Genomic DNA, 58,379 nt, shown 5'->3' with positions numbered 1-58,379 from the left:
TACTTCGAATCTCGGTTGACTGATAGCGCGGGAAACGCGCCGACCTGCCCACAAATGCTGACAGACGTGGCAGCGCGCTCCTTATTTCAAAAATTCAAAAAGCGCGCTGCTGGGAGACGTGACAGCAGGCGTCTTTTCAAATTTGAAAACGTGTTGCTGCCGCCTTTAATGTGAGGAGACGTGCGCTGGCGTTCTGTCAGTTTCAAAAAGACGTGCACCGGCGCATGTCAGTTTCAGAAAGACGTGCGCCAATCACGTCTCGGTCTCAGGGGATGTGCGGTCAGCGCGACTACGGGCCGTCGGATCGGCTTTGATCTGCGTTGTTGCTTCTCGGTCACTGTGGGTATAAATAGTGGGGGACCCCAGTCGCTTTGTCACTTCTGCGTTGCCTCTTGAGCTCGCGTCCAGGTTTCAGCTCGCGTCCAGGCTTTCAGTTCGCGTTCAAGGTTTTTGCTGGTTCAAGTTCCCGTAGTCTCGTTCAAGCTTTTTTTCGGGTGAGTACCTTCCTGGAATCCACCTTCTCTCCTCGATGTCTAGCTCGGATAGCTCAGACGGTTCTTCAAGTGGGTCAGATGCAGGTTCCACGAACTGAGTTGCATCCCCTGATAGTTCTAGTGAGCCGGAGGTAGAGCTCGAGGAAGAGTTCAAACCCGTAGGTCGAGTCGCCTCGGGTAGTTTGGCGTCCACCTCTCGTCGGGGTCGGACGTTAGACAAGTTTGGCCCCTCGACCATGACGCCTGAGAGGCTCCAATCCCTTATTACTTATTACAATTTGCCTAGGGAGTACGCTTATTTCATACCTTCGGGTAGCTTTCCTTGGGAACACGGTCCTGATGAGATCGTGATATTCCGGGAGCAACTCGATGTGGGGCTGCAATTGCCTTTCCATCCCCTCCTTGTCGAGGTCTTGAATCACTTCGGCGTTACAGTCGGCTAGTTTCACCCGAACTCCATTCGTAATTTGGTGGGGACAATCTCCCTATTTTGCGAACAGGGCTTTCCTTTAGACTTGGAGATCTTCTCTTCCATCTTAATGCTTAAGAAGCAAGCAGGTCTTCTCCCCGGGCGTACTACCTGTCTCCACGCCCGGGTTTTAAGCTTTTACATGAACTTCCTAATAAGGTCCCGGCGTGGAAGCGGGACTACTTCGGGGTGCGAAGTGTGCTGGGGTGGCCGTTTCAGACCGGGTGGGGGATGGCCGCCCCTGACTCCGGTGTTACGCTTGAGGAAGAGACGGCGAAGGGCCTCCGGCAATGGGCGCGGCTTGGGCTAAAGTGCCAACAGTATCTGACGGAGGCCAAACTCATTGCGGCCGACCTGAGTTTGGATAGGTTCCTTACTTAGAGGTTCTATTTTGCTCTGTCTCTTGCTTTGTTCTGATGCCGAACACTTTTTTGCATGTGTGATGGACTTAGGAAGGACTCGTGGTGGGCACTTGTTTCAAGGCATGAAGAGGAGGAAGCGAGTAGCCAAGCGAACTCGTGCCGAGCTGCCCCGGGATGTGGAGCCCGAGGTACCAGACTACCCGCCAGAGGATCCGCCAAGGGAGCCCGAGATGGCTCCTCCAATGCAAGAAGCGATAGGGGGCCCGTATGCTGAGACTACTTACACGGGGGCTCTCACCTACTCTGGTGCTTCTGCTTACTCTGGGTCTGCTCATACGCGAGCTGGGCCCTCGAGCTCGGGAGCCCTAGGGGAATTCAGGAGTGTGCTGTCGCCGACCGACGCTCTTCAAAAGAGTAAGGAGGCCATTTTTCCCGAGGAGGTCGCGGCGTGGACTGATCTCCCTCTGCACCAGGTGGCCTGTCGTGCTGTTACTCATGCCATGGTGGTAAGTCAGACTTTTTATCGAGCTCTTTTGCTTTTATCCTTCTTGCTGACGTTCTTTTGATCACTTGTTCTTTCTTTTTGGTAGTTGAACTCTTCTATCCATGCCTTGGCGGCCCAGGTGGAAAGGAGCTCGAGGCAGGTGCGAGCTGCCGAAGAGGCTCTTCGTGGTGCCAAGACGACTTCCCGAGCTGCTGAGGCGACTGCTCGTGCTGCCGAGGCGGCCGCTCGCGTTGCACAGACCAGGCAGGTGAGGTCTCAGAGAGATGCCGAGGCCATGGGAGTCGTAGTGAAGCATATGGCGGACTTGAGGCTGGATTTGCAGCATCAGGTCGAGTATCTTCAGGAGGACATTAGGGAGAGGACGTAGATCTTCTCTCAAGGTATTGAAGATGCCAAGAAGAAGGTCGTCAATGAGTACATCGCCTCGCCGAGCTTTGACGACCTGATGGTGGACTCGTACCGAAGGGGTTTCAAGCTAAGCCGGTGGATGATCCGGAATATGTACCCCGAGCTTAATATCAGTGCCATATCCACTTCACGCATAACTCCGGAGATGGCCAATGCTTCTGACGGTGAGCCAGATTCCGAGGGCGAGGCAAGGCCTTCGAGTGTTGTTGAAGTGCCTTCCGATAATGAAGAAGTAGCTCTGGGCCTGTAAATTTTTTTTTTCAAAATGTACTCCCTTATTTTGAAGTGGAATGACTTTTCTTTTGGTTAAGTGTTGGTTGTTCTTTCTCCCGAACTAAACGTATTTGCCGAACTAACCATACGTCCGGTCTGTTTCTTGCCCGGGTTACCGAACTCGCGCGGCCTGTTTTGGTGGTCTCTGAGATGCCGATGTCCCTATTAGTTTGTTGTCTTTGTTTCACCTTTGGCTCTTTGCTTGCCTATGCCGAGGTTCCTTCGTTAGCTCGGCATCCTAGCCCTTAGGCTTTGGTGGCGATTTTATCCACTTCGCTTGGTGGTCTATAGGTAGTATCGCCTTAAGTTGACGATGTTCCATGCTCGGGGTACTTGCTTACTCTCTAAGGTTTCAAGCTCGTATGCCCCCCCCCCCCGAGTGCTTTCTTTACTCTGTAGGGTCCTTCCCAATTTGGTCCGAGTTTACCCACACCGGGTTCGGGTACCAAGATCTTACGGAGAACCAGGTCGCCGACGCGGAAGCTCCGCTTCTTTACTTTGGCATTGTAGTACCGAGCTACTTTTTGCTGGTAAGCCGTTGTTCGGATGTGCACGAGGTCTCTTACCTCATCTAGTAGGTCGAGGTCGGTGCGTAGCTCGTCTCCGTTTGTCTAATCGTCATATGCTTCTAGTCGCAGTGTAGGTATTTCGATTTCTGCCGGGATTACTGCTTCGGTGCCATAGGTGAGGTTAAAGGGGGTCTCTCCCGTCGCGGTTTTTTCCGTAGTTCGGTGAGCCCATAGAACACTTGGTAGCTCGTCCGCCCACAACCCTTTAGCTCGGTCTAACAGTGCTTTCAGTCCGCGGAGGATGGCTCTGTTCATTACTTCTGTCTGACCGTTTGCCTGCGGGTGTGCAACCGATGTAAAGTTCTGACGAATTCCCATATCTTGGCACCATTCTTGGAACTTGATATCCTCGAACTATTTGCTGTTGTTGGAGATCAGTACCCAAGGTAGCCCGAAGCGACATACTATGTTCTTCCAAAAGAAGTTTTGTATGTTTCGGGCTGTGATTGTTGCCAAAGGTTCAGCTTCTATCCACTTTGTGAAGTAATCTGCTACCACCACTAGGAACTTTCTCCCACCTATTGCTGGCGGGAATGGCCCCAGGAGGTCAATCCCTCATTGTGCAAAGGGCCATGGACTGGTGAGGTACTTGAGGTCGGCAGCAGGCTGATGGTGGATATTGGCATGCTTCTGACACTTGTCGCATTTTCTGACGAGCTCGATAGCCTCTGCCTTCATCGTTGGCCAGTAGTATCCTTGTCGAAGTGCCTTTTGGGCGAGGGCTCTGCCCCCCAGGTGTCCGCCGCACAGGCCTTCATGAGTGTCGCGGAGTACGAGCTCGACTTCGGCAGGTCGCAAGCAACGCAGGTAGGGGAGCGTGTAGGACCGTCGGTACAACCGTTCGTCTATTATGACGTATTTGGCTGCCTGACGCTGCACCCTCTTGGCTGCATTGCGGTCCGCAGGGAGAGTTCCATCTAGCAAGAAACTCGTGAGTGGGTCGATCCAGCTCGGCTCTGCTTCAAGGATGGGAGCGACCTCCTCTACCCCACCGAGAATGCTAGGCCGAGGTAAGTCCTCTATGTACACGGTTCTCATGGTGTTGTGACTCGTGCTGGCTAACCGAGACAGGGCGTCGGCCTCAGTGTTCTCTGACCTCGGGATTTGTCTGATGAAGTGTGATTGGAAGTTGAGTAGAGCCTCCTTTACTTTTGCCAAGTATGCAATCATAGTAAGCTCACGTGCTTCGTATTCGCCCGTAACCTGGTTGACCACGAGCTGGGAATCACTGCAGATAACTACGTGCTTTGCTCTTACCTTGTGCGCTAGGTTCAGCCCGGCTATCAGTGCCTCGTACTCCGCCTCATTGTTGGATGTCGCGAACTCAAAGCGTAGTGCATATTCCAATTTTGTGCCACTCGGGCCGCGTAGCACTATTCCAGCCCCGCTGCCCTGCTGGTTCGAGGAGCCATCTACGTGAAGGATCCAGGGCTCCTCATCCCAGTTCGCGTTTGGCCTAACCAGGAGAGATGCCACACTGGCTACTACTTCACAGGGTTCAAACTCTATTGGCTTGGGAGCTCCGGGCTCGCCCGTACTGGGGATCTTGGGCTCGACCGGCCCAGGGTTTTTGAGGCTAAACGTGCACTCGGCAATAAAATCTGCTAAGGCTTGGGCCTTGATAGCAGTTCGTGGCTTGTACTGGAGGTCGTACTCGCTGAGTTCAATGGCCCATTTCGTCAGTCGACCGGAAACCTCGGGCTTGAGTAAAACTTGCCTCAGAGGTTTGTCAGTCAAGACGATGACAATGTGAGCCTGGAAGTATGGGTGGAGTTTCCGAGCTGCTATCACCAGTGCGTATGCTAGCTTTTCTATCTGCGGCTACCTTGTCTCTGCTCCCTGCAAAATTTTACTAACATAATAGATGGGTCGTTGGACCCGATCTACTTCTTCTATTAGTACCGAACTAACCACCTCGTCGCTTGCCGAGAGGTACAGTTCCAAGACCTCGCCCTCCTCGGGCTGGGCTAAGGTTGGCACACTAGCGAGGTAGCTTTTTAGCTTGTCGAACGCGAGCTGGCAGTCTCGGGTCCACTCGAACCCTTTGCCTTTGATTGCTTTGAAGAAAGGCAGGCAGCGGTCTACTGACTTGGACATGAAGCGGCTATACGGCCGTTTAGCCTCTGAACTTCTTTTACTTTCCGGGGTGGTCTCATATCTAGGATGGCCTTTATCTTGTCCGGGTTGGCCTCAATACCGCGCCGGTTGACAATGTACCCTAGGAACTTGCCCGAGGTGACACCAAAGACACATTTGTTAGGGTTCAGTTTCATGTTAAATTGACGCATGATTTGGAAGACATAATCTAAGTCTTGTATTAATTCCTGTGAAAACTGCGTCTTGACGACCATGTCGTCTACATAACATTCTATTTTCGTGCCAATTAAGGGCCAAAACAGCCTATTTACAAGTCTTTGGAAGGTCGCCCCGGCATTTTTTAATCCGAAGGGCATGACCTTGTAGCAGTACAGGCCGAACTTGGTTATGAAGCTGGTTTTTTCCTCATCGGACTGGTCCATCCTGATTTGGTTGTAGCCCGAGTAGGCATCCAGGAAACTTAGCAACTCATGTCCCGAGGTCGTGTCCACTAGGCGGTGAATTCTGGGGAGGGGGAAGCAATCTTTTGGGCAAACTCGGTTCAGGTCGGTGTAGTCGATGCACATGCGCCACTTGCCGTTTGCCTTTTTCACCAGCACTGGGTTGGCTACCCAGCTCGGGTAATGAACTTCCCTTATGAAGCCTGCTGCGAGGAGCTTTTCGACCTCCTCGTCGACCGCCCTCCAGCATTCTGGGGCTAAGTTGCGTTTCTTCTGTCTAACGGGTCTGACTACAGGGTCAGTATTAAGTTTGTGAGTTATAAGGCTGGGGTCAATACCGGGCATGTCGGCCGCGGATCAGGCAAAAATATCTAAATTTTGAAGTAAAAAACTCACCAGTTCGGTTCGTAGTGATTCCTCGACGGAAGCACCGATCTGTAGTGTGCGAGCTGGGTCTGTAGCCGAAGTCGGGACTGCGACCGTTTCCTCTGTGGGCGAAGCTCGTTCCTCGCCTTGCTCCGTAGGCCGCTCCAGTTCAAGGTCTTCGGCCGCCTTGGTTTTTCCCTTCAGGGCGGCAACATAACACTTGCAGGACTCAAGTTGGTCGCCCCGTGCTACCCCCACACCGAAGTCTGTAGGGAACTTCATTGCCAAATAGTATGTGGAGACCACTGCCCGCAGGATATGCGTAATTGGCCGCCCTATTATGGCATTGTATGGGGAGGGGGTTGCGACCACCAGGAAATCGTGGTTGAGTCTGACCGCACAAGGCCATGTGTCGACTTCCACAGGTACTGTTATCTTTCTGAGGGGCCTGACTTCCTCTCCGCTGAAGCCCATTAGAGAAGTGCTTGTGGGCTTCAGCTCGCTTCTCCGCAACTGTAGCTGGTCAAATGCCGACTTGAAGAGGATGTCCGCCGAACTACCCAAATCCACAAGTACGCGTCTAACTTCGAAGTCGTTGATCCTTAGTTTTATGACAAGCGCGTCATCATGGGGGTAGTGGACACCTCGCGCATCGTCTTCCGTGAAGAAGATCGGTTCTTCTGTCTTCGGCCTCTTTGGAGGGTTCTGTTCTTCTTGGGCTGCCTCGCGAACTGACGTTCGGGCTGCTGCCGAAGTACACCCTGCTACCACCAAACCTTCCACTATCACATGGATGGTGCCCCGAATTGGCCTCTCTTCCGGAGGCTGTTGTTGCAATGCTTCGGCAGGTCTGCTGCTAAATTCGAGGGCGTCCTTTCCGTCCTCCCCTTGCCAACCTACCTTATTGTTATTATTATTATTATGTTGTACAAAATTTCTCAAGTATCCACGACGGATGAGTCCCTCTATCTCGTCCCGGAGATTATTACACTGTCGGTACTATAACCATGATTTCTATAAAAACTACAGTACAAATTTTTATTTCTCTCGTTTGGATTCCCCTTTAGGCGAGGTGGCCACTTAACGTATGGGGCGTCCTTGATCGTCATCAAGATCTCGGTCCGCCTCGTGTTTAACGGCGTATAATCCGTCCGAACTGCTAATGGAGCTCGGGACGGCTGGCTCGGCTTCACTTCCCGGGCCGAGTTTCTTCTATCACCTGGGTTGGAGGGTTCACCTTCTCTTTTCCTTTTCTCGACCCCACCTTTGGTCCTTTGGTTGATCTCTTCCTCTGTTCTCATGAACTTGTCCGCGAGCTTGAGGAATTCGGCCACGGTCGCGGGCTGGCTGGCTACCATGTGCCATTTAAACTCCTTGTGCACTACTCCTCTCTTGGCCGCCGCGAGCTGAACTGCAGGGTCTAATCGTGGTATCTGCAAGCACGCTTCATTGAACCACTTGATGTAGCCCCGGATGGATTCTCCTTCTCTCTGGACTACTCCGAAGATGCTTTCCTCAGTTCTAGGGCACCGCTTGCTGGTAACAAAGTGTGCGGTGAAGACCTGCACGAACTGGGTCCAGCTTCTTATTGACCCTGGGGCTAGGTTCCTATACCATGTGCGGGCCACCCCCCCTGAAGGTGGTGGTGAAGGCCACGCACATGCATGATTCACTGGCCCTAGCGAGGTGCATTTGGTACTGGAAAGCATCGACGTGGTCGTTGGGGTCAAAGGACCCGTCATACTTGTCCAATGGTGAGAGCTTGAAGTCTCTGGGCATGGGGACTACCAAGAGTTCTGATGCGAGGGGGGAAGGAACTGAGAGAATCGGGGCAGCTTTTACTTCGTCCAAGCTCGTCTCTTCCTTACCTCTGAGTTCGGGCAAGACACTGGTGGTAGTTCAGCGACTTCGCCGGTGCCTTCGTTGTTGAGTGGGCCTGGTACTGGCACTGCTGGCCTCTGTGTTGCCAAGCTCGATGGGCCCGGAACGTTGGTAGTCTGCTGCCAGGGCGCTGAATCAGTTCTCCGTGAGCAGGAACTCGAGCCTGGAGCGCCGAGGTGCTGACCTTGCGGGTGAGGTTCCTTACCCGCCTGCGAGCTGCGAGACGGGGGTGATTTCTCTTTCCCTTCGACCTAGGGATGAGGCCTGGCTGTTAGGGGGGTTCTGGGGTCGAGAGGCTTTTCCCTGGTGGGGGCGTCCACCCTGAGGAGAGGCCTTAACCGACTTCGGAGCAGGGTGCCGAGGTGGAAGTAGCGGTTGGTTCAGAGGTAGTTGGGGGAACTGCTGCTGATAGTGATACTGGGAGATGTTGTGCAATACTTGGTGCTACTGGAGCTGATGTTGCTGGAATTGTTGCATTTGGGCTTGCATTGCCCGCATGCATTGCATCAGGTCATCCAACTGGTTATGGCTAGTTGTCAAGGGGACAACAGTTGGTTCAGTAAAGGTTGTTTCGATAGGGAGAGGAAAGGGGATGCTCATGGCAGGGAGGTTTACGGGCGCCACTGCTTGTGGCGCATTCAAACTGGGGATCCCATCCACCGAAAGGGGGATGGTGAACTGTCCAACGCACACCACGGGGACTTGAAGTTGTTCCCCGGTGGTGTTTGTCTCTGTGCCACGTCCAGCGTTGCTGGAAGAAACCATGAGTGTTGGGGTTTTTGGAGAAAAGAGGTTGTGAGAGTTTAGAGGGAGGCTTTTAGAAGCGATTCCCACAGATGGCGCCAATTGATGGTGCGCAATCCGACTGGTCCTAGCTGTCAACGACCTTGCCTCTGAACGGAGCTACAGGGAGCCTGAAACGGAGAAGATGAGGAAGCTCCGGGGGGAACCCGGTATAAATGCTCTGAAGCTCAAGTTAGAATTCTCTCAAAGGCAAGATAAAACAAGATGGCGCAAAGTTCACATACCTCGTTCTTGGGGGGTAGGGAGCCTTTTATAACCACCTCGCGCACTCACTTCTAAGCTTCTGTTAGGTCGGGTATGATTACCTCTGGGACCCTGTCAGTTCGGGTGTCATCCCCTCTGCTGGATAGAACCGCCACTGCTCTCTTTGTCGGAGCCGTCTCTACGACTGGCGATGACGACGGCAGGTGGCCGTTGAAGTGTGGCTGTCAAGCGTCAGATCCCAAGTTAGTCAGGTGCGCTGCCCTTGGATACGGACCTCCTCAGTGTCAGGTATAGTACGTTTGTTTAGCTCGGTGTCCTGGAGGCGAAGTGTCGGAGTGGTGAGCGATGTGAAGTCTTGAGTTCGGATAGGAGAGTGTCCCGAACTGCCATGAGGCGGGCCAGTTCGGGTCATTGCCTTGTGTGAGGCTCGAGGCCTAAGGGAGAGTTCGGGGTCCTTGTAGGGAGTTCGGGCTCTTAGTAGGAAGTTCGGGCTCCTAGTAGGGAATTCGGACTGTTGGCTCCTCCCTTCGGTGCTCGCGCCTTGGGTGTGCTGTTGTGCCGAGCTGTTCGCCTTTACCACGTGTTGAGTGATTATGAGGTCGGGCCAAATCTTCTTTCATCAATTGCTATTCGTGTATCATAAGGTTGAAGATGATGAACAATCTTTTTCTTTCAATTAATAGTTTTTACAAGAATAGAATGGAGATTAAAAAACACCGCAGATTTCAATGGAAAGCTAACTGAAAGACGTCTATAGAAGGGTCTTTGTCGCAAAAGAAAGTATAAGGGGATTTTTGTCACAGACCCCATAATAAGGGGGGTCTTTGTAATTTACTCTTAAAAAAATGAAAAAAAAAAACAATTGGTTGTAGTTTCGGGGCTAATCTACCAACCCGGATTAGACCCGACCCATTGGCAACCGCAGCACTATTCCCCCAGAAAACGGAATCTCAAGTGACACGTCGACAAAAGCGTAAATTTGGTTTTCTACACTTGAGAGTGTAGCTGTACAGTCTTCATCAAACCCTTGTTCTTGTTCATAATAATATCTTCGACTGCTGCGATTTTTGGTTCAAAACGCTCATCAACATTAGCAAAGGTAATTTCTTTCTTTGTTTTTCTTCATGGAAGCTGGCCAATCAACAATTGCTTATTATTTTAATTGCATTACGCTTGTGTGTGTTGATGAGGAATGGAGATTTGAAGTAATGAAAATGATGGAAAATAGAAGCTGAACTCGTCTTTCATCTATCGATTTTTGTTGACATCTTGTTCGATTTCTTCTTCTCTTTTTGGATGATTTTCATTTACCATAAAAGGTTTCTGCTTGATCTTATTCATTCTTACGCATTTTTCTTCATTTATTTGAAGGTTTTACGGATTTCTGTGCCTACCCAAAAACTTTCCCTCCAAGACTCATCTATCAAATCAGTGGTTTTGTATCTGAACATATATTTGTCACTGGTTCACAACAATAATTTCAGTCCATATCCCCAAAATTAATATAGTCCATTGGTCTTCTATGTTTGACACCCCTTTGAATGCCAACCCGAAGTATGGATTATCCTAAGAGTTTTCATAACCTTATTATGCTAACAAACAGCGTGGAGGGGAATCGTATAGGCATAAGAATGGTATTTCAGCATTTATAGCTCCTCATTTGATTTTATTTGTTTTCTCATCCCCAGATTTTTAAATTTAATTGTACACCTGATGAATATGTTTCATATATTTAGGTTTTGGTTTGACCATTAAGTACAATGATCTCTTTCAAGCACTTTGACTCTGTTTTTAGGCCTAGTTCTTTGTAAGGAAGTTGAAGAAACATGATTACCTACTAAAAAAGCATATAAATGTCTCCATTGCACCTGGTTCTCCGCTGTGTCTATTAGGATAGAAGTAAAATAAAATAGTTTGAGAATGATAAGTTACTTCCCCAAAACTCTGATGTTGGTTATATCAATCAAAAGAGCCTTACGTTGATTAGACAATGAGACGATGAAGAGTTCAAATATCAGAAGTTGCAAAAATGACTGATTAACCAATGCATGAGTTATATTTGTATAAATGCTCTAGTAGGAGGGATGTTGGGGTATTATCCTCCAATGGCTTCTACGGTAAGAGGAGAAGAACGCATGTGTTAACATTTGATAATGACCATTCTGAAGAAAAGGAGCATACTACTCATTAGTATAGATTCTTTTGTTTAAGGAAGAAAGAAAAATTAGATTTGCATCTGAAGCATGATAATTATCTCCTCCATTAGTGATTCTGAGCAAGTCAATACTGTGAAATTACTCTCTTAAGAAGACCACAAGAGAGGAAAATTGAATTTAATGTGACAACAAAGTATCTTCCCCCTCCCTTGGTTTGCTTGCATAGGAAGGGCCATGCATACGAAACACTGGCGGGTTCACTCGTTGTTTGTTCAAACACGAGCAGCTTTTCCTTTAAATTGTATTGCCAACACTTACTTGTTCAAATTCTCACTTTGACACGATGCATATGTTCCTGTCTTTGGCAGATTAGAGTTGGTAGATTGCAATGGAAGCCAAATTCTTTCGCTTTCTTAAAATTGTGGGAGTTGGGTTCAAAGCTAGAGCCGAATCAGAAGGCCGGCTCTTGTATCTGAAGTTGGGTTACAGCCACAAGGTTGAACTCACCGTACCACCAGCTGTTCGTGTCTTCTGCTTTAAACCCAACATAGTATGCTGCACTGGAATAGACAAACAAAGAGTTCACCAGTTTGCTGCTGCCGTTCGCAGCTGTAAATCTCCTGAAGTTTACAAGGGAAAGGGAATAATGTACATTGATGAAGTTATAAAGAAGCAGCAAGGGAAGAAGTCCAAATAACCACAGGGAGAAGGGGAGCGTGATGGTTCTAATGGAGGTCATGCTGCGATCAGGTGGCCTGGTTTCTGTACCTGGGAATGTTTCCCATTTGTATGCTTAAAGGTTAGAAATAATTTGTAAAAATTTGGGAGAGTTTTGATTTTAGAATTTCCTGCTGCAGCAGTAGCACCAGCCTTTGATTTATGTTGGCATAGAGCCCTCGGGCAAAGCCAATTCTGTAATGCCTTTGAACATCCAACGCTGTAAACGTACCCAAGTCAGGATTGGAAGTCTGTAAATTGGCTTGCAGCTTACTTAATCCTAAAGCTGCGATTGGTTTGGAGGAAAAAGTAGGGAAAGGTAAGGAAACCTATACAAGCTTTATAAAGGTTTTCTTACCTTCCCCTTCCTTTCCCTACTTTTTCCTTATTAAATCATGTTGAAGTAGGTAGTGTTATATCTGGTCCGTTCAACAAAAGCTCCTGTACGAGACACTGAACAAAACAGATGATCAACAGTGAGCCAGTGACAATCTGGCTTGCGCTTTGGAAGTTGGCGTGGATCTAGAACCCCAGAAATTGATGCTTGGTTATACAAGCTACAAGGTACCGTTGCTGCTAGTGGGGTTGCCGGTTGCGTTCAACGTAGTTGTTGGATGGTCCTCTATTGAAATGGACCAAATTATTGAAACTCGTTCCCAATTAAAAGAGGCCATGGCGAATAGGATAGAGCGCATACATTTTTTCGGTAAAATATAAAATCCATACTAGAATAGTCATACTCCACCTTGTATCAACTCACATCTACTTTTTCATGAATATGTCCACCTCCACAGTCCAACAACAACAATAACGATGATGATAATGACTTTACATAGCACAATTATCTCAGAGGCCGTATATTTTCTTGTTTCCCCAAAAGAAAGAAACATTTTGGTCCATACTGATACAACTCCCAACTCTTAAAAACTTGGGGCCTTTACTAGGAGAATTGAGACTACAAAATTGCAAGTTTAGATATTACATAGAAACTGAAGTTTTCGCAGCTCTGGAACTTAGCTCGTGAGTTTTGGGGCCTTGAGAAAATAAATACTCCTCACGAATCCTTTGCCCACCTCACCGACATCTTTTAACACATCAATTGGATCTCTTCTTTCCTCCCCTGCTGCTTCTCGTTCCCTTTTCTGCAAAAGCAAACAGTTATCGAAATAACTTGTTAGAATTGTAAGTTGCCAAGCACACGAGAGACAAACACTGCAAATTCTTAAAAGATGTGTATTTTGGTACCCTTGAGAAAGGCTTCTCCCATGTTAGGCCAATGGCATCACCTCCAATAGAGTCATACCAAACCTTAAAAGTGCCAGAGAACTCTTTCTACACATCAAATGGGCAACTGTAAGTATAGAATCTTGACACTCCAGCCCAGTGGGCTCTAGTAATGTGAGGTCATTCAATCGTGGTTACAGATAAAACCAATCCGAAATATTTACCTTTAAATCATCCACAAAGCACCTCATTGGGTCAAAATTTAGCATGAGCTTGTTCTTCAGTTCCTCTAAGTTTCCATGTCTGTCTCCTGGCAATACGTAGGGATGGAAATCTTTACTAGCATTCCCTTTAGCAACATGTTTCCCTACATGACAAGTACACAATGTGGTCAAATAAAAAACAAGTATTGGTGTGTGTGTGTGAGTGAGAGAGAGAGAGAACCTAGTTTTACTTCGGATGGGAAAAGAAGGCGTTGAGGGTAAGGCAGTCTATCCTTGTGAAGGAGGACTATGGCATCATAGTTGTTTAGAGGAGTTCTGAACAGAGACTGCAGAAAAAATATGAATTGACAAAAGAAAGCACTGTGAAAATAATTGAAATCGAAGGACATGAAACAAAATTAAAGTATAAAGCATGGTGGTTCCAGATGTCCAAATCACCTCCCATCTATGAGAATCCATCTGATCCTTTAGGATGATGTTTGTAAGAAAGTCAGCACTGCGTTGAGCATAGGCCACCATCCTTCTAAGTTCCTTAGATATCAACATGTTCCAAATGTTAGTTGGCAATATTGACAAACTCACCCAAACAGACATATGGGTAATATCAACAGCCAGAAACTTGTGAATCAGCAACAAGTTAGACTCACTTTACAGGCTTTGATAATGTAGCAAATATACTAAGCATTAGCCTTGGGATGATATTACTAGCTAATAAATTCACAAATAGGGATTTAAGCTCCCTTATGTTATTGTTACCGGATACTCCCTGGTTAATAATAACTAGAGAGGGGCACATGTGAACTGCATGCAAGAAAGGTGGATAGACCCTTAGACAGCAAATTACATTGAGAGATAATGGGTGGCCCTAGCATATAACCAACTCAACGACTTAATTACAAATTTACAATTACAACATTGCCCTCATTATTTATGTTTTGACCTTTTATAAGGCATAATATATAGGAAAAAATTAGCAAATATATGTTGAGCCTTGCCAAGATTCTAAGGTTACTTAATATAGTAGTATAAATAATAACAACAACAACAACTATTATTATCATCATCATCATCATTTTTGTAAATGTACCACCCTTCATCAAACAAAAGAAATTGCTTTGTGGGGATTTCTTTTTCAGAACTTTCAGGGTTCCCACTTGTATTCCCGAAACTACCAATCATCCACCCAAAAGGTAGCTCATTAATTCCAGGCCTTGATAGCTTTCGGTGCAAATTGCCCTCATATCAGTAGATCCAGAGCCATCCTAATATCTAGGTTCAATGCCAAATAGCATGGTCTAAACATTTTATAACAAAGTATAAATAGACTATTTCTCTTGAAGGAATGTAAAAGAAAGTGTAGGTCTGTATATTGAGGTTTTCCTCAGCATAATGTGCATGCCATCTGGAAAGTACATCATGAGTCGTGCATGCAAACAAAGTAAATGGTCCCTCTAAATCTGGCAAGCAAACAAATAAGTTACAAAGATGGTTTGATAGCCTGAAAGTTGGGCAGTATCGCACAGATCAGTATTGTAGAATAAGCACCAAGCATGATCCATTGACAGGGGAAAGCCATACTGCACACAAAATGTCCCTATTTCCCTTATCCATCTCAATATAAAGAGTTCAAAAGATGATTCTGCTTAGCGAGTCCCAGACAGACCAAATTTGGATGCAATCAAGATGAGCATGCCAAGGGGTAATCAAAAGGTCAGATGAGGCTCTTTTGTTAGCACGGCATATCAGCTAGGCATCAAGGCCCACAAATACCCTTAAGGAAAGAGGATCAGACTTCAACTGTTCCAAAAGGCACTTCCTCAAGCCCCTTTCCTTCCCTCTAGTACCTAGGCCCCCTTCATCTCAACAATGATGCCTAAACAGCCTACAGTCTAGTTTAGGTGACCATGAGCCATTGAGCATCCTGCCATGAACCCTACTGCTTGTGGGAATGAAACAAGATGACCATTCAACAGCTAGATCAACATGGCAGTTTAAGAATAGTTTATTGCTTTCAACATGCTTCTGAATCACATGGGCCATCCCATGGGTGATTTAAAGCATGTATCTTATTAATCACTTGTCTTCATTTGAGGTAGCATAGTAAGAAGTAAGAACTTGAAGGTAGTTTTACGTAAAAGCACATAGTGGTATAAGTAACAAATAAATGACAAGGAAGATTCACTAGATAGCTAACTGGGAGAAAACTCATCATAAAAAAATTTATGGAACAACATCAGGCACGGTACACTACTTACAGAAGTGTTTGGTGAATGTCTGGTCCAGGCTTCAGATGCCTTGTCATATGCTGTAGCTAAAAACATTGCTGGCTCTACAGTTTTAGCATTTTCTTCGTAAGATTTTCTGCTTAACATAAAGTTCTCCTATTCCAGTAAACGTGCAATTAGTGGACTTCAATCCAAAAATAATATAATTAACAGACATCAAGTAGAAAAATATCAATAGTCAAAATAAGTGTCATTTGATCAGACAGAAATTTGTTGTGCATACACTGATCTCTTTGTCATCCTTCAAGGACAAATCATTGTTTATATCGATGACCAAAGGAGAAAATGTCCAGTCATAGTCAGACAGCAACCGCAAGAACCTGCCATCAATTTGATATATCAGATATGAAGCATATTAATAGCATATAATCCAGAATATGAAAATTATAAGAATGACATAGATGCTAAAGGATCAGAGCCAATAATTTCGGTTTTCTCCTTTTTCAGCTTTGGGGGAAGAGGGTTAAAACAAAAACAAGGAAATATTGTATGATGTGGAATTCTAACAAGCATAAAAATTGTTGAGCCACAACCTAAGGGGGTGTTCCATGCTCAGCAATGTGTATGCTTTTGTTTCTAAAAATGAAAACTGACACATCAGGCTACTTGGAAGGTTAAAAGATTGATCTTCCTATGGTCCTCTATCCTTACAAAGACATTTTGTGGCTACTGGTTCACAATCATTTTGTCATCCTCTTTTCATGTGCAAATTACACATCCTTGTTTTTGTGCCTCTCCCTTTCTTATTATAATATTTCCTTGGTCCCTGCCCCCCTCCCCAAAGAAAAAGGAAAAACTCGCCAGTCGCCAGTACATATACAGGAAAAAAGAAAACAAGAAAGAACAAGCAAATGAACCTTAAACCAGTGTTTTAAAAGGTGCACCAAGGCACATAGTCAAGGAACATTCCAAGGCATGTGCCTTGCAATGTACCAAGGCAAAACCCATTTTAAAAGGTGTCTGCCTGATGAGCCTTGCGCCTAAGCCCAGGGAAATATGCCTTTTCAATTGTTTTTTTTTTTTTGCTATTTTTTTGTGGATTCACACCTATATAATGGTTTATCAACTTTTAAATACCATAAGCGTTGTTCTTTCAAATAGGATCTCAAATAGCAAAATAATTATTAAAGAAGCAATAATAAACAACTAATATATGATTCCTAATCCTAAAATAGAATGAATTATGACTAAAATTACAAATCCAATCTCGTTATATATACAGGCCAAAAATTTAGGTCAGGAATGCTACCCCAAACACCTACATAGACGTGTTTGGGACTCTGCCTCAAAGGCCCTTTACAAAAGCAGAGGATCAATCTCCTAGAATTAGGAAGGCAAAGATGTTCAACATCAAACTAGCTACTTGAAGTAATGCAAGTAGGAAGTAGATAAACAGATTGAAAGTTTCACATGATTGAATTGTTTTTTTCTTATCAGCAAAAGAGTTCGCATAATTGAATTGTTGTGTCTGAAGCACTTTGGTACAGAACATATATGTTTGTCCACTTTGAATATGTTTTATATGTACGTTAGTTTGAGCCAACAGGCTTTTTAACACATTTAATTTCTTTTAAAATTTAAGTTTGCATTTTTATATATTGCTGTTTATCTTTTTTTTTTTATTTTTTTTTAAATTGCCACTTCACTTCAAAAAGGCATGTGCCTCATTGTGTACCTTGCACCTTGGTAACTAAAAGGCCCTTTTACTCTATTTTTAATAATCAACAGAATGCATTGCATTCTTTATAGAAGAAACCCTCTAGCACAAATGGACAACAGGTACAGAACAACAGCAAAAAAGCTGACCAGTATCACTGGCATATTTACATTAATCAACGGTTACAATTGATCCCAGGGACTGGACATCTCCAATCTAAAGATTCCCTTGCAGTTCTTGACCTAGCTAGCCTTATCAGCCATCCCATTTACACTCCTTGGGTCCATCTCAACAAGCAGTTCAGACTTCTTCTCAAGGATGTGGCTTCCCTAATTAAGGTTCCATGATCCTCAATCTAAAGGTCTCTTTGCTTTTCTTGCATTTTGTGTTTTAAAACACTGCCTTGAACCTTAGTTTGAGCCAATTGCTGAAGTTCAACCCTTAAAACCCTAGTCTAAAATTTATCCTCAAGAACCCTAATTTATGACAACAAAAAACCATTTTCATTACTTTATGGTTCCCAAGTTCTGTATCATTTGTTCCAAACCATCATTAGACCACAATCTTCCAATTTTATTCAATTTCCTAACCTCTTCTTCATTTTTGTCATACCATGACAAGCTATCCTCCCTGCCCATCCAAATACATAGGAAATGCAAACAGATGGAGTCCATCCTTGGCGCTTCTAACCTAGTAGATATAGTTTCCCAAAAGCAGGCCCTCATAACTAAAAGATCTGCTTGACTTGCAATCTTTTCAACAATAAAAATAAGGTGAAAACCCTAAAGATCAATCTGAAAACCAAGGGGATTCATATAATGAGTAGCAACCCCTTCATTTTGAGAATGGCCTTCCAGTCTCTTCTTCTAGTGCAAGTAGCAAAAAATTGAGCAGAACTGAAAAAATGGATTGTGCAAGACCATTAGAGTTCTGGTGACGCAAAAAAATCCAGTTGAAACAACAGACATTTTCAAGTTCTGTACATGAAAGCTATGACTCCACTAACTTCTGCTAAAAGTGAGTAGAATCTAGAGTTCTGGTGACACAGAAAAGATTTTGATCATCTGAGGGCGTGTTTGCCAATATGTATGACTGTTTTCAAAACAAAAACAATTACCACATCAGTACAAACAATTCTTCTTCTTTTTTCAAAAAACAAAGTGACCTATATTGGCAAACACCCTCTTTTTTTTATCAATATATTGGCAAACACCCTCTAAATAACAAATTAAGACTTGAATATGCAGACAGAAGTTCGATGATCAATTCTGCTACTTTGGCAAGGACACGCCATAAGAAGAAAAAGGAACTTGATTAGCAACAAAATTTAAGAGAACAGTGACTACAGGGCCATACAAATCCCATTTCAAAAGGCTCCCTAGGTACTAGAACCTCATAAATTTGCATGTTATGCTTATAACCCCAAGATTTTAATCAGGTCCACCTCCTTATTCACCACCTATTCCAAGTCTTCCCTTCTCTGAACAATGTAAGTTTTGTCAATTTCCACCTCCCTCTCCAGAAGCAAACAATCTGAACCCAAATCATCCCTTTCTTTAACACCTTCAAAAGGTTTTGAAAGTGTCCTTTACCCCAAGAACCTGACCCGTGTTATCCCCAATTGCCTCCCTAGCTTCAGAGACTACTTCCCCTACTTCTTGTTCAGAAGTAAGACCAAGGCTGTTGACTTGATGGTCAGGAACATTTTCAGACTCCTTCAAACAAAAGTCTTGAAACTGGATAGAACAAAGATCATCGAGCACCCCCTATTTACCTTTAAATATATCATTCTTTCTCTTCTACACTCTTTTAAATTTATTGCCATTATTGGATGGGCCAGCACCACAAACGCCACCCAACAGCCAGGAAAAGACCTTCGACACATACCCAATCTCTTCACAAAATCTTTTCTGAACTCTTCATCTTTTTGGGTTTACCGAAATCTTAATATTACTTTTATCTCTTGTTGAACACAAATCCTTTCTATTCTCTTCCCTTCTCATACCCAAATCTTTGCCCAATCTCCCTGCAACAACTTCTACAAATCTACCCGAACCAACCTCCCCCAAGTCTCTGGCAACAAAATTTAGTTGTAATCTAAACACCATGTCAGTCCCATCACCCACTCTTGCTTCGGCCTCCAAAAAATCAGTTGAACGAGAGCCAGAAAAACCACACCTCACCAGAAAACTTAACTCTCCTCCATTTCAACCCTCTGCCAAACCATCATCTTTTTGACACAAACCACCTTCTCCTTCAGTGCCTGAATTAACATATCCTGCTGCTGGACTGCCAGACTTCACCTGCTTCATAGCCACTACCAACCCCTACTCAATAGTCTCCTTCCTTGACTTAACAAGAAGATCAATACATACCTCTCCCACAAACAAACCGGTTCTCTTGTTCCCACATGCTAAATCAGCCTCCACAAAGATTAAGGTAGTCATCAACTTATCCTCAGTCCTCTTCTCCTTCCAAGAAACATCTTCCTCGTAAGAAGAATTACCTTTGATGGCGCTAGACAACCCTTGCCCCTCTAAAATTGTCTGAGAACCCCTTGAATCAACTTCCCAGGCCCTGCAGATCCAGCAACCATCAGGTCCACCACATGGACGCCTGAATTCCAGGAAGCAACACCAGTTTTCATAAGATCCTTACCAGCATCCATGCACAAACTTTGCCCAGGAAAATCCTTCTTAGCTGAGGCTACAAAACCACAAATCTTATCCTTACCCAGTCTACCATCGAGCAACAGAGCCCCAGCAAAACTAAGGGCTAAGGGGTTCTTAGGGAGACTCACAATGACCCAATAAGTCTGGCCCACTTACCAACCCAGCGCAAGCCTGGTTAGGCCCAACAGCATTAGAGTTTCTTGACCCAAATCTTTCACTATTACTAATGAAATATTGAGTTTACTTTTGACTATCTGCATTAGGTATGCAAGAATTAGTTTATATTACATTATTTAAAAGTAACAGATCAAGAGAACTTCATTGGTCGAAAGTTGGAAATAAAGATTTGTGACAGTACAAAGATAGCAAAGCCTATCCCTCAGTTCATATTACACATTTAGAAGTACATTTTTATGCTAAATTCATCACCTATTGTATAGGACTAGGACAAACAACAACTATAAACAAATCAAGAAGCAGAATCAGATTTTATATTCATCACATCTAGGTAAAACCAAACCAGGATTACATATCCCTTGAGAAAATCAAGAAGCCGACCTTAAAAATCCAGTTATCCGTGAACAAGGAGCTTGAAATGGCAAAGGCTTCAAAAAAAGATATGCAACCAATAATTCGATTGCCTCCGCTGCCAGGTATGCTGAAAACAGATGTGAAGTAACCCATCGTTTTGCAAGTCTTCATAGAAACAGAAAAAAAAAAAAGTTAGTAACAGTTTTCAAACTTAAAAAACATTTTAGGACAAGCTGTACCCTTACCGCACAACCGGACCATATGTAGGGTAACAACCCTGTAAACCATTAATCATGCTCGAGTGCTGACTGCGGATAAGAAGTTCCTTGTCTATAGAAGAAACTCGCTTTACTTGATCATTTCCAACTACAGTTACAAACAGAAGAACAAATAGAACAATATGAGCATAATGACCGAGTGTCATGTATTCACTGTGAGCATATACTGACATAAGATGAAGGATCTAACTACCAAAAATAAGAAATTCTTCCTTTGTATAAGGCCCTACAGGTACTCACCTTGCTTTTTCAACAAGCTCAGACCTCTCTCATGCAAGATTCTAAGACGAAATGCATATCCAGACATAAGTACATCCACCTCATCCTCAGAAGCAACACATTTCATGCCCCATCTGTTCTGGAGACTGTCATGAATCATCCAATTGACCACCCAACAATTTAGATGTCTTTTTCGGATGACAACCTTAAGCAGAAAATCAGTTCATCAGTCTAAATAGAAAAGAGATGCCCTACCTTTCTCCAATTTTTAGAAGGAAAGCAGTTTTAGTCTTCTCAATTGCAACATCATCCATTGGCCAGTTTCCTGAACCCTCCAACTAGACAACAGCAAAAACAGCCTTCAGTCATGGCATTACTGTGGAAATGTGCATTGAGAATATGCTGAATGTCTAATCTCATACCTGAATCATTACTTCTACTGGTTGAATACAAACTGAAGTGAGCTTTTCTAATCTTTGGCTAACAATCTTTTCATTAGCCAAGGGATGAGGTTCAGGAGGGAAGACAGATGTGAACCTGAAAGCTGTGATAAATTAACAAGAAGCAGAATTTTATCAAGGCATCATAAATATAACTTGCTACAAAGAAATTTTCACGCACAACCAGACAGTTTACAACTGATGACTTTGGACAAAACCAACCACTCCAAGTTTAATCAACAATTATGAGAAAGAAAACCTCATTTAATCTAGATTAGAAATGAACACTGAAATCCTCTGAACTTTCATCAAAGAATCATACTTCCAAATTATATTTAACTAAGATACACAGTAGGTCTAGGTGCTAGTACAATAAAACTTAAAGTCAGTTATTAATTAACACCGAGTGTCCCAACCCCCAAAAATTACAATTGAGCCCAAAACATAGACCGTCTTTGTAACCCTTTTTTAGCTAAACTATCCACCAAACTGTTGGCCAATCTTCAAAACCAATTAACTTGAATCAACATATCCCTGGAGAGCCTTTTGAACCTCCTAAGATCATTTCCTTAGGTGCCATGAAACCCCTTCCCCTTTCTTTAACCAGTCCAACTGTTTTGGAATCACCTTCAATAACTAGCCTTTCAAAACCCAATTCCTTGGCTTTCTCAAGCCCAAAAACAGCTGCTAAGAATTTTTTTGATGCCACCTCACTTTACCCAGATGGACCAGAGAAGAAAGCACATACAGTACCTTCCTCATCTCTGATAACTCCCCCAATTTCAGCGAGGAGTGGATTGTCCACACTACTCCCATTGCAATTCAGTTTCAACCAGTCACATGGCAGGGAAGACCAGATCTTAAAGTCTGAAGAAATCATCAATCTTAAAGTCTGAGAACAAATTCAAGGTCTTAACCCAATGTGCCACTCTTAGGGTTATAACCTCAATCAGTGCTTCCTTATTCCTCTCCTTTCCCCCAAACATTCTAGAGTTTCATTCCTCCCTGACTGTCCAAATAACTGCTGCCCTTCAGTCTACCTCTTTTAGTAGAACACATAAAAACAGGGGAGAGCCACATGCAACCAAAAAGTGAAGCAAACCAGTCCCAGATAAAGCCAACAAAAGAACAAAAGATTAGAAGATGAACTGCAGTCTCACCATTAAGTTTGCACAAGCTGCACCAGTTGGGGGACATGCACTAGTTTGGCCTCTTCCTTTGAAGCGTATCACAAGTATTAATGCAACTATGAAACAATTCCCAGCAGAAAGCATTGAATCTAGGAGGAATGGGAGAACACTATATTTCCTTAATAGGGAAAGAAGTGGAAAGGGGAGGCGAGGAAGCTACAAGGGAGTTACAAAAGGATTTAGAAGTGAGTCCCATGTTCCAGTTTAGGTCAAAAGGAGAGGAAGAGAATGGTAAAGAACAGGATGGAATGGCAGAACAGGTTATTTCAAATAAGAGCCTTAGGTTATTCCAAATAAGTTCATTTCTGACAGTCTTTTCTGGTTTTCCCACTCATCCATCTCAACATTTACATTTCTACCACACTTTTTTTTTTACATGTTTCTTGACTAAGTAGGAATTACCCATTATATAAGATTCCAAATGCACCCCCAGCATTTTGCCCATCCTGCTAATATTCCTTTCTAGCTTGAGTCAACTATCCCAACCTAAATTACTAAAACTAGGGCCACACTTAGGTCTAACTTAGAAACTAAGCACCCTCAATTAAATCCTTGTAAAAATCCAGATTTATTAAAACTTTAAAAAGTAGTGACTATAAAAAAATTACTATCGATAGGTATAGCAAAACATACCCATTAAATAAACTAAACAGTCTGAACAATAAAATTAACTAAAGATTTCCAGATCCAACCAAACACCTAATTAAAGAAAACCCCTAAATTTTGAGAGATTGAGTTCCTATCTTGTGTGTGTGTGTTAACAAATCAGTTCTAGTTAAGAAACAAGGTTTAAGTATGAATGTCATTGATGCTTTTATTTTTTATCAATAACTGCTGTGAACTTTATTAAAGAGAGAATTAAGAAGTTAATCAAGGGTACAAGAACAGAAGACAATCAATCTCTCTTATCTCTTCCAACTTTCTTTCTTTCTTTCTTTTAGTTACAATTGTGCCCAATACTTGTATTCTTTATTTTCTAGGAGTATAATAATAAAATAGACATTATTTTGAAAAGTAAGGTATTGTAATACTAATATACACAAAATATGCTACAACTATAGGCCATTTACACCTCTGTGTATAGGACTATACATCTTGTTAGCAAGGAATTAACAAGAGAATAGCAAATCCCTGTCAAAAAATCTTTCCTTTAATTCTGTTCAATACTTCAATTGAACTTGACTAGTTTAGGAGTTCTCGAATACTCAGCAGTTCCTTTCCTCCCAAATACACCAAGAAGCAGCCATCGGTAGCATCCTCCATACAATTTTTCCTTTACCACTAACACCATTGACTACCATCTCTGTAAAAAGGCTCGAATGGATTGAGAAAGCAGCCAACCCATCCAAAAGAATTCAGGAAGAGATGGTTGGCAGCTTCCAACTCTTCAAAACAAAAGACACACCCTTCCCATCCAGAGTCATTCCCCATGTAATAATTTGTCCCAGGTTAAACAATTTTCCTGTGCTGAGGTCCAAGCAAAAAACTTGATCTTGGAGGGAGTCCCACCATGCCATATTCTGTTAGCTGGGAGCTCATCATGCACTTCTTGGCATAAGCTTCTGTAAAATGATTTCAAAGTAAAAATACCATTATTCTCCCAGGACACCTACATGAGTCAATGGTGACCACTAGTGGCAGGTAACTCTGCAAAGCTTGAAATAATTCCAGCAATTGGTCAAACTCCCAATTATTCAGATTCCGCCTAAAGGTTGGGTTCCAGCAGATAAGACCACTGGTCAAAGAATAGCAAACATTCACCAAAGCCTCCCTGTTTTGAGCCACCAGAAATAGTGCTGGAAATTGGTCCTCTAGAGCCTGCTGCCCACACCATGTGTGATGTGTCTACCCAGAATCTAATCCTATTCCCATCACCTAATTTGAATCTAACTCCCCTTGAGAATTCAGGATGAACCTTCTCAATACCTTTCCAAATGGAAGCTCCATAAATATGTACACCTTGACCAGCCTCCCAATCTAGCTCTCTAGCACCAAATTTTGCTTTAATTATTTTTTTCCACTAACAGGCAGGCTGATAGGCTCCTCACAGAATCTCCAGCACCATTTCCCAAGTAAAGAAACATTAAACCTCCTAAGATCCCTGAAATCTAACTCCCTTTCATTGGTTTGCAACACCTGTCCCAATCTACAAGGTGGAGTTTAAACTCTTCACGCAGTCCACAAGAAATCTCTCATTTTTCTCTCCAAACTCTTTGCCACACTTGATGGGATAGGGAAAAAAGAGAGGTAATAGGTAGAGAATGCTGCCAACACACAATAAAATAGAAATTATTAAACCAAGATATTCGTTTTTGCGAGTTTATATACTAGTTCTTTTATTATTTTCTAATTTGCTAGGGTTCAATCAACACACATGTTGGTGTATGTTGACTTGAACCATCAAAGACTTCAAAGCCTGAACTAATAAGCAAGGAAGAACTTCAAATTTTGTCAAATCAAAGCATTCTTTATCTTCATCATCATCTTCTTTTTCTGCTTCCACGAAAGTTTCTTTTCCTAGGACAAACACAGGGGTTCAGCCCCTATGTTATATTCATTTGTTTCTTTCTACTTTGTCTTCTCATGAATATGTGATTTTCCATGTTTTAATATGAAGATTATAGACAATTATTAATGAAAGACGGTTACTAGTTGCTATGAAACCTAGGGAATACCCTAGGGTTCACTGTCTTTATTCAAAAAAAGTCCATCACCTAGGCGACAATGCTCTCCCCTGTAACTTAGCCTCACCTTGGTGCCTTGAAAACTATGATGCTGTTCTTGATGTTTTAGTAAGTTCCATTCCACTTGTTCAAAGGAAAACAGAACAAAACAGATAAGACTAATTATGAGGGTAGTCCAATACCCTTCATTTGAGAAATATCTGAGATAAAAACAGAAATACTAGTGTTTAATTAGTTCATTTCTTACAAAGAAATTATTTAAAAAATGACAATAGTCAAGTTTGTTACTTTGTTCAGAAAGAGCTCATTATGTGAACCACTGAATGTTTCAAAAGGTCCAGCGATTAACTGGACAGTTTGTTGCTGACTTCCCAATAGCTTTTTTTAATACAAAGCAGTCAGTTTGGTTTTCAGACAAGCAGATGAAGTAGTTGCCCAAAGGATATGACAGGCTGGTAAGATTTTGTTTTCAAAATATTGATTATACTATAAAATGCAACTAGAACAAACAAACATTAAACTCATAAACAAGATACAGGCAAAAATTGTATACTAGGTAGCATTTTTTCATGCAATAATTAATGCCTCTACCAGCTCAGAGAAGAACCTGGATCTAAAGGCTGCACACTAGATACCCTCAAAGGAATGTCTTCCAAATTACGCAGGCGCTTTGCTAGGACTTCAAATGCCGTAAGCAAATCTCCAGAAAATGAAATAGGATCTGAAGATAATCCAAATATATCATACTCATCAACTGAACACATTTTCTAGAGAGGAAAAGGAAAAAACGAAGTTGCTAGGAACAATTAGCAATTAGTTACTCTTAAAGTTCTGTATGCTAAACAACTGTAGCATTCAAGTTTGATATAAATACTGAACAAAAATTTCATAGGCCAGCATCATTAAGTAAAATTTCTTGGGTCCAATACTTCAATTACCAGTCCCATTTTTGAGTTATTGATCTCATTAGCTAATACGCTTAACTAGCGACAACACTAAACAACATAACCTACCAAGATTAGGGCTGTAATCAGGTCAGATTCACATTGGGTCCTGACACATCAGTGTCCAATTCACTTAATAAAAATTCAAAGACAATTCCATTCAGATTTAATCCAAATTCATTTCAACATCTTCAAATAAAGGGAAAACTAAAAAATTATGAACAATTTAATCACTTTCTGACTCATATATATTTATATTATTTATGTATATGTGTATATGCATGATTATATTTTATATAGATACATATATCTATATAGGGCTAGATCCACATCCTATCTGATTATTAAATAACTGCAGTTTTAAAAATCAAAATCCAATCCATTTATGTTAACGGATCATCTGAATCCGAAATAATCAAATTGCATGCCAGATTGGGTCTCGGACTTTTGGATTCCATTAACAGCCCTAACCAACACAGAAGTAGAAAATGGGAGAGACTAAATCTACCTCCAACACCATGAAGAAGACAGAAATCAAGTTGATCTGCAACATGCACCATATTATCTTTTGATAAGGAAAGATGCCGTGAAAGGACATACTCAGTGATCCTTTTAATGATTAGATGTCTTTCCCATTGCTTGCATTCCCATACTGTCAAATTCAGAACACAAATGGTACTGTATTATCACCTTGACATAGGAAAACTAACCATTAACTTATGACATAAGTACCATAAATTGTATCACCTGTGCTTTCTGCAATAGTCCCATCTTTAAATCTCCGGAGCTCTGCCTTCTCCCCCCAAAACCTTCTAAACCAAAGAACCTAATGCAGGATATCATAGCATCAGCAGATGTACCTAATAACATACTAGAAAAATGCAAATGTCAAATACCTCCTCTTTGTTCTCAGCATTTGGACCAATATCAACAACTCTAAAACTCTTATCAAAAGAGCTGGCTAGTATCCCAACAAGCAATGGCTCACTATCGAACTTTGACAGACCCTAGAATCAAAGGGACACTAGAATGAACTCATGATCTAAAACATAGTAATTCTATAAAACAATAAGAGAAGCCCACATGGTTGAATCTTGTTACCTCTTCTATAGTCAACTCAGAGGGACAATTTCTCCAAGTAACACGAATAAATTTTGCTCTATCACCTAATCCTTGTTCAAGAAGAAGATGCACCTTGTCCTCATATATTCTCCAGCATTCATCATCCAAACAAAAGCCAGATGAACAAACCTTACTATTGCCTTTCAAATTAATCCTGCAGAGAACAAATTGATGATTAACAGCTGAATGCAAAAATATAGAACAGCAAAAAGAAGATTAAAAAAAAATGCAGAAGCACTTTGAGATTTTTCTCAAAAGCACATGACCCAAAAAAAGTCACCGAATGGCTTAGTTAAAAGAAGGTAGCATATGATCAATGTTGTAAATGTGTGAACAGTTCAGTTTCATGCAGATATGAAACTGACTTCATTTCTAAACCCAAACATACAAATAAATAAATAAATGTAGGTAAAATTGCTTAAGGTGGAATCAGTTGTATAGATGGAATGACAAACAAGTTCTTTTTGTTCCACAACTGTGTAAAATTCATCAATTTTTCAGTTTTCAATGGAAATAAAGTACAATTTATCAATTTGTTATATAAGCTCATGTGGTACAACCATAAGTCCAAGGAAATTTGTATTTCTTGTAAAACTGCCAAGAATCACTGCAACACATTTGGCATCCATAGATCAGAACTTCATCTACAAGGAGAGTTTATGCCTAAATCAGGATTTGGTGATCAGGCATAAGCCTACAAAAGTAAAATTATCATTTTACGATATAATTTTTTATCAACAATGATTCCGGTAATAATTATCAAAAAAAACAATGATTCCGGTAATGAAATATGGTGAAAGCTTCATGCACCGATCATGAAGATGACTACCAGAATATCAATATACAGACAGCCAAAGGCCGTCTCCCCACTCTCTTACGTAGCAAAAAAGTCACACTTCAGTCCAGGGCTGAGTAGCCCTACACTAAATCATCTCTTATTGTAGTATCTCAAGCCAAGGAACCTCCCTAACTATTAGCAGCCCTAGGGATCCACTTGATTGAGTAGTTCATGACTTCATGTTGGTTGTTATTTGTTAGTTGCTTAGCCTCTTTGATAAGATGTCCTAATGCCAATGAACCTGAAACATTTGAAGAGAACCATGATAACATAACATGAAAGTCAGCTTCCACATCCAAATTTTATACATTGGTTGAGGATTACCCATTGCAATTAGGAATGAGATTCTAAGAATAATACTTCTAGTTTCATCTCTAATGAATCCACCTATCTTCAACCATCCTGGATTCACAAGACTAATGCTATCAAAGTCCAGCTTTCCTTGAACCAGTGCTGTCCAAGGTTGGATTATATGGCCCCTGCTGTGAGCAAAACCAGCAAAAGTGGTCCAACCGTTCAATAGTTAGTGAGTCCATGGGTACTACTCTTTTAAAAAGTTTCTTTGGTTAAAGCCCCATGTGCCACCCAAGTCTGTACCATGTATATGACATCCTCAGCCTATTGACTCTTACCTTCAAAAATTCTTACATTACATTTACTCCAAATACCCAATAAAACTGCAGCTATTGAACTGCAAATCCATTCTAAGGTTAAAAAGGATATGAATTGTAAAATGGGACCCCAAGCATCTTTTGTTTGAGAAGAAAACTTGATGAGGAAGAATAGGTACAAATCCACCAAAACACAGTTTTTCTATTTGTCGCCATGTTTAAATATATTTGCAGGTTTCCTTGGGGAAATGGTAAATATCCTGGTCTGAATAGCATGAGAACACAATGAGAGCAGCCATTTTTGTGCGAAAAAAAAAAAACAAAGGTTACATTTGTATCCAGACCACCCTTCCCAAGACCATGGATAACCAGGATCAACATTGGGTAATGGCCCTGGGTTTGCAAGGGAACTAGTAATAAACAAACAAATACTATTGCAAAAACACCAACATGTCACACATTGGCACATCATCCAAAGTGAAAATCATATATATAAGCCAAAATTCTTTCTTCATCTAAGCATCAAGAATCTCATGCAACAGAAGACGTGTTCATCACTTGAGCATTAAAATCACCTAAGCAATGTGGATATGCCACCTTTAAGCCATGAGAATCCAATAATAATAAGGCATCAGTTGTTACATACACCAGTGTATAAGAAATCCCCCAAATTTTGTTGTCCTCCTGATGCATCAAGTCTGCAACATTAGTTGATGTTCTTAAATGCTAATCACATATGATGAGGGGTAAGTTGGCTCGGCCTAGCAACCGAGGTACACATGGACGCGATCAGCCACTAGGATGACAACTCAGCAAGGGAGCCTCGCCAACAGCTCGGGAGCTCGGGAGCTCGGGACCTTGAGCACCTCACCATAAAGGCACCTCGGTACCTAATCCAGTTCGAAGCCAAAGAACCGACGTGCAAGTTCGGGGCCAAAGAACCAAAGCGCCATGTAATCGACTCCAGAAGCTTCTCCAACGGACTCCAAGTTCCCCGGGATCACGGCGTTTATTAACAAGGCTCATCCTCACTCCGCCCGAATCGGAGGGAATTGATAAACCTTATCAACTGGTGCATTGCTCTCCTTCGAAAATAGAACGGATTTTATCTACGCAGCCCGAAGATCCCGGAGCCTTTTCATAAGATTCACAACTACTCAACTATATAAGAGCATCAATCCTCAAAGCGAAGGTACGCGCTATTATTTGCTCACTAGCAATCTAGCATTCAAGTATTCAGCTCGCATCCATAATATAGTACTGACTTAAGCATCGGAGCAACATCGCCGGGTTAGCCACCCCGGGTTCTCTGATCTAATATCTTGCAGCTTGGTCCAACTCGCCACGCAACTAGTGTTTAGATCATCTTCCAGCTAGGAGTATCCAGATCGCACACCATCAACATATGTCCCTCTAAGAGGTTAATCTTACATCCCCTACCTACATATCTGGACATTCAACTATGGACCACTAGGGGTGTAAATGGTATTCAAAAATTCAAATTCGAATTCGAGATTCGACATAATCAAATTGAATTCGGATTATTCGACTGTTATTGGCGGTTGAATTCGAATGAAGTGTTTTTACCGATTAATTAATCAAATCGAATTCGAATAGGAGTCAATCTGATTCGATAAATATTCGATTCGATAATATATATTATACGTATATATCGATATTAGTGATACAATTATATTCATATTAAGTAAATATTTTAATATATTATTTTGTTGGAACACAATGAATGATGACTTTTGAAATTTTCTTTTATAATATTATTTTAATAATAAAGAATTGAATGAAGAAAGAGACGCTATGATTATTTTCGGTCAAATAAAGTAATATTTTAATAACAAAAATTTGAATGGTTACAGATGCCATGATGATTTTTGGAACAAACAAAATAATATTTTAATATTTTTTATCAAAAGGCCTATATTTCATTTATTATTCATCTTTCTTCTTCCTCAATTCTTATCTGCAACATTTCTTCTTCGCAAGTTCTCCTATTTTGGTCTGCAACTTGTAAGTTTTAACGTTAATCTCGCTTTCTTCATTCCTTTTTTTATTTTTTACATACAAGTGTTTTGTATTCTTTGTTCCTTAGTCGCTTTCTCTCTCTTCCTCTCTCCTCTCTCCCTATCTCTTGCTCTCTTTCTCTCTCGATGTTGCAGAGCACATGAACATGGTGAACAATCTCTCCGTTGTAGACCACACTAATGGCGACGCTTGTTGCAGCAACATCAAATAGATGGATATGATTTAAAAAAATAATAATTTGTTTGTTTTCTTTGTTTTTTGAATATTAGATGGCAGGGAATGAAAAGGAAAAAAAAAACAACTTCAAACCAGGCTTCTTCTTCTTCCCCTGGTGAGGTTGGTGTTAAAAATGTATTTCGAATTCGAATCGAATTCAAATATTCGATTATTTAGGCAAATTAGAATTTGATATATTGCTTTAAGAATCCGCCGGATATCGAACTGAATTTGAATATTCAACTATTTAATCAGTTTCGAATTCAAACCAAGCATGATTCTATTCGAATTCGCTCCGTTTACAGCCCTATGGACCACCCTTGGGTGTAAGACGAACTAAATTTTCAAATTCATGGCCATGAATTTAGATATTACTGGCACAATTAAATTGGAACCATAACAAACCCAACATCACAAATGACAAAATGATAGTAATATCCAATTACCAATATCTGAACCAACTTCCAATTTTGGCATCATGTGGTTACTCAACCTAAAACATCCACCTTAGTCGATATTGCCAATATCAACAGGAACACCCAAGCAATCATTCCAAAACATCACCCCAGGAAGCAATAGCATTAAGAAATGATAGAGGAACCATGGTTTAAACACAGTTTTTCATTGAATTCAGTCAAAGCCACATGAAAAAACAAATTATGATAGCCCCACTCTAGTTGACTCCACTTTATAACATATAAATTATATATAAAAATGTTAGTAAATAACAAATTTATGCACATTCATGAATCACACCATGTCTGTAAAAAGAACACAACAGTTGCATAAACTCATTGTATACTAGTGTTCCTCATTATTTAGATATAACTGAACCTAATACAGCTATTAACTTGAGTGTCATACCTTATGCAGTGATCGTATTTAGCGGGGAAGTCAACCTTGGTCATGAAAACCTCTTCAAAACCACCATCTCTGCATTTGTCTATGCAAGTGAGTGTCAAAGCAGCCTCATCTCGAAGCTGAAAATTTAAATTTTGTTAATTTAGTTTGATATTCTGGAGAGAGAGAGAGAGAGAGAGATTAAAATACTTATAACTACCTCCACAAAGCCATTCCTTGACATTCGGAATGCTAGATTGAAATGAGCAGATGAATCACATAAAACTACTGGAAATGATTGTAGATATTGACTCCTTGCCTGCAATTTCCCATCCCTCTAAGAATTTTGATAAAAAAAAAAGGAGAAAAGATGTTGATTTCTGCTTGAATCTAATTTCCTAAAGATATTCAAGTACAGTAATGAGCAAAGCAATTGCAAGTAATCAATTTGGGGAAAGTGGAGAATCTAATAGGACAAGAGGAGGGGGAAGCGAGAAAGAGAGAGAGAGAGGCATATGGTCAAATAAGACCAGAAACAGACCTCCTTTTTAATACTACATTGCCCTTGATGCTGAAGAAAAAGGCCTTTGTTCCATAACTTTGGTGTGGCTGTAAAAAAATTAACACAGTTGAGTATTTTAGATCATGCACTTATTGTATCAATAAGCTACATTAAATACATCATTAGGATAAGCTTAAAAGGTGAAAACAATTACAAGTAAAAGACTCTTAGAAAGAACAAAGGAAAGGGGAGGATGTCTGAAAATGCCAATTAAAAGGAAAGATGAAAGATACTTGCCTTCTGGATGGAAACAAGTACAAGAAGTCACAAAAGAATAGTTCAAGCTAAAGATGCATCCCACTCCTGAACCACTTAAGGGCAAAAGGAGTTAAAGGTATGCATCCCATTTCAAAATCAATACTAGAGATGAAAAGCATTTTAAGAGAAAGATAAACAAAATGAAGCTGATATGGGCTATTGATGCTTCTTTTTCCTTTGGAAACTGCAGCAGTGGATTCTTGTAATCTCTTCACCTTTTGGTCACATATAACTTTCCATACGTTTTTCTTGTTGCTCCATGAATTAAGTTTCCCTTTTACTGCTGATCGCTAAGATAGTAAGGCGGTACCAGAATTTGATTACTTTCAATTTTGTAGAGACATAGAAAAGTTACCGAAAACAGTATTGCTAATAGTGACTACCTACACAACCAGTAGACAAGCCAACCATCTAGAAAGATAACTAGAAAATAAAAATACTAGGACTTGAGGATGAGAACATAGATAATTTTGAACTTCTATCAAAGCTTCATGGTAATCAATAGGCTTTATAATAGCTTGGTTGTTTAAAGGACCAGAAGTATCATCTACAAAAACTACTATATGTTTCTTTTTTTAATTTTATAAGTTTTAACTTACATAGTAGGTTGTGGTAGTTATTAGTCAAGTGAATTGATACATTTTTCAGTATTGATCAAAAAAAATGATACATTTTTCAGCCAAAAGGGTTTGAGGCAAGGAAACCTACTCTCCTCTTTTTTGTTTACTTTGGTGGCTGATGTTTTGAGCAGGATGATTTTGAAAGCTGATCTTAATAGAGAGATTACAGGTTGAAGAGTGGTGAGGCAGGAGGTTGCTGTTACACACCTTCAATTTGCAGATGACTTAATCCTTGTGGAGGAAATGATGACTACCTTAGGAATTTGAAGGAGCTGATATCTCTTTTCAAAAAGGTGTCCAATTTGAGAGTGAACCTAAGGAAAAGTGAGGCAGCAGAAATCAATTTGCAAATTGAGGAGCTGGAACATTAAGTAAACTTGTTGGACTGTGAGATCAAATCTTGGCCAATGATGTACCTTAGGCCTCCACTAAGTGGCAATCTGAGGACAAAAGGGTTTTAGAAACCAGTGCTGGGAAGGTTTACAAAGAAGTCGACCGCGTGGAAAAGAAATTACATCTCGTTGGTTGGAAGGATAACTTTAATTGAATCCATGAGGGGCTAAAAAAGGTGGCTAAAAAAGTTAGAAAAACATATGAGGGGCTTTCTTTGAGAAGCATGAGGAAAGAAAAGACCATCTAGTCAAGTGGGAAATGGTGTGTAGGGCTAAAGAAGAAGGTGGGTTGGGGATAGGAAATGTGATTCATAGGAACACTGCTTTAATTGGAAAATGGTTTTAGCATCTACCATTACAGAGGGACAGCGATGCAGAACCACCACCTGTTACAAGAAATTAGAAGAAGAAGAAGAAGAAAGAAGACAAAAAGAGAAGGAAGAGAGGAAGTTTGAAAGAGGATATGAAAGGCTTCTATTTCTCAAGTAAAGCGTGAGGAAAGAAAAGACCATCTAGTCAAGTGGGAAATGGTGTGTAGGGCTAAAGAAGAAGGTGGGTTGGGGATAGGAAATGTGATTCATAGGAACACTGCTTTACTTGGAAAATGGTTTTAGCATCTACCATTACAGAGGGACGGTGATGCATAACCACCACCTGTTACAAGAAATTAGAAGAAAGAAGGCAAGAAGAGAAGGAAGAGAGGAAGTTTGAAAGACGATATGAAAGAAGTCTATTTCTCAAAAACATAATGTCATACAGCCCTAACATAATGTGTATTTATAAGAAACCTAGAACTAAAAATTACAATTAAGTCCCTACCATATATGAAAGTTTCACCTAACCCCCCCCCCAATGAAAATTACAAATAGCCCCCTTACTAAGAAGAAATTTTACAATTAAACCCAAATTGTGCATTAATCAAAGTAACCCCAAGCTAATGCCGCCTACGCCTAAAATAAGTATGAATTCTATGTGGTGCTTCGTTCTCAAAGTGATCTCCATCAAACAGGCTCTGGCATAAGGTTATTATGAGTATTCATGGTGCTTTGGACAATGGCTACGATGCTAAGGTTGGCTTCTTCTTCTTCTGCAAGCTCCCCTTGGAAATCTATCTGCGGACTACTTACTTCCTTTCTAAGATTTATCAGGTATGATGTGAATAGTGGGCTCAATGTTCTGTTTTGGGAAGACCTCCGGGTTGACAATTGCACTCTTCAAGAACAATTTCCCTTGTTATATTCATTCTCAACTTATAAGATGGAACCCATTTCTAAATTTCAGTTAGTTCCTCGTCTGGCTTGGATTGGAATTTTGGGTTTAGAAGAGGGCTTAAAGAGAATGGATGCAATTCCCTAGTTCTCCTCTTGGCCCAACTTGACTCTGTTTTCTTGGACACCGAGCTAGTGACTTTTCCTAATGGCTTGCTTTCATGTGCCTCTTTTTTCAGCTCTTTGGTGTACTCTAACCGTATAGGGGTGCACCAGTGAACGAAATTTGAAATAGACCTATCCCTCCTAGGATTCAAGCCTTCTGTTGGGAAGTGGTTCTGGGAAAGATCAATACCTGTGATATGCTGCAGAAAAAGAAGCCTTTTATGCGTCTTTCCCCTCATATATGCTGTCTTTGCAAGGCAAGCAGCAAGACTACTCCCCACTTACTAATCTCCAGTACCTTCATGAATTGTGCTTGGTTGAAGTTGTGCTCTCTCTTTGGGTGAAGGTGGGAGGCTCCTCAAGACGTGACAGGTTTATTTGCCCCAAACTTCCTAAGACAGGCTAAAAAGGGGGGCAGAATATTGTGGAGGGCAGCAGTTATATAGGCAATATGGGAAGAAAGGAAAGGTAGAATTTTCAAGGGAAAAAGCAAGACTATGATTATACGAGAAATAATGGACTGTAAAAATAAAGGTTACTAATTGGGTAAAAACAATGGAAGGTTTCAAAGAATTTCATGTGAATGAAATAATGATAGCTTGGGGAGAAGTGGCTACCTCTTTTTTTTTTAAGGATAAAAAGGAAATTTCATTAAACTGAAAAAAAAAGGCAGTACATCCCAGAAAGATGGTTGTCTAGTCGATAAACCAACTACAAATCAGAAATTACACTGTAAAAGAACCAAATTACAAGGATTCAACTCCAGAGTGCTCCAAAAATTCTCTAATAGATCAGATTTATTCACTTGGTCAAACTCTGGAAGACTGAGAGCCCAAGCTACAATCAAATTGCCCACTCCTGCTTTCAAATATTCAACATTCTTTGAGGACAAGGGAAATAATACTGTCATGCGTCACCAGCCAAGAAAAAGATTCTACCCTTGGGGGTACTGGGTTACCCCACACTCCTTTTATCTGGTGTGAATCCTTACCATCTCTCAAGTAAAGCCTTGTAAAAGGATTTGACTGAGAATCCTCCTTCTCTGCATTCTTTCCACCATAATCCATCCGCTGTAGCTCTGGAAATGTTTATCTCTTCTAACTTTTCCAATAACAGAATACACTCTTCCACTTCTTGATCCAATAAAGGTCTCCTGAACTTCGGGTTCAAAATCACTACCTCTTCTAAGATCATAGATAAGGTTTTGATGGAATGGAAACAACCAACAACTCAAGGTTTGAAACTAAACTTTCATTGCAGTTCATTGGGTAACCCAGGTCCAGCAGGAATTGGAGGTTTTTAGAGATGCATCAGGAGTAATCAAATCCTTATATTCAGGACTAATTGGATCTGGTGGTTCTATCAAAGCACAAACAATGGTGCTACTACAATGTTTGAGGATAGCTAAGAAGCTGGGAATCCAACATTTGGAGCTGGAGGGGGACTCCAAGGTGGTATCCTCTGGTTAACCAGCAATTTTCCAGGAGTTTGGGTTTATAGGCATGCTGTAAGGGAGATCCAATATTTAGCCAAGGAAGCGGGAGCTACTTTTAGTTGGTTTAAACGTTTAGGAGAAGTGGAGAACAGCAAATCAGATGGTGGGATGTTGGGCAAAATAAGGGTTTCACAGGGAGCAATTATTTTGGGCAAAGTAAAGAAAAGAAAAGAGAACATTGACAATTGATCCTTTTCTTTACTCTTTTTTTTTTTTGTGTGTGTGTGTGTGGTGGGAGGGGGGGTGGATTACTGTGACAAAATAATGTCTGTTTCCATAGCTCCCCTTCTAAGTCAATGCATGGGAGGTCAAGGGAACAATAAGTTCCAACATCTTAATGTTTTGACCACACTTTCTGGGTAATTCATTGTGTGTAGTATAATGCTAGGAGTAGATGAGAAAAATGTTCAGCTTCAAGGAAATGATGGGACAAAGAAAACGTACAAAATCTTTAGTTTCATTTCTACAAAAAAAAAAAAAAACTCACATATATTCAAGTCGATAAGCAAGACATGTCTTAAATGAGAAGTGTGAAAAATGCACAACCTAGACCAACTTCAGTCCAGACCATCAAGGCTAGATTTATTAGCAAAGGAACCTTAGTCTCAGTTAGGTTATTGGCACCAGAAAGAGTTTGTGCCTAATTGAACAATTTAGTAGGTAGAAGAAAATAAATCTTAATACTCTAGTTCTTCAGCATCTAATGAGAGAGGTTTGTTCAGTGGAGCCCTATCACCTGCTTTTAGCCATAAATTGAGTGTGGACAACATATGTAAACTAAGAGTATGTTTGAAATAGGGGTTGACCTAAGCACTTCAATGACTATAGATAGATTAATTGCCACATACAAGCGGAAGTGCAGTTTATAGTGTTTCCAACCCACCGTTGACCCAGCCAGTTGAACCATTCAAACCATCACCTGGCCGTGATTCCAGGTCCAGATCTGTTGAAACCCACCATTTGGTCAAAACGTTGGCCTGGTCAAAACTGACAGACCCAAGCAGTTGAACCCGTTGACCAGTGTTTAGAAAACCTGACCAGACCGGTCAGTCAAACCAGTTGAACTGTGACCCGGGGTCCTGACCGATTCGGTCACACCCCAATAACCGGACTTGCTCAAAACCCACTGAAAACCAGCTGACCAGCTGGTTTAACCAGAAAACTGGTGAACCGGTCCCAGTTTCATGAAACCACCCGGGTCCATAAATAAGTGAAATTTTAAAATGTTGTTAACAAGATTTGAACCCAAGACCTCTAATTTTCATAGATTACTTAATTACCACTAATCCACCTCTTTACTTATACAAATTAATGACTATTTATTGTACATATTACATTATTATGCACGTATTTTAAAGAAAATGTAAGTTAAAAGGCTTGAACCCTAGTCATTTTGTTTTAAAAATTAAGTAGCTTACCATCCATCCACCATATTTAAGCACATTAAAAATTGTAAAATACACTATATATAATATTTATATGACTCGTAGTACATATATGTATATGCCACATCACCACGATTCGACCGGTTCAACCCCAGTCAAACCTCTGACAATGAACCTCTCCCTTCTCCGGTTCTATGCCCAGTCCAGTTCTCTAAACATTGCCATTGACCCATTCAACCTAGTCACCGGGACACTGGTTGCACATTCAATGTATGTGCAAGCTTCTAGAGGCCATAACTTTGCACTATGATGTCCAATTGGGATGATTTTTTTTATTTTGAGCAACTTTTGAGATCAATGCATACCAAGGTGCCAAACCCCACTATTTTCTTCAAAAACCCTTTTTAAATTAAAATTATAGATTAAACATAAAATAATATTTATATACATATGATACATCTAAAAAATAATTGTACATTCTTTATCAATAAAATACATGTTTATACACACACACACACACACACATATATATATATACATATGTATGCATATATATAGGTTTATGTATATGTATATGTATATATGTATATATATAGACACACATTTGCTGATGTGACACAATCTGACCCATTTGACCCAAATGGTCGAACCAATGACCCGTGACCCAAAGGCAAAAACGATTCAACCTCCAGGTCGGTTTTTAAAACATTGTTGTTTGCAGATGACACAATGTTAATTGATAAAAGGAAACAAGAGACACTAAAATAAAATGAAGAAGAGCTGCTTTATCAGTCAAAACTAAGAAAGACCCTCCAGAGCATAGCTTTCGCAATAACTTACTAAAATGAGGCATTTTGTTGCAATATAAGTTGAAAAGACCCAAGGTTGAAGGTCCATAGTGGCAAGGGTTTTAGGTAGCCACATAATGGAATTTTCAAGTTCTAACTTCTAAAGACTATCTGAGTGAAAAAAAAAAATACTATAATCAGCACTAGGACCCAGGGAATCTGCACCAATCTTCAAGATGAATTGTTTTGATGAGGAATATATCCTCCTCCTCTGTGCAAATCTTTGACAGATAGAATTGACTATGAAACAAATTCTAGCAAAATCTGGCAATGATTTCCTTGAAAAATGCTTCTTGATTTCACTGCCACTCCGCTGGAGGGAGTGGGGCTACAAACAATCACACTTCATCATCACCATCTCAACAGATAAAAAGCAAACCTTACCCAACAACAGAAATATGATTGCATTTTAGGCCATTGTTGTGATCAAAATTATCAATTTGGAGAGAAATGTGAATTGAATTGCCCATATGAAACAGTATATAATTAAATTTTATCAATCAGGCACATGTTCTGGACTCCTGATTGATTTTCAATTTTTGAATGGGATCCACCATTTGCAATCCATGCAACATAATAAAAAAACCAATAATGAATTAATGATATAGCAACTCTTATAGAATAAGTGGCTAAATTGCAAGGACATCCAGGAGAGTACAATACATACCAATAAAGTCCAGTGTAACACGAAAAATTTGTATTGCCTTCATTGACCTGTTAATACGATTTCCTCCTGATTCTGTCGCAAGGTATGACACTATGGCAGAGATTAAGAATCCATTTAGACAATCATAACAATATATAGAACTTCTGTTCCGAGACCAAACCTGCACCAATTGGACACAATTTTAATTTGTCTACCTCGTGAGGAAATAAATATAGCACTTGAAATAATATATATATATATATATATATATTCAAGATTTCTCAAAAAATACTTTCAGCAAACTTAGAGCTTCTCCTAACTCCTTCCACCCAAGAAAAGCTTTCCTGACAAATTCCGCATTTTCCTCTAAAAGCATATCTTCCAAAATGCTACTACTGTACTTTGGTGTAGCCTGAGGAGCATTCTCTTCTAATGATGTTCCAGAAACAAGGTCAGTGGATTGATATTGGAAAAAGAAAGAAATATTAAACAAGCACTCTGCTCTGATGACTAAGGGTGTCTATACTCACCTTGGTTTACTGTACGGGCATTGTTCCGTGTCAAGTCCAGTTTCGAAACATTAAACAATGATGTTGCCGTCGGGATTATCCTTATGAAAAAACCAGGAAGTTCGGCTAGCTCCTGAACTAATACACAGTAACAGATTCTATCAGCTTCTGAATGTGCAAATGCAGGTGGATTAGGGTAGTATTTTAAATGTAGAAACCAAGTGCCCAATCAGCAAAATTCAATGTATGGTGGGCAACAATTTTGATTAAAAAAAAAAGGAATTGTAAAGCAAAAATAAAATAAAATTTAAAGGGGAAAGTGAATCAACAGACCTGGATATACAACCAAAACAGGTTTACGGGCTTCATTTTGGAAGGTTGACCATTCAATCTTTCGAAATTTCGAAGATGATGTCAGATATTTCTTGATTGTGCATAGGTAAAGACATCTTTTGGCATGATAACGGTGATTCAAGTAGTCTTTCTCATGGAAACAATCCTAACACAACGAAGAGAACACCTCAAAATGACTATACTTCAATGTCGTCGCTAGTGTTGTCGACTGTATTATATATGTAAGAAAAGCGTGAAAATTTTAGAAGGGAACAAAAGGAAATATAAAAGAAAGGCCACCTTGGGCATCCGAAGAAAAAGATCGACATTCACGTCAGGCTTTGTGATCAACTTCATCGAATAACTGCCGCCAATTTCGATAGATTTCGGTTTTTTGAATGTAAAATCAACTTTATCTGCACCAATATCTCTAATAAAACAAGGAGCTGCATCTGCACCAACCTGCACAGTATTCGACGCAGAGACTGGGGATGAATGGGGAAGAGAAAATGTGTTTGAGAATGGAAGCTGAGGACTTGGAAGAATGAAAGAGAGAGGAAAATACAAAGAGAACGAAATAGACCTTAACATTTTCAGGGATACTGTCGATAGTTTCTCTGATGAACGAAACCGCGTCGTCGACAAACCTAGTGATCGAAAGGGAGTAGTCGAGCTGAACCTCCTTCAAGAGCTCTCTCACCTTCAGCTCCATTGATTCCGTAGCCCAATTCTCCATCGTTCTTGATTTTTTCTTCGTTCTATTGGCAATGCTTATCGCGTACTCGGCCGAAGCGATGCTGGGACCGTTTTAGGGCTGAAATGAGAGTGGCGGGAGACCTTGCGAGTTAAAAGGCCAGTACGGCAATAACGATACCCAGGGATTGCATTAGGTTTCCCGTTTCCCTTGCCATACAGGTTGTTTGATATGGGTTTTCCTGTGCCCGAACCAATTGTTAATCCGACCCGATACCCGTCTGGTTATTCAAACTAATGCCCGTCTGCCCGGTGGTCGTAATGGAGTTCGGACGAGGTAGGCACGATGTTGCAAGCACGTTTAATGATCGCTTAAAATTTTTTTTGACATCTATCCCTTAGAATGCCCTCACCCCATCCTTGAAAAAGATTAATACTCACTTTTGATAGTTATCAAAATATTAACTTCTTATTTAATGTGCTTATTTTGACGTGTCTACAAAATTCTCCACCAAAGCCCAATGTTCGGTAAGGACGCTTGCTTTCAAATTTGATAATGCCAACATTTTTTCATCGAGGTAGCGGGGATGCGAGATGCACGGGAATCTTATATATCTTATATATATATATCTATATTTATATAAATATATTAAGATGAAATGTGTAAGTAGAATGAGAGAAATGAAATCTACTAGTATTTTTTGTTTTTTTTATAGAAATTATGAGAATGTCACTCTCTACTATCCATCTTTTTTGACTTTTTTTCTTTCAAATTATAAGGAAGCCACTCTCTCTCTTGCTTTTTTTTTTTCAAATTACAAGAGTGTCACTCTCTCACTGGCTTTCTTACAAATCACAAGAATGTCATCTCTCCTGCTATCTATTTCTCTCTCCTTATAAATTACAATAATGTCACTCTCTCTCCAACTAAGGGAGACCTTAGCTCGGCATCTCGACTGCTAGGGGACCTGCAACCAAAGGTAGTCGAGTTCGAGCTAGGCCGAGCTCGGACTTTTGAGCTCAAACTCAAGTCTCTAATTCAAATCGAGCTCGAGCTAGACAACACTTCGACCACTGAGAGAGACTTTGACTCGGCACCTCGGTCACTAAGGGAGATCTCAGCTCAACACCTCGACAACTGAGGGAGACCTCAGCTCGGCACCTTGTCAACTAAGGGAGACCTTAGCTCGACACCTCACTTGCTAGAGAAACCTCAACTCGACACTTCAACAGCTGAGGAATACCTCGATTTGGAACCTTGGCAATTGAGGGAGACCTCGATTCGGCACATCGACTGCTTGAGAGACTTGCAATCAAAGGTAGTTGAGCTTGAGCTCGAGCTTGATAGTTTATGAGCGAGCCCATGCAACACAGGGCCCCCTTCGCTAGTAAATATATTAAGCTGAAATGTTTACGTAAGAAGGCCTAAGGAAGGGGGAAATGGAATCTAACAGTATTTTTTGTTTTTTTCTTAGAAATTACAAGAATGCCACTCTATACCAACTCTCTTTATTTTGCTTTTTTTCTTTCAAATTACAAGAATGCCATTCTCTCCTACCAACTCTCTCTCTATTTTGCTTTTTTTCTTTCAAATTACAAGGATGTCATTCTCTCCTACCAGCTATCTCTCTTGCTTTTTTCTTTCAAATTACAAGAATGCCACTCTCTCTCTCTTACAAATTACAAGAATGACATTTCTCTCCTTATAAATTACAAGAATGTCACTCTCTCTCTAACCGAGGGAGACCTCAGCTCGGCATCTCGGTTGCTAGGGAACCTACAATCAAAGGTAGTCGAGTTCAAGCCAAGCAGAGCTCGAACTTCTAAGCTCAAGCTCAAGTCTCTAATTCGAATCGAGCTCGAGCTAGATGACACCTCGACTAGTAAGGGAGACCACGGCTCGGCACCTCGGTCACTGAGGGAAATCTCAGCTCAGCACCTTGACAATTGAGGGAGACCTCAGCTCGAAACCTTGTCATCTAAGGGAGACCTTAGCTCAACACCTCGCTTGCTAGGGAAACCTCAACTCGACACTTTAGTAGTTGAGGGAGACCTCGGTTTCGCACCTCGGCAATTGAGGGAGACCTCGTCTCGGCACATTGGATGCTTGAGAAACCTGCAATCAGAGGTAGCCAAGCTTTTGACTCGAGCCGAGTTCAAACTTGAACTCAAGTCTCTAATTCAAATTGAGCTTGAGCCTGATAGTTTATGAGTGAGTCCTGCAACACAGGGCCCCCTTCGCTAGTAAATGTATTAAGCTGAAATGTATACGTAAGAAGGCCTGAGGACGAGGGAAAATTGAATCTAATAGTATTTTTTGCCTTTTTTTTCATATAAATTACAAGAATGTCACTCTACCATCTCTCTCTCTCTTTTGCATTTTTTTTCTTTCAAATTACAAAAATGCCACTCTCTCCCACCAACTTTCTCTCTCTCTTACTTTTATTTTCTTTCAAATTACAAGAATGCCACTCTCTCCTACCAACTATCTCTCTATTCTCTTTCAAATTACAAGAATGCCATTTCTTTCTCTCTCTCCTTATAAATTACAAGAATGCCACTATCTCTCTAACTGAGGGAGACCTCAACTCGGCATCTCGACTGCTAGGGGACTTGCAATAAAAGGTAGCCAAGCTCGAACTTCCAAGCTTTTGACTTGAGTCGAGCTCGATCTCAAGTCTATAATTCGAATCGAGCTCGAGCTTGATAGTTTATGAGTGAGTTCCTGTAACGCAGGGCCCCCTTCGCCAGTATATCTATTAAAGGGATAGAGGTGGTCTCCCCTCTCGCCAAATGGCAGCCCTATATATTCCATTAGTTTTGAGTCAACGGTTCGACCGTCTGGTTTGAATGAATGGCCTATTGGGTCGACGGTTCGATCGTCCGGTTCGAATGAACGGCCCGTTCTAACAACATAAATTACAAGCAAAAAATTACTGAACCATTATGGCCACCGATTTTCAAGTCGATGGTTCGACCATACGGTTCAAAGGAACGGTTCGTTCTAACAACAAAAATTATAGTGAAATTTTTGAGTGTGTGAGGTCCATTAAGCAATATCATATGTGTTATGCCAATCGAGTACATGACTCGTATGACCCAAAAATGGAATAGTTCTGGCCACCATTTTTTGGGTCAATGGTTTGACCGTATGGTTCAAACGATGGCCCATTCTGACAACAAAAATAAAAAAATGGCCAAAAAACATTGAACGGGTTGACAGTTTGACCGCCCAGGTCAATGGGTCGTTGACCAATTAAACGTTTTTTGGCTAGGGACCAATATTGGGATAAAACGAAACTGGTTGCTTGGATGGTTTCCAATTAAAAAAATAAAAAAAAGGGTTAAAAGCCATTGAATAGGTCAGTGGATCGACAGTTCGACTGCCCAGATCAATGGGTCGTTGATCGATTCAATGATTTTTGGCTAGGGACTAGGATTGGGGTAAAATGGAACCGTTGCCTTAATGGTTCCCGGGCCAAAATGTCCATTCGTCTAGGTCAATGGCGGTTCAAAAACCATGGTTTTTATGCTTTTGGTTTTTCACTATTCAAAGGTTTATTCTACTATTAGCTTTATGTGTGTTTACCACCATTTTATTTCTTCCCTTTTGTTTTTTCTTTGGGCTTTCTTGTACAATGTTTTTTTTTTTTTCTTACAAGATGATCTACTTTGTCTATTTCTTTGATTGCATGTATGTTTAGCTCCATCTCAAAGTGGAACTTTGGACTCGATTTTCTGATTTTTTCCTTGATTTTTCCAATTTGGTGGATTTATGACATTTTTTTTATGTATTTAAGGTCACTTTGGATTTATCTTTTAAGGTTTTGGAATTCTTTGCAATGTCCACCTTTCAACATGACTACAAAGTTATTTCATCTAATTATTGACATCTAAAAAAAATGACCCAGAAACGAAACCGTTTGGACATCAATTTTTAGGTCGGTGGTTTGACCACCCAGTTCGAACGGATGGCCCATTCTAACAACAAAAATTAAAAAATAAAAAATGGACAAAAACTACATAATGGGTCGATGGCCCGAGTCAATGGGTCATTGACTGATTTAACGATTTTTTGCTAGGGACTAGATTTTGGGTATAACGGAACCGGTTGCCTGGACGGTTCTCGGGCCGAACGATCATACTATCCAGGTCAACTAGGGGTTCTTGATGTGAAACAAAGGATAACTATGAAGTAGAACTTAGAACTATCATTGTATGATCGTATTCTTTTATATGAAATGCTTTGTTGAAGCAATATTTAAAAAACGAACACATGATGATCTCTTTTAAGTCTTTATACGAGTTTCAAGACTTGAGTAGTTATAACTGCAAGTTTCTTATTAAGAAACCATTGTCTTCTTTAATGTTGCAATTCCATTCCAATCCTTGCGAAGCAGGGGCCCCTCCACTAGTTTAAAGGATTAAATAGTTTTATTTACAATTAATTAATTGATAAATTAATAATTAAATTTTGTTGTTAATCAACAAAAAGTATTTAAAATTTTTGTTAATATTTAAAATTTAATAATTCTATTTTTTATTTAATGTTGATTTACAATAAATAGTTATTGTTAATTTAACATGAACAAATATTTTTAATAATTTTAATTTTATTAATCATTTGTAGCAATTTTAATAACTGTTATTATTTTCATTATTTTTAAATGAAAATTTGATAGACTTTAAATAAATAAAAATAGTTACAAAAACTAACATTTTTATTAATTAACAAATATATAGAAATGACAATAGGGCGGGTTTGGGGGCGAGGCACCTCATCCCTGTCCCCACCCCGTAGTCAAGACACTTTACCCCATCCCTAGTGTTAAGTGGGTTTAGGGCAAGGCACCCACTCCTCATTAAGGATGTTGAATCCTCAAATTTCCTCGCCCCGTCCCCAATGTTGGGTGGGTTCAAGGTAATACACCCACTCTCCGTCAACCCAATATTCAATTTGATGACAAAAATGATCAAAACGATACACTGAGTATCAGCCACATGGTAAAATTCTAAAAGTACACTAAATTGTCTTTAATTTTCAAAAATGTGATTTTATGAAAATTTTTAGAAAATTTATTACATTTATGTAATTTTGAAATTTTATTCAAATAGGTTTTTAAATTGTTATTAAACAGTTTATTTTCTTCTTAAATGGTTTACTTACAGAATTACACTAATTTATCTTATATTTTCTAATATAAAATAATCAATAATTTATTTTTCCAATATTATACTAATTTATCTTAATATTTTGTGTAATTATTGATTCAATTAATTTATAGTTTTCCCTTTCCCATACTCATTTATATTTAATAATTTTCAATTATTTACAATAAAAATTACATAAATTTTCCTAAAATTTCTAATATTTTTCAATAACTATTTAATACATTTTAATTAGACTTTCAAAAGTTTTATATTTTTTTAATTTCCAAAATGTTATTTTACATAAATGTAGTTTTATGAAAAAGTTTTAAAATTTTATTACATTTTTGTAATTATGAAGATTTGTTGAAAATTATTTTAAATTGTTATTAAATATTTATTTTTTATTAGGTAGTTTACTAACAAAATTACTTTAATTTATCTTTAATTTTCCAATTTAAATTAATTAATAATTTCGTTTCCAACATTATAATATTTTATTCCCCCACCTGCATTTGGTTATTATCTATATTAACAATAATAACTAAAATTTTATACTTTTTGATAATTCTTAAATATAATTCTCAATTTTATAGAAATTAGTTAAAGAGTTTTCTATTTCTATAAAATATTGTTAATTAACATGAATATAACGGTATTTACCCAAAATACTTTAAAAACTCATGATGAGTTAATTAATAACAATATTTATTAGCTTTTTGGTAATTTACTAACCATACTAATAAGAACGTTTAATTTTTGTAATTTACTAACCATATTTATTAACTTTTGGTATTAACACTATTTAATACTCAATTATTGAATATGGGTTAGATTAAATATTAACCGTATTTAATTATTTATTAATTAATATGAATATTTTAAAGGAGTGATGATGGATATACATTGGGGGCAGAGATCTTATGAAATGATTAGGGAGTGGGGTAACATGATAAGTTTCTAATGGCTTAGAGGAAATACCTTACGAGGGAGATTCTAAGAATATTTTTGGTTGTGAATGGTGAGTTCACATCTCCACCGTGTATTGGGAACATCTCCCGATGATGACATCATCGATTGTGGTACTATCATTAGGAGATGTTCCCAATACATGACAGGGATGTGTTGTGGGGCATTGTGTGGCGGAGATGTGAACTCATGAATGGTGACCTGGCTTAACGAGAGTGGTGGGGAGGAGAGAGGAGAGAGAGTTAAGGAGAATGTAGGGTGAGGGTAATGGAATTAGGAGAGGCATGTTGAGCGTATTGCGATGCACAAGCTTTTTTAAGTGAAAGTTAAACAATAGAATTATATAAAAGTATATAATTGTTTTATATTTTAACTTTTTAATAACCAATCCGATTAACCTCGATTTGAGTTGGTCGGTTTTCTAGTATTTCCAATTGATTTCCAATTGGTTTTGGTTTAGCAATTTTTTAACTCGACCAAGTTATGTTAGTGCTAATTTTGCCATTTATAAACTGACCAAAATTGAACCGACCCAACCACATATATATTAATATTTATATTTTAAATATAATTTTTAATTCAGGAAAATGGGAGAATTCTCATATTTCTTAGTCTAAAATATTTTATATCATAAATTTATTTATTTATAATAATACCATTGTAATTTATTAAATTTATAAGTTTAATTCTTTTGAACAAATAAACCAAACCGAAATAGACCCAAACTGATGCAACCTGACCTGGCAGGTTTTCACTAATGGTCAATCGTTTTAGGTGACAAACCCCGACCTAATCAGGTCAATTTGATTGGTGAAACAACCTATAACCGAACTGAATCAATCATTGAACACTCCTAATTTCAACTAAATTAATAGTCTAGTCTCTAATAAACTACAATAGTTTAATCTCCAATAATAATTAAAAATTTATAACCAAAATACACAATTATTAAAAATAAATTTACAATGAAATTTAGTATCAAATGTAGCCTTACTTTTTTCTTAGTTAGAACTATTCATGGGCCATATACTTTACCACTTATTAATAGAAAATGTATAGATCTTAGTTGAACCCTAATATAAAGCTCAAAGCCCGGTGTACATTATGTAATATATTAGTCATATATTCTAATTTTTCATTTCTTAACTTATTCCCATTAATTACATATCTGGTATGTCAAAAATATTACTATCCAAATACAACCATGCAAAAGAAATGAAAATGTAAAAGCATAGTACCATTTTTTGTAACGCTTTCGTAATGGTAGGGTTAGGATTTTCAGTTCAGTTTGGTTTTAGCGGTTATCGAGTGAATGCTCTTTTTTTTTTTTTGAAAGAAGCCTCGATGAAGAGTCCCTTTCAACAGAAATATCTGGAATAGTAGACCACGTAAAAGGTCGAGACAAAGATAATCCTCGTCTGGCAATTACATGAGCAGCACCATTTGCCGTCCGTCGCACATAATTCATCAAGCAAGAACGATGCTCTTGCAGGCAGTAATGATGTGGATCAACTGCCACGGCGGGTGGAGATCATCCACCAACATGAGTTTGAAAATACTAAAAGCATCACCTTCAATAATAACAGAGGATAAATGAAGCTCTTGGACTAAAAGTAGACCATGATGAAGAGCCAAAGCTTCAGCCATAATAGAACTGTTACAGTTAATATAATAGGCAAAGCTCTTGCAAGAAGAAAGTTACCATTATGATCCCGAATGACTAGTCCAACAGAACCCACACGATGTTTAAAAGCAGCATCAACGTTCACTTTTAAAGAATTTGCAGCAGGTTTTGACCACACTTCCACCAATCCATGGGCCATGATTGTCAAAGTTGCAGAAGGCATGGGATCCAAAAGACTTAAGCACCAATCAATTTCAGCATAGGATCGAATTGAACACCAACAAATAAATGAGCATTTCGGGCATACCAGATTTGTTTCATAATAATTCCACCTCGAAAGAAATAGTCATCCATCATGGAATTGAGTTGACAATCTCGCTGCCACCAACAATAGAGAATTGCCGATATATCTATAATTTGCAAATCATCAATTCTGAGATTCAAGCATGACCCAAGCTAAATTGGTTTAATCGCTAATAGAACAAGACAGTCCAAATTGCCGGTATATCTATAATTTGCAAATCATCAATGCTCTTTTGCATTTATTAATTATTATCAACTGTATTTATAAGAACAAGACAGTCCATAATTTGGATCCATGCAACCATTCCAAATTGCAATTCGACCCAATGTATTATGGCACACTTTAATGGTAGAACTAGTGAATGACCCGTACTAAGTACGAGGAATTAGCAAAATTAAATTTATATCGGGGAATCAATACTGTTAAATTTATACTTATTAATATTTTAAATAATTATTAAAATTTTTAAAAATATTTTTCAATAATTATTAGAATATAGATATATTTTTTTTTGTTATGGTATATAGAGGGTTAATGATTAATTGAGATTGATAAAATGTAAACAGAAGTGGTTGTCGATAACCACTTTTGCATTTTTTTTTGATGAATTGATTGAAAATGGTGGTAGTGGGTTGTGGGCTTAAACAGGAATTTCTCAGAAATTGCCATGTGTCTAGTTTCTATAAAATGAGAAGGCCATTTATCTAAATGGTGGTAGTGGGCTGTGGGCTTTAAAGAAACTACTCAGAAAATGCCATGTGTCTAAATTTGAAAAAGCCACGTGTTTGAATGGTAGGGGACTGTAGCCTGAAAGCATTCCTTTAATATATATACTAGTGAATGACCTCGTATTAAGTACGGGGAATCAGTAAGTTAAATTTATATTATGGAATCAATATTGTTAAATTTGTATTTATTAATATTTTAAATAATTATTAAAATTTCAAGAAATATTTATTTCAAAAAATAACTTTTCAATAATTATTAGAATATGAATAGTTTTCTTTTGTTATGATAAGTAGATGGTTAATGATTTATTAAGATTGATAGAATGTAGGCATAAGTGATTGTGGATAACCACTTTTGCATTTTCAGCATTTTTTTTAGGAATAGATTGAAAATTGTGGTAATGGATTGTGGGCTTTAGCAACAACTTCTTAGAAAATGCCACGTGTCTAACTTTCTAAAAAAATGAGAAGGCTATGTGTGAATGGCGGGGAACTATAGCTTGGTAGTGGGTTGTGGGCTTTAGCAAGAATTTCTCAGAAATTGCCACATGTTTAGCTTTCTAGAAAATAATAAGGCCACTTGTCTTAATGGTGGTAGTGGGCTGTGGTTTTTAACAACAACTTCTCAAAAAATGCCATGTGTGTGAATGGTGGGGGCTATAGCCTGAAAGCCTTCCTTTAATATATTAGATAGGCCCAAAATCATGTTTTAGATTCATCTATCCTACAGACCAAATGTGGATATGGTCATTTAAACTTACAAAACTCACAATTAAAGGTTCAAAATTTTGATACAATTGTATCGTCTTTGGCACTCTTTGATATCCCAAATAAGGTGTGTTTCAGATTTTGAGCACGTTTATGATGTATGCTTGCCTAAAACTAACACCTTAAGCAAATTTGAAAAAATCTAAGAAAAAATACACCCAATATGGACGAACAAGCAAATTGGGTGTTTCAATACTTTGATTATTGGTGCCATGTTTTACAAAAGAGATCATATTCTTGGTGCCATATTTTACCCCACGAGCGCCCTACAACACCTCCCACCCGTATATTAGAAACATCTCCCCATGATGAGTACAGGAAATGTTCTTAATGCATGCTGAGATGTGCATGTGAGACACTTGTGGGGTGCCAATGTGATCTCTTACAAATACCAGGAATCTAGAAGATTAGAACAATAGGACATTTATTTCTAAGAAGCCTAACACAATAACTATGATAACTATTAAATGGCAACATGGATATTAAAATTTGAACTTATTATTTGTATAGGGCATCTATATTTAAATTCCATTTAAAATAAATAAAAATGTAAAAAATCTAATAAAATTAGTAAAGATCAGAACAAATTTATCTAAACAATTAATAAAAAAATATTTTTTTAAATTCAACTTAGAATAATAAAAACTAACAAAATTTATCCAACTATAATAACAATTAATGAACATTAATAGATAAATTAATAAAAATCATTACAAATTTATCTAACAATACATAACTCAAAAGTAATGCTTGGATTGGAACCAATTTAATTAAATTTTCCCAATTGAAAATGTCATAAGGGTTCTTCAACTTGAATTTTGTTTAACAAAGCCAATCCATGGCACAAGGCCCAGCTAGAACACTCACAGTTGAGTTGAGCTAAATTGATAGCCACTTTAATAGACTAACAAGCATTACCCCCTTGTCCATGTCCAACCAAAACACTTTGCACCACATTGGGAAGTGCATGTGGGGCTGTCGCCCAATAATGCAGATTTATTCATCAATCGAAATACATTTGTCCAATTTAATTCAGAACAACCAACCAACCAAACTCGTCTTTATTGCAATAATGAAAGTTCTTCATGCAACAACAAACATTATGAGTACCCAAAGAAAGTGAACGAAACAATAAAAACTTGGTAGGATCGAGTTTCATTTACATTTCAAGCTCAAAAGCAGGGTCCGGTTGAAAAGAAACCAGCACTAACCAGTTTGGTTTGGTATCTTAAATAATCTTCAATTACAAGTTAGGAATTGTAGATGCATAATAATAATTAGAAGATCCTTGGGAAGTTGGGATGTAGCCTCATGCTATTACGAGGTGTTACCAGATTCGTGCATAATGTGCCTTTTATTCAAATGTTTTTATTCCCTTAAACAAAAATTATTCATTATTTTATTATTTTTGTCAAAATAATTAAACATAAAAAATAATGAAAAAAGAAAATATAAATGAGTCCCAATTCTTAGGGCTGTTCATAAGAAGGTCCAACCCGACCAAACCGACCAATCTGGACCGACCCAACCTGAGTCGGCCAGGTTTTCATCAGCACCGGTCGGTTTCGGGTTGTACAAAATCATAAACCGATGGTTTGGGTCAGTTTCGGTTTTCTTCTGTGAAAACCGAATCCGACCCGACCCGAACCGACTTAATTCCTACTTAACTAATTTGTCTCTACCCTAATTCCTAATTACAACCTAACCTAGTCTTCTAGTTAGGAATAACATTAATGGCAAGTATTGTAAGACAACTAGACAAGGAATTTTTTTGGAAAAGTTTAAAGAAAAGAATCAAAGGATCCTATTTTCTATAGTCTTTTACACCAAATAGGCAACCAATTAGGTAATTAAAATTAGAATTAGGTGTCATTTTTTACTTAAATTAGAACTTAGAAAGTTTCTTGAAATATACAAATTTCAGTATTCTTTCTCTAATACATTTTGACTTTCTATTTTCTTGATAACTTCTGTCTTCTATTCTAATTCTAACTTGGTCCGCCCCCTTAGCTGAAACTGACCCAAACCGACCCAACCCGACTCAAACTGATCAGGTCGGTTTTGCTTAACACTGGATTGGTTTCGGTTTCTATCTCAAATAACCTGACCAGGTCGAGTCAGTTGGAAAAACCTAAATAAACCGACCCAACCTGACCTGTGAACAGCCTTATCGATTCCCAACATGTTTACATTTTCCTTTTTCATTATTTTTATTTTTAATTATTTTAACAAAAATAATAAAATAATGAGTAATAGCATTGGAACATGTGTCGCACAGCCATTAAATACTCAGTCATTGTACTTACCTAACGTGCCTACTACATACGGACCCATAATGCTTTACGTGAATTTGCAAGATATCCCATGTAACTCTCGAATTCTGAATTTCGCACTAAAGGTCAGATCCTTCAACTACGTGCCGAAGGGATAACTAATTAACATTTTTTTTTTGAAAGGCAATAACTAATTGACTATTCGGGTGTCTGTTTACAGTACGACTATTAAATGGATTCACACTCCACGGAAGTGGTGTTCATCAAAACCATGGAAATCCAGAAGAGATCTATTAAATTTAATTTGTTAGCTAGTATGTCACAGACTGTAGTAATCTTGAGGTACGTGAAGCTTGGGTTATATAACTTCATTACTCACATCTTAACCTTATGTGTCATCGTCCCTCTCATTCTCAATCTTGTAACTCTCAATCGTGACGAGGTAATCTCGCAAATGAACTTGGAGTTTGTTCGCCACCTTTGGCTCTACCTCCAGCACAAATCGGGGAATGCACTTGTTTACTTAACTTTGGTTCTATTGATCGGTTACTTTATTGTTTATATGATGACTCCCCCTCGTCCTGTCTACCTGCTGGACTACTCCCTCTATAACGCGCCTCAGGCCCAGAAAGTTGGGTTCCATCGGTTTAGGAAGCTGTTGGGGCTTTTTAGGGAGTTTCATGAATCGTCCATCGAATTCCAGGCCAAGATACTTTCGCGCTCTGGGATAGGGGAGGAGTCCTATGGACCCGACGGACTGCAACGACTGCCACCGGCCACTACTTTAGCCTTATCCAGGGAAGAGACGGAGCAAGTTGTATTTGGCGCCTTGGACAATCTCTTTGCCAACAACTCCTCCGTCAAGGCCGAGGACATTGGAATCCTCGTCGTGAACTGCAGCCTGTTCTGTCCGTCACCTTCGATTTCCTCCATGATTGTCAGTAAGTATAAATTACGAGAGAGCATCAAGAGCTTTAGCCTTGGAGGTATGGGATGCAGCGCTGGACTTGTTTCCATTAACGTCGCTCAGGAGTTGCTGAAGGTTTGTCCAAACACCTACGCCCTCGTTGTTAGTACCGAAAACCTTACACAGAACTTTTACTTTGGCAACAACAAATCTATGCTAGTGACCAACTGCTTATTCCGGGTTGGTGGGGCAGCTATTTTGCTGTCAAACAAGTCGATTGACAAGCACCGGGCCAAGTACAAACTTGTTCATGTCGTCAGGACCCACTCTGGGGCCGACAATAAGGCATACCTCTGCGTGCAGCGAGACGAAGATGAAGTCGGCGGAGCTGGTATCTCCCTATCCAAGGATCTCATCGCCATCGCCGGACTATCACTCAAGGCCAACATCACCAGATTGGGCCTTCTCGTCCTACCAATCAGTGAGCAGCTTGTTTTCATAGCCACCCTGCTGGCTAAGAAGGTGTTCAGAACCAAGATCAAGGCTTATGTTCCAGACTTCAAGCAGGTGTTCGACCATTTCTGCATACATGCCGGTGGAAAGGCCGTGATCGAAGGGATGGAGAAGAACCTGCAATTGCTGCCGATAAATGTAGAGGCTTCACGGATGACTCTGCATCGTTTCGGCAACACATCATCGAGCTCCCTCTGGTATGAACTAGCCTACATAGAAGCCAAGGGTAGGATGCGGGAGGGCCACCGCATCTGGCAGATTGCGTTCGGGAGTGGCTTCAAGTGTAACAGCGCTGTTTGGAAAGCTCTTCGGAATGTGACGCCCTCACCTAAGAGTCCATGGGAAGATTGCATCGACAAATATCCTGTCCAAGTAGGTCCTTAATTAGTCTCGTCGGTTATTAGAAGCCATGAAATTAAGGTAGCCATATATAGTATAATAAGGAATAATAATTCTAAATCCCATGAGGTGATTAGTTGGAGTTGTTTAATTCGTATAAATGGCTCAAAGAAGTCTATCTTTTAGATGCATATATCTTATGTTCATGTATTTTTTTGGAAGGTTAGGTTCTTATGCTTTTATTCTATTTTGGGCGTAAGGGCAATTTTAAGCCCTATTACCAATAAAAGTAATATTTTTAAAATATGTTAATTTTTTAAAAAATATATCAAATAAGGACAAAAATACTTTTCATCTTCTTTCTCCTCCAAACCACTTCCACCCCAACTCCATGAACCTTAATGACCACTATCCATTAGCACGCCGCCGCCTCCGGCAACCTCCGGCAACGCTTCTGCCCACCTCCTCCTCCACCCAACGCCGTCTCTTCCACCAACCTTCGACAATGCTACCTCTGCCCACCTTTTCCCCAGCCCTGCAAATCTCAATGACTACCATCCACCACTGTCGCCTCTACCTCCGCCCACCTCTGGCAATGCCAATATGACGACATGAGGTGGGCGGTGGCGACAGTGCTGATGGATGGTGATCATTGAGGTTCATGGGGCTGGGGCGGAAGTGGTTTGGAGGAGGAAGAACATGAACAATGTTTTTGCCCTTATTTGATATATTTTTTAAAAAGTTAGTCTATTTTAGAAATTATATTAAAATGCTTACTTTTATTGAATAGGGCCTAAAAATTGCCTTTATCAGCTATACTCCCTTTTTTGTGAATGCATGGCAAGATACATGTTTCCCACCACCAAATTAGGTGTAATGCTTTATATATCTTTTAATAAAGTTTATTATGTAGGGCTGAATAAGTGAATATTAATAAAAATGTTGGTTAGTATTCTAATTTGATCCGTTTATATATAATTGGATAAAATATGGATCACTACTATCTATTTCATTTCTAGCCCGGCTCAGCATGGCTGTGATATAGTTACATACATACATGCATGTACGGGGTAAAAATGAGAGAAAGTAGATTTAAATGGTTTGTTCACATGCATACCATCAACAATACCCATAAAGAGAAGTTATTTGTTGCAATTTGAAGGCACTAAAAGGGCCGGGGTTAGAGCAAAAAAGGATTTGGATAATAGTAAAAAAACGATTTAAGCACCACTAGTTCAATAATGGATTAGATTTTTGGCTTTGACAGCCCTTGAAATTTGTAAAAAAAGTCGCTTTAGAGTCTAAAGAATTAAAAGGGCCATTTTCACCCTCAAACTATGACAAAAAGACTATTTTAAGGCAAAAATTGATGACGTGGGATCTCCTTCTCACGAGAACTCTGCTCACGTCTACTCACAGCACACTACCCCTGTGAGTTGTGAACATCTCCCCCTGTATAAGATGAAATATTCTCCATATGTGGTTGCGATGTTATGTGGGCAAACGTGAGTAGAGTTTTTGTGGGCAGGAGATCTGAACTCAAAATTGATGACGTTAGAGATGTCATCGGAAAATTCACTAATTAAACAATGAATGAAATACAGCATACTTATGTAGCAACACTCATGTTTGAAAAGGCCACTTTAGACCCCAAAGTTTGAAAAACCCACTTTAATAAGGTTAATTAAATAAATTACTTAAATATCTATGATGGTATAAAGTTAATTAAATAAATCACACTAATTTAGATAGTTAAGTAAATTAAGCCAACTATGTAAATTATATAATTGATGAATAAGTAAACTAAATTAATTAAGGAAACTAAGTTAATGAAGTAATTAAATAGACAATTCTAGTCGACCTAAATAAGAAAATTAAGACAATTAAGTGAATTAACTAATTGATTAAGTCAATTATGTAAATTGAACTAAGTAAATAGAGTAATTAAATAATCAAAGCTAATTGAGGTAAATAAGTCAATTAAGTTATTATTAATTAAGAAAATTAAAATAAGTACATAAAGTAATTGTAAAAATTATGGCCTAATTGGCTCATTAGCTGATTTGTTCTAGTAGAGAGGTGGATATGATTCCCACTAAGCGGAGCAATTAGTGTGGTGTTGCGCTACTCAGTGGCCTTTCCAAGGGATTTAGGCATATCACCAAATACCCAAAAAAAGTTAACTAAGTTAATTAAGCAAACTGAGTGATTGTTAATTTATTATTAGTTAAACTAATTAAGTTAGTATTTAAGCAATAATATGCTCTTAATGTTGTTAATTGTTTACTATTCAATTAATTATTGTTAAAAACCTTTAAGTAATTTTCAAGGTGTATCACACCCCTGGGTCCTGTAATAGAGCAGTCCATGGGCTTGCCTAATTTGCTTTAAGACAAAATCGATCGTTTACTTGGTCCTCTATTATAGATTGTATCCGATCTATTATTTTGGATGAGATGTAACCTTCGAATTGAAAGTTAAATAAAACTCTTGCCTTATGACTTAAAAAAAATTCAAGATTAATAAAATTTATTTTTTAACATCTAAAATGACCTTTTCAAACTTAAGTAGTGCCACATGAGCTTTTATTATTTTATTTATTACGGATTCATTGACGACATCTTAACATTATCTATTTTAGCTTTAAAGTGGCCTTTTAATCATAAGGGCCTTAATGACCCTTTTAATTCTTTATAATCTAAAAAATATATATATTTTTTAATTCTGTAAAGTTCAATGATTGTGAGAACCAAAAATCCATAATAAATTTGACTATAAATAGAATAGAATAGTGAAATAAGATTCATGTAACCAATCCTAACACTGTTCCAACAATCATTACTAACATTTTCCCATGAATGACAAGAAAAATGTTCTTAATGTGCGGCTGCATTGGCCTATTGAGACAGTGTTGGGAGTGTTTTGTTGGTAACAGATCCCTACCCCAGACATACAGCTCATGTGCTCCTGGTATGTGGCTTCATCCTACATCCTCTAATGTGTATACATTCTTGATTTCGCATGCCAACAGAACGCTAACAGACTGGCCCACGTCCTGGCCCAGTATTCTATGAACCATGTTGGGCCATCTACTTGGCAATTGGACCCTCCACATTGATCCAATTTAAGACAATAACCAGAGTCCCTCAGTCCTTATGCCGGGTTGGGCTGGCTTTATCTCAGCGTTGAGGTTGAATGCCATTAATTTCTTTTTCAATCTAGCTGCTAGTGAACAACGAATTATGCAACCCTGGAACAAGTTCTCTCCACAGGCATTGTTAGAACCATAAAAAAGACGCTAGAAACAAAGTTGTATAATAAGAAGAGAGAAAAGACAGACTTGGAACCAAAATCTTCTTCATTAATACATACGTCATCGTTGGACTCGTCTGCGGAGATCCTCAGTCTCTCAGACATGTACCGGTCGGTTTGGCCCAAGGGAAGTTGTATAGTGTGTTCACGGAGAGTGTAGATAAGGTGTGGGCACAAATGTGCAAACCTGGTTAAATTATCAATTATGCTTAACTGAAAAACCGACGAACCAAAACGATCAATTGGTTATCAATCAGCTTTGGGAAACTGGTAATATCGATTTAATTTCAAAAATAGGCCCACTGAATCATGAACACCCCTATTGAGAGAGGATCCATAACCATGGCAATTGGGGTTTCAATACACTAGCTTTGGATTGTACCCATCTAAAATAAAATCAATTTAGATAAATTGGACGGACTAACAAGGCATATTGAATTGGACCAATTCAGACATAATGATCCAAAATATTTATTGAATTGGATTAGACCTGGTCCATCCATAATGGATTAATATTGGATTGAATCAATATATGGTCAATTGATAGAAGATAAGAATACAGGTATCAATGGACCAGGTTTGAGTTGGAACAAATTTGAACAGATTGAGCAGTCTAAACA

General features: G+C 39.4%; 1 protein-coding gene and 2 pseudogenes across 10 annotated transcripts; 2 read left to right on the top strand and 1 right to left on the bottom strand.

Moving 5' to 3' along the window:
* The first annotated feature begins 9,819 nt into the window (after positions 1 to 9,819).
* On the top strand, positions 9,820 to 11,896 carry LOC109114578 (large ribosomal subunit protein uL6m pseudogene; annotated as a pseudogene). The gene is made up of 2 exons (XR_016075967.1): positions 9,820 to 9,971; positions 11,397 to 11,896. The product of XR_016075967.1 is annotated as a large ribosomal subunit protein uL6m pseudogene (transcript).
* Positions 11,897 to 12,491: 595 nt separating this feature from the next.
* On the bottom strand, positions 12,492 to 41,039 carry LOC104595675 (nucleolar protein). 8 transcript variants are annotated; one of them, XM_088888737.1, is made up of 26 exons: positions 40,765 to 41,039; positions 40,482 to 40,643; positions 40,182 to 40,347; positions 39,870 to 39,986; positions 39,632 to 39,765; positions 39,361 to 39,520; positions 32,302 to 32,369; positions 31,981 to 32,097; positions 31,785 to 31,900; positions 27,195 to 27,369; positions 26,990 to 27,100; positions 26,841 to 26,919; positions 26,602 to 26,745; positions 25,741 to 25,870; positions 21,258 to 21,372; positions 21,091 to 21,173; positions 20,857 to 20,981; positions 20,584 to 20,704; positions 20,366 to 20,503; positions 15,702 to 15,798; positions 15,449 to 15,574; positions 13,632 to 13,724; positions 13,414 to 13,519; positions 13,194 to 13,336; positions 12,991 to 13,077; positions 12,492 to 12,887 (listed from the first exon to the last, which is right to left on the bottom strand). In XM_088888737.1, exons 1-26 carry the CDS (start codon positions 40,915 to 40,917, stop codon positions 12,759 to 12,761), a joined length of 3,195 nt encoding a protein of 1,064 aa, XP_088744863.1. In that variant the 5' UTR covers positions 40,918 to 41,039; the 3' UTR covers positions 12,492 to 12,758. The 8 variants fall into 8 exon arrangements, 7 of the variants coding, with proteins under 7 accessions (XP_088744863.1, XP_010254815.1, XP_010254817.1 ...); XM_010256513.3 differs by having other exon boundaries at positions 39,632 to 39,768; positions 40,765 to 41,038; XM_010256515.3 differs by having other exon boundaries at positions 31,981 to 32,079; positions 39,632 to 39,768; positions 40,765 to 41,038.
* Positions 41,040 to 52,944: 11,905 nt separating this feature from the next.
* On the top strand, positions 52,945 to 54,637 carry LOC104595940 (3-ketoacyl-CoA synthase 4 pseudogene; annotated as a pseudogene). The gene has a single exon (XR_016075968.1). The product of XR_016075968.1 is annotated as a 3-ketoacyl-CoA synthase 4 pseudogene (transcript).
* The last annotated feature ends 3,742 nt before the right edge of the window (positions 54,638 to 58,379 follow it).

This window comes from Nelumbo nucifera, chromosome 5 (assembly GCF_055504915.1).
Source record: "Nelumbo nucifera cultivar China Antique chromosome 5, China Antique-T2T, whole genome shotgun sequence".
NCBI lineage: Eukaryota > Viridiplantae > Streptophyta > Magnoliopsida > Proteales > Nelumbonaceae > Nelumbo > Nelumbo nucifera.
The sequence above is the reverse complement of the archived record's forward strand: the minus strand, read 5'-3'. Positions and strand labels throughout refer to the sequence as shown.

Excerpts from the sequence above, each read along its gene's own strand:
- LOC104595675 (XM_010256513.3), bottom strand. The coding sequence starts at position 40,917 with ATGGAGAATTGGGCTACGGAATCAATGGAGCTGAAGGTGAGAGAGCTC. Across the intron at positions 32,098-32,301 it reads AATGTAGTATTAAAAAGGAG|AGGGATGGGAAATTGCAGGC; the intron begins GTCTGTTTCTGG and ends CAAAATTCTTAG. Across the intron at positions 26,746-26,840 it reads GACTATTGCAGAAAGCACAG|TATGGGAATGCAAGCAATGG; the intron begins GTGATACAATTT and ends TGAATTTGACAG.